The 64782-nt window shown below is 41.9% G+C and overlaps 1 protein-coding gene across 1 annotated transcript; it reads right to left on the reverse strand.

Moving 5' to 3' along the window:
- Positions 1-23432: 23432 nt before the first annotated feature.
- On the reverse strand, positions 23433-60519 carry LOC115361773 (suppressor of tumorigenicity 14 protein homolog). Its single transcript, XM_030055399.1, has 19 exons — positions 60133-60519; positions 52473-52629; positions 50315-50445; positions 48485-48555; positions 47630-47823; positions 46608-46643; positions 35298-35526; positions 34416-34552; positions 33213-33310; positions 32214-32323; positions 31743-31876; positions 30737-30841; positions 30543-30650; positions 29271-29387; positions 27125-27250; positions 26455-26638; positions 25539-25810; positions 25274-25410; positions 23433-24436 (listed from the first exon to the last, which is right to left on the reverse strand). Exons 1-19 carry the CDS (start codon positions 60178-60180, stop codon positions 24275-24277), a joined length of 2556 nt encoding a protein of 851 aa, XP_029911259.1. The 5' UTR covers positions 60181-60519; the 3' UTR covers positions 23433-24274.
- Between the last annotated feature and the right edge of the window lie 4263 nt (positions 60520-64782).

A 64782-nucleotide genomic window follows, 5' to 3' on the forward strand; every position in this document is an offset into this window, starting at 1 on the left:
CATGTTGTATTAACACAGTATTATTGTGTACTTGCAATAACACACATGAATCTACTTCATCAGTCGCACTGTTGAGTAAAGGGATAACACTTACACTATGACTTCAGAAAACACTCACCCGTGACTGGTCTTTGAGCTCATTGATAATTTTTTGTTCCTCAGATGAGGTGTTGAGCTTGTCCTTGACTTTGCAGGCCAGTACTATCTGCTTTGGTGACTGATCGTTCTCACAGCACACAAACCAGTCTCCATCAATTAATACACAGATCACCCACAGAAGACCGATACAAACCGCCTTGAGTGTGTTCTTCAGTAAAACACAACCAAACTTGCTCCGAGACCGTCTACATGTATATGTCAGCACTCTCTGACATGCTGTGTCCATCCAGATTGTCCCGAAAAATATTATAAAAAATGGTGCAGCCATGTAGACATCACACTGACTCCTCCCTGGTTTACATCTGCACGGTGAGTCCTGTTGCAGCAGATAAATGGAAGAAACAATCACAATGATGGCGATGGTGGTTGTTTTAGAATTATGCTCAGTATACTTGGACAATAAAATTTTTAAGCTCTCCATATTTAGCTGAGGTTCCTCTGTCTGTTCACTGCTGCAGCTTCACACTGAATATATACTGAGATGAAACCACCCTTTTCCTTTTTTTCCCAAGAAATTATTTTCAGTTTTGTCTGCAGGAGGAAGGCAGCACCCCACCCCACACAGTGTAGACAAAAACATGAAACAAGACATAAAACACTCACACACCACTAAAGGGAACACAACATTATCATATACATTACATGATTAAAAAATGAAGAACTGCTCTGACCTTGTGATGCATACTGTGTGCCATGCACTGCCAATTCAGCAGCCTCATCGAATGTGAAACGAAGGAATTTGTCTATGTGGTCGGGCAGCTGCTCAGAATTGAGCAGGTGCCCATGGCGGCTGAAACCAGATTTCCAGAGTTTCTCAAGGAGCAAATAAAGAAGAACAGAGATTCAACCACAGAACAAAATATACTTTACATAATGCAAATGTCTGGTTTCATTAGACACCACTGTCAGATAGATTGGAGAGTTATGAGGTGTTGCAGGTGTGCAGGAAAGGCAGTGATATTACAAGCACTGTGAATATATTATGACAATGAGGGTTTGTTTGTTTGTTTGTTTGTTTTGTTTATTCCGAATATGCAAATAGTACAAATAATACAAGGCTTCCTGGTTGCTACTAAACAAATTCTTTGCACAACATAATATAGAAATGAAAACTGAGGAAGCAAAATACTAATAAAAGAAATTACAGAAAATAAATGACATATTCGAAAAGGAGTGGCTGTGTTCGTTAACCGGGCCAACAAGAAAAGCATACTTAGCCTATTAAACAGTTAGGATGGATGGAATTTCTGTGATTTGCTCAGCGGTTCCGCCAGAGAGGAATTCAGGATCTAACGGAAAATGTGGAAGAGGACACCGTGAAGGAAGCAGGATGGAGATTACTGGCTGACCTTGTATTGAAATTATGGATCTGGTAAATGAACTGATATTAATTTTGAAAACAGACCGGGAGTAAGTTGTGAATAGATTAAAAAAGAAAAAAGCAGATCTGACAAAGGTCTAAATCAAAGACGGAGGGGATACATAGAGATTGGAACAAAGGAGTGGAACTGGTAAACCTGTTGGAGAACGTTCTTCTGATAAAATGTTTCTGCAAAGTGAAAACACTGTTGAACCAACCTTTAAATGTACCTGCCCATTCGTTTCAATGTGAAATGTAAGGACTGATTACTGTACACGTTGAGGGAGATTTTTCTAGACATCAGATGTCACATTTTTTTTATGGCTCCAATATTTCGCTGTCAGAAACACTGTTTTTTCTAATATTTTTCTAAGTGAGGTTTTCATCTAGCTATAACAATTCCAAGAAACTTAGCGACTGTAACCTGTAAGTAATTTGCTTATAAGAACTTTATTTTTGAGGTGATTTTGCAAAACACTGATCCTAGAAGAGAACGCGTGGTGTATCTCTGATCACATAAACAAGAAGGGTGACAGCAGCAGACCAGACACAGGGTGTAATAAACTTTTTTTTTTAATAACAATACACAGGGCTACGTATTTAACTAAGCATCGCAAAGCTGCATTACAGTGGCCCTCGTTAATCGCGGGAGTTACTTTCTAAAAATAACCCGCAATAGGCGAAATCCGCGAAGTAGTCGGCTTTATTTATTTATTTATTTATTTATTACAATTATTCTAGATGTTTTAAGGCTGTAAAACCCCTCACTACACACTCTATACACTTTTCTCAGACAGGCATTAACATTTTCTCACTTTTCTCTCTTGTTTAAACTCTCAAAGTTCAAACCTTCGTAGAAAAAGAAGTCCAGTATTATAGAATGAAACCAAAGATCAAAACCTGTTTTCAGGCCCAAACATTTGTTTGAGAAATAAAAATATAAACGTTTTCCTATAAATAATTATGATGGCTTTTAGAACTAACAAATTTAATTTTAACGATCAACCTACGAGGTTGGACACATAAGAAGTTATTAATAGTGACTCTCGAGTATTTCACAGTTCCTAATTAAATTAAAATCCGCGAAACTGCGAGGCCGCGAAAGGTGAACCGCGTTATAGCGAGGGACAGCTGTATCTGTATCTTAAGGGAAACTCAAGATTTTCCTTCGTACAGGCCCAAGAATCTAACACCCAACACAAACAATAACATCAAACATCTGGGTTAGGAACAAACACCGCAAACTGTGTTATTTGCAGTTTTGAGCTTTAGCCAAAGTTCGGTCAAGAGGACTATCTTTAAATAACACATGCATAAGATCACAGCTGTAGCCTATATTTCTAATTTCTAATTTTTATGCCATGTAGCCCCTGGCGTGAATTTGCGTCTTTTTGAATCTTTACATTGACTTTGTATGTGATTATGTTGCTGTGATGGTTCTAAACACGTCATTAGCCTGTCAGCTAAAAACTGCATTGCTTTCATTTGCTTAGCAAAGTATTGACTTAGTATATTATTTTCACTCCTGAGTGTGTGTGTGTGTGTGTGTGTGTGTGTGTGAGAGAGAGAGAGAGAGAGAGAGGGAGAGAGAGAGAGAGAGAGAGAGAGAGAGAGAGAGAGAGAGAGAGAGATTAGTCATTTTTAATTTTGCTCTTTTAGTTTGCACTCTTCTTGAAACCAGTTTCTGTGTCGGGGACGCGGTGTGTGAACTGTCCCCGGCGTCCCACAGCGAGACACTCCTGCCTCTGTCAGGACGGTTAGACACCTGACCCCAGTGAAGACAAGGCCTCCATGACTTGGATTCAGTCCCACAGCCAGAATTCTTTAATCAAAGCTTGTTTGTGGACAAAGTCAACATGTGAATTGTAGTATCTGAAAATATTTATTGGAAAAAAATAATGACTAATATTGCAAGAAAAACTGCTTCCCATCATATACATATTGGTATTGAATACAGGCATTGACTGTGATAAGAGAACAGTGCACAGTGAGATAATGGTGCCCTCTAGTGGCTAAACACACTCAGAGTCAATGCACCTGTTGAATCACCCAATACACAATCAGTAGGACTAACATGTAATATGCCCTGAACGGCTTCACGTGTTCAAGGTTTCACAGACAGAGCTTCAAGAAACACTGACCATGTTTAAGCACTCAGAAAAAAATAACTCTTTTCTAACACGCACAAAATAACTATTCTATTACTGCTACTAATTTTTTTTTTTTTTTTTTTTTTTGGAAATCAGGTTTTTATTACTTTTTTCTTTGGTGTATGACAGATCAGTGAATCACATTGTGAGGCAGCTCTTGTTGCTTATAACATGACAGCATTAGCATAACAAAAATAAAAGATACAAAACAATATCAATAATATGAAGGACATGTCAATAACAATAACATAACTAGAAAAAGCATCAGAGTGATATATGATAATGTTCAATACAAATCAAAGACACTGATCATAGTGCAGTTTAAGTGACATAAGTCCAATAGAGGTCCCAATGTGGAGGTTTGGTTGTGTTTTGGTTGTTTACCTTGTTAAGCATAACCTCATATGAAGCTGTTATTATCATGACGTTGCTTTTCAGCTCTGGAGATATGTCTGTTTTCCTTTATCTTAGTGTTGTGCTAGCAGCCACTGTTATTGCTAATTATCATTCTCATTCTCATTCTTTAAATTTCATGAAGAGAAATCAGTGAACTGGCTCTGAATAATGAGAACAAGTTCATTAAACTGAGAGGACGAGTTCTATCTCGTGGCCACACACACACACACACACACACACACACACACACACACACACACACACACACACACACACACACACACACACCCTTCTCTAGATGCCTCACCCAGCAAATCTTCATCACCTGCACATATGGTTTGTGTAAATTATCTAGAAATCTAATGAAATCTCAAGTTCATTAAACTGAGAGGACGAGTTCTATCTCGTGGCCACAAATCAGTAAATCATGGCCTCTAAATAAATTTCTTTCCTGTCTGTTTTTTTTTTTGTTTTGTTTTGTTTTCTGACGGCTAAGTGAAGGCTCAGTCCAGGTGACTCGGTCTCGCTAGCGCCCCCTACATTCACTTTGGCTGCATGTCTTGGGCTCCAAACATGGAGTTCTTCTGTCCACATGTCATCCAGGTCCCCTCATCCACTGAGGGCTCCACTGCCCCCTTGTGGCACCAACCTGTCAGTCACCAGCGCCTACAGAACAGCTGAGCCTGTGCTGATGCCTCCTGCCAACCCCAGCCAGCCTGCCTCCTCAAACCCTGTGCTGTTTGGTTGTTAAATGTCACACTGCTGAAAAATACGTCAAGATTGATGACGTCTAACGAGACTGACTTTCTCTCTGATCGCTGAGTCACGGCTGAGGCCAGGTGACTTGGTCCCTGAGTCGACTGATTTGAAACAGCTGAGTTGTGCTTCTCTGGTCTGACATTTTTTTGCATGATACAACATCATGTGATGCAAACTTGTGATACAAAAGAGAAAAAATACATTTGAAAATTTACATTTACACAAAAACTGCAATCTGATGAAAGTAAAAAATGAAAATCATTTCTATATCATATAATCATATCAGACTACTAAGCGTGTATTTCAAAGCTGAAGGCTGAGAACAGAAAGTAAAAGAATAAACATTTTTCCCACTGATGTGCTGAGACTGTAATTTCTTTAATGCCACTGGTAAAGCATGGTAAGCCTGTGTGTGTGTGTGTGTGTGTGTGTGTGTGTGTGTGTGTGTGTGTGTGTGTGTGTGTGTGTGTGGTGTAGGGCAGACGTTCCTCTTTTTACTCTTGAGATGATGAATCACTGGATGTTTGGATGTTGTTCATCCAGATCTTGTTCAGGAAAATCTGTTTGGAAAAACATAGATAGATAGATAGATAGATAGATAGATAGATAGATAGATAGATATTAATCAGACAAATGTCTTGTTCTTGTATCTGTGCTATACATATTGAAAATGTTGTGATAAGGCTTTGAGTTTTAACTTGTATTGTTCAGGCTTTATCCTGATGAATAATCTTATGTCATCATAATCTGCTTTTAAAAAACATGATTGATACCAGTTGATACCAATAAATACCAAAATTACAGCTCCAGTTGCTCAGTGTCTGTAAACACCAGCATTCCCAGATTAAAATAAAATAAATCTAAAATAAAAGTCTCTGCCCGAACCCAACTGGTCCCAACCTCGGGCTTGGACAAAGTGACTTTTTTTTTTTTTTTTTAATTATATTTATTCATTCATTCATTCATTTGTCCATTTTCTAAACTGCTTATCCTTGTGGGGGTCACACAGTACAGGGGTAGAGTGTGGTGTACTGATGTGTGAGTGCTCTCTTTAATGATTGCCTTTAAAGATCAGAGCGGCTGCTGTCAGTAATCATCTCCATGTGCACAGTGAGGTCACTGCAGCAGATATGGTGGGACGTTAAAGCGGCGAAACTAAAAACTGGGATTATAAACTTGACAGGACAGAGGAGACTCTCCAGGAGAAGCAGAGTTCAGCGTTAAGCTTCTGAAAGAGTTTTTACACAGCTGTGATGGAGCTCAGGATTTATCAGGAGGACAGCTGCTTTACTCCAAAATACACACAGCCTATCTGTCAGTGGGGGGATGCACTTATTGTTTCTCCTGCAGAGGATCGCTGCAACTATTTAGTGTCTTTACACCAAACCACTATTCATCAAAATCAAACTTTTATGACCCGGCTCACCTAATCCGTGGAGTATCCTTGGTGCTCGTGGATAAAACTGCTCTCACTCTCACACAGTGTGAGCCACTACTACTACTAACACACACACACACAATTACTTTTACACTGTAGGCTTATTGGGCTGTATGCGCAATGTAGGTTACTATAGCTTTTAATAAACCTTTTCATATTTTTGGGCTCAGGCTTTAATTTTGGGCCTGATCAAAGCTCTAGTTTCTATGAAGGATTTTACACATTATTTTACTTTACACATTATTTAATTTGAACATTGCAGTTGTTTGTGGTGGTGGTGGTAGTTGAATTTTCTCACCTTCCTGTGGTTGCCGTTCTTGTTGTTTTGGTGGTTGAGTTTGTTCATCATCCTCTTCTTGTCGTTGTGGCGGTGTTGGCGGTTGTTGTTGTTGTTGTGGTCGTGATTGTTGTTGTTGTTCTGGTGGTGGTGGTAGTTGATTTTTCTCACCTTCCTGTTGTTGTGGTGATGGTGGTAGTGGTAGTTTTTCTTGTTGTTGTGGTCGTTGAATTTGCTCACCATCTTGTTGTTGTTGTGGTTGTTGTTCTTGTTTTGGTGGTTGAGTTTGTTCATCATCCTCGTCTTGTCGTTGTTGTAGTGGTGGCTGTTGTTGTTGTTGTTGTTGTGGTTGTTGTTGTTGTTGTTGTTGTCGTGGTTGTTGTTGCTGTTGTGGTTGTTGTTCTTGTTGTTGTGGTGGTTCAGTTTGCTCATCATCTTCTTTGTTTTTGTTTGTTCGTTGTGGTTCAGTAAAAAGCAGCAGTTTTGAATCCTTGATGGTTTCATCAACATAGTCAAAACATTTCCTCCCTTCTTCTTCCCAGACCTCTGTGAGTCTGCTGGTCAGCGTCCTGCCTGTTGCTTCTTTCACACGGTCCCTCAGTGTGAAAATCAGTAGTTTTGGATCTCTGATAATTTCATCAACATAGTCAACACATGTTACCCCATTTGTTCCCCAATCTGTTTCGAGTTTGCTGGTCAGCGTACTGCCTGTTGCTTCTTTCACACGGTCCCTCAGGTGATTTTCCCACTCTTCCAGAATCAGCTCATTAACCTCATGATGTGTGTGACAGCATCCACTGCAGCAGTTCTTCAGTTTTTGAGAACATTCACTGCATGATGACAGACAGGAGTAAATGCCTCTACCAAAAGCCCCCAAACCGCAGATAACTAAGATGACAGATACACCCCACGCCTGAAAAAGAAGCATTAAAGAACATGTTGCATTAACACGGTATTATTGTGTACTTCCAATAACACACATGAATCTACTTCATCAGTCGCACTGTTGAGTAAAGGGATAACACTTACACTATGACTTCAGAAAACATGACAAACACTCACCAGTGATTTGCCTTTGAGCTCAGTGATAATATCTTGGTCATGAGATGTGATGTTGTCCTTGGCTTTGCAGGCTAGTTCTATCTGCTCTGTTGTCTGATTGTTCTTGCAGCACACAAACCAGTCTCCATCAATTAACACAGATGAAACCCACAGAAGACCTACACAAGCTGCCATAATTATATTCTTAATGACAACACAAATAAACTCACACCGAAACCATCTACATGTATATCTCAGTGCTCTCTGACATGCTGCGTTTGTCCAGATTATCATGAAAAACATGACAAAAAAAGGCAAAACCATGTAGGCATCACACTGACTCCCTCCTGGTGTACAAGTGCACCGCATGTCAAACTGAAACACAGCATGGTAGCAAAAAATCACAATGACGGAGACGTAGATGCTGGCTCTTTCAAAAATATGGTCAATAAACTTGGAAAATGTGATTTTTAAGCTCTCCATATTTAGCTGAGGTTCCTCTGTCTGTTCTCTGCTGCAGCTTCACACTGAATATATACTGAGATGAAACCACCCTTTTCCTTTTTTTTCCCAAGAAATTATTTTCAGTTTTGTCTGCGGGAGGAAGGCAGCACCCCACCCCACACAGTGTAGACAAAAACATGAAACAAGACATAAAACACTCACACACCACTAAAGGGAACACAACATTATCATATACATTACATGATTAAAAAATGAAGAACTGCTCTGACCTTGTGATGCATACTGTGTGCCATGCACTGCCAATTCAGCAGCCTCATCGAATGTGAAACGAAGGAATTTGTCTATGTGGTCGGGCAGCTGCTCAGAATTTAGCAGGTGCCCATGGCGGCTGAAACCAGATTTCCAGAGTTTCTCAAGGAGCAAATAAAGAAGAACAGAGATTCAACCACAGAACAAAATATACTTTACATAATGCAAATGTCTGGTTTCATTAGACACCACTGTCAGATAGATTGGAGAGTTATGAGATGTTACAGGTGTGCAGGAAAGGCAGTGATATTACAAGCACTGTGAACATATTATGACAATGAGGGTTTGTTTGTTTGTTTGTTTGTTTTGTTTATTCCGAATATGCAAATAGTACAAATAATACAAGGCTTCCTGGTTGCTACTAAACAAATTCTTTGCACAACGTAATATAGAAATGAAAATTGAGGAAGCAAAATACTAATAAAAGAAAATACAGAAAATAAATGACATATTCGAAAAGGAGTGGCTGTGTTCGTTAACCGGTCCAACAAGAAAAGCATACTTAGCCTATTAAACAGTTAGGATGGATGGAATTTCTGTGATTTGCTCAGCGGTTCCGCCAGAGAGGAATTCAGGATCTAACGGAAAATGTGGAAGAGGACACCGTGAAGGAAGCAGGATGGAGATTACTGGCTGACCTTGTATTGAAATTATGGATCTGGTAAATGAACTGATATTAATTTTGAAAACAGACCGGGAGTAAGTTGTGAATAGATTAAAAAAGAAAAAAGCAGATCTGACAAAGGTCTAAATCAAAGACGGAGGGGATACATAGAGATTGGAACAAAGGAGTGGAACTGGTAAACCTGTCCTGTTGGAGAATGTTCTTCTGATAAAATGTTTCTGCAAAGTGAAAACACTGTTGAACCAGCCTTTAAATGTGCCTGCCCATTCATTTCAATGTGAAATGTAAGGACTGATTACTGTACACGTTGAGGGGGATTTTCTAGACATCAGATGTCACATTTTTCTTATGGCTCCAATATTTCGCTGTCTTGTCAGAAACACTGTTTTTTCTAATATTTTTCTAAGTGAGGTTTTCATCTATAAGAATTCCAAGAAACTTAGTGACTGTAACCTGTAAGTCATTTGCTTATAAGAACTTTATTTTTGAGGTGCTTTTGCAAAACACTGATCCTAGAAGAGAACGCGTGGTGTATCTCTGATCACATAAACAAGGAGGGTGACAGCAGCAGACCAGACACAGGGTGTAATAAACTTTTTTTTTTTAATAACAATGTTGTCTTCCTGATTTCACCATGAAATACACAGGGCTGCGTATTTAACTAAGCATCGCAAAGCTGCATTACAGTGGTCCCTAGTTAATCGCGGGAGTTACTTTCTAAAAATAACCCGCAATAGGTGAAATCCGCGAAGTAGTCGGCATGGGCGTAGCCAGAAATTTTTCACTGCAGTTGCTTAGTAGTTGCTATACAACTGTATGGAGTTGCTTGTCAATTTACTACAATGCCAATTAAACAGCATAAATAAGGATATGGCTGTCATTATTGGCCTACTCATTCGACGTGCAGCGTCGTGCCGTAGAATGCCCGTCAGCTGTTGTAAAATCACTGTAACTCACTGCTTCTCACTTATTGCTTTTATAAAACGGTTTCCCTACGTATAGCCCATAAAAAAAGAAAAAAAATCAACAATTTATTAGGAATAATGCAACAACAAAATAATTAATTGAGAACAATTTCCTCTTCCACCAAGCAATAGTGTATAATCCAGCAAGATAGTGGACAGAATGGTTGCCAAGCAACACAGACGGGTGAAAATCAACAGTCTCTTTCTTCTCCTCACACCAGCTCTGAAAGCAGCAAACAGACCACACGGTTTGTTTCACAGTCGCCACTTCATTTCTCGCAACAAATGTAACGATTAAGTTCCAAATGTAACGATTAAGTACCAAAAGTAACGATCGAGTTGAGCGCAGAGCAGCAGGTTGCCAGGCAACGCTATGTCTGTTTACTCTGGCGCAGGGATATTTTGTGCTGCGGTCTGCCAGTGGGTTACACTGGTTTTACAACAGCATGGAACGCGGCTCAGCCAATCACATTTCAGGATGGGAAGCACCCGTTTTATAATTAAGCAATAAGCCCGAGAAGCAGTGAGTTACAGTGATTTTACTCCACTGTGTGTCGTGCACTACTAAATAACACTACTAAAAAAACTTGCATTTTAGTTTTCAGCCTTGGTGTTGCTTTGCGGTTGCTGGGCCACATTTTGGTGTTGCTATAGCAACTGCAAGCAACCCCCTGGCTACGTGCCTGGTAGTCGGCTTTATTTATTTATTTATTTATTACAATTATTACAGATGTTTTAAGGCTGTAAAACCCCATCACTACACACTCTATACACTTTTCTCAGACAGACATTAACATTTTCTCACTTTTCTCTCATGTTTAAACTCTCAAAGTTCAAACCTTCGTAGAAAAATAAGTCCAATATTATATAATGAAGCCAAAGATCAAAACCTGTTTTCAAGCCCAAACATTTGTTTGAGAAATAAAAATATAAACGTTTTCCTATAAATAATTATGATGGCTTTTAGAACTAACAAATTTAATTTTAACTATCAACCTACGAAGTTGGACACATAAGAAATTATTAATAGTGACTCACGAGTATTTCACAGTTCCTAATTAAATTAAAATCCGCGAAACTGCGAGGCCGCGAAAGGTGAACCGCGTTATAGCGAGGGACAGCTGTATCTGTATCTTAAGGGAAACTCAAGATTTTCCTTCGTACAGGCCCAAGAATCTAATGCTGCGTTCCAGTGGACCTGTGAACCTGTGAATCACGACTTCAAAGTCACGAGTTACGATTTCAAACCGTTCCAGGCATAACCGATAAATACAAGCGTCTTCAGTTGGTCTCCATTCGAACAAGGAAGTCGGAGTACGTTGAGCACTATCGAGTTCACAGGCGTGAATTCACAGGTTTGGCTATAGCCCCGCCCACTTTTAACCGGTAAATTACCAGTTACGGGTGGCCTGGAACGCAGCATAACACCCAACACAAACAATAACATCAAACATCTGGGTTAGGAACAAACACTGCAAACTGTGTTATTTGCAGTTTTGAGCTTTAGCCAAAGTTCAGTCAAGAGGACTATCTTTAAATAACACATGCATAAGATCACAGCTGTATATTTCTAATTTCTAATTTTTATGCCATGTAGCCCCTGGCGTGAATTTGCGTCTTTTTGAATCTTTACATTGACTTTGTATGTGATTATGTTGCTGTGATGGTTCTGAACACGTCATTAGCCTGTCAGCTAAAAACTGCATTGCTTTCATTTGCTTAGCAAAGTATTGACTTACTATATTGTTTTCACTCCTGAGTGTGTGTGTGCGTGTGTGTGTGTGTGTGTGAGGGAGAGAGAGAGAGAGAGAGAGAGAGAGAGAGAGAGAGAGAGAGAGAGAAAGAGAATAGGAGAGAGAGAGAGAGCTTAGTCATTTTTAATTTTGCTCTTTTAGTTTGCACTCTTCTTGAAACCGGTTTCTGTGTCGGGGATGTGGTGTGTGAACTGTCCCCGGCGTCCCACAGCGAGACACTCCTGCCTCTGTCAGGACGGTTAGACACCTGACCCCAGTGAAGACACGGCCTCCACAACTTGGATTCAGTCCCACAGCCAGAATTCTTTAATCAAAGCTTGTTTGTGGACAAAATTAACATGTGAATTGTGGTATCTGAAAATATTTATTGGAAAAAAATAATGACTAATATTGCAAGAAAAACTGCTTCCCATCATACATATATTGGCATGGAATACAGGCATTGACTGTGATAAGAGAACAGTGCACAGTGAGGTAATGGTGCCCTCTAGTGGCTAAACACACTCAGAGTCAATGCACCTGTTGAATCACCCAATACACAATCAGTAGGACTAACTTGTAATATGCCCTGAACGGCTTCACGTGTTCAAGGTTTCACAGACAGAGCTTCAAGAAACACTGACAGTGTTTAAGCATTCAGAAAAAAATAACACTTTTCTAACACGCACAAAAATAACTATACTATTACTGCTACTAATTGTTATTCTTTTTTTTTGTAATTGAAGTTTTAATTAGTTTTTTCTTTGGTGTATGACAGATCAGTGAATCACATTGTGAGGCAGCTCTTGTTGCTTATAACATGACAGCATTAGCATAAGAAAAATAAACATACAAAACAATATCAATAATATGATGGGCATGTCAATAACAATAACATAACTAGAAAAAGCATCAGAGTGATATATGATAATGTTGAATACAAATCAAAGACACTGATCATAGTGCAGTTTAAGTGACATAAGTCCAATAGAGATCCCAATGTGGAGGTTTGTTTTTGTTTTGGTTGTTTACCTTGTTAAGCATAACCTCATATGAAGCTGTTATTATCATGACGTTGCTTTTCAGCTCTGGAGATTTGGCTGTTTTCCTTTATCTTAGTATTGTGCTAGCAGCCACTGTTATTGCTAATAATCATTCTTATTCTCATTCTTTAAATTTCATGAAGAGAAATCAGTGAACTGGCTCAAGTTCATTAAACTGAGAGGATGAGTTCTATCTCGTGGCCACAAATCAGTAAATCATGGCCTCTAAATAAATTTCTTTCCTCTCTGTGTTTTTTTTTTTTTTTTTTTTTTTTTTTCTGACGGCTTAGTGAAGGCACAGCCCAGATGACTCGACAAATATGTCAAGATTTATGATGTCTAACGAGACTGCCTTTCTCTCTGATCGCTGAGTCACGGCTGAGGCCAGGTGACTTGGTCCCTGAGTCGACTGATTTGAAACAGCCGAGTTGTGCTTCTCTGGTCTGACATTTTTTTGTGTGATATAACATCATGTGATGCAAACATGTGATACAAAAGAGGAAAAATACATTTGAAAATTTAAATTTACACAAAAACTGCAATCTGATGAAATTAAAAAATTAAATCATTTATATATCATATATATAATCATGTCTGATTACTAAGTGTGTATTTCAAAGCTGAAGGCTGAGAACAGAAAGTAATAGAATAAACATTTTTCCCACTGATGTGCTGAGACTGTAATTTCTTGTCAATGGTACAGCATGGTAAGCCGTGTGTGTGTGTGTGTGTGTGTGTGTGTGTGTGTGTGTGTGTGTGTGTGTGTGTAGGGCAGACGTTCCTTTTTACTCTTGAGATGATGAGTCACTGGATGTCTGGATGTTGCTCATCCAGATCTTGTTCAGGAGAATCTGTTTGGAAAAACATAGATCGGGGGATGCAGTTATTGTTTCTCCTGCTGAGGATCGTTGCAAATATTTAGTGTCTTTTCACCAAAAAACCACTATTCATCAAAATCAAAGTTTCCATGGAGTTTCCACCTAATCCGTGGATCATCCTTGGTGCTCGTGGTTAAAACTGCTCTCACTCTCACACACTGTAAGCCACTACTACTACCACACACACACACACACACACACACACACACACACATAATTACTTTTACACTGTATTAGGCTAAATGCACAATGTAGGTTACGTTAGCTTGTAATAAACCTTTTCATATTTTTGGGCATAGGTTTTAATTTTGGGGCTGATCAAATCTCTAGTTTCTATGAAGGTTTTTACACATTATTTGTTTTATTTTGCACATTATTTAATTTGAACATTGCAATTGTTTGTGGTGGTGGTAGTTGACTTTTCTCACCTTCGTGTTGTTGTTGTTGTTGTTGGTGTTGTTGTTGTTGTTGTATTTGCCCATCTTGTTGTGGTTTGGTGAAAATCAGTCGTTTTGGATTTTTGATAATTTCATCAACATAGTCAACACATGTTGCCTTATTTGTTCTCCAATCTGTTTCGAGTTTGTTGGTCAGCATCCTGCCTGTTGCTTCTTTCACACGGCGCTTCAGTTGATTTTCCCACTCTTCCAGAATCAGTTCATTAAGTTCATGCTGTGTGTCAAAGCAACAACTACAGAATCTACACAGAGATTTGCAGCTTTCAGGGTGGGCTTGGGGGGCGGGGGTGGTGGGGGGGTTGGCGGGGGTGGCGGGGGTGCTGGTGGGGTTGGCGGGGGTGGCGGGGGTGGTGGGGGTGGCGGTGGTGGTGGGGGGGTTGGCGGGGGTGGCGGGGGTGGTGGGGGGGTTGGTGGGGGGGGGTCAGTTTTGGCTTGGCAACATGCACTGCATGATAACAGATAGGAGTAAATGCTGCTACCAAAAGCACCCAAAATGCAGGCTAGTTCTATCTGCCCTGGTGACTGATCGTTCTTGCAGCACACAAACCAGTCTCCATCAATTAACACAGATGAAACCCACAGAAGACCTACAAAAGCTGCCTTAATTATATTCTTAATGACAACACAAAAACACTTGCACCGAAACCATCTACATGCATATCTCAGCGCTCTCTGACATGCTGCGTTTGTCCAGATTATCATGAAAAACATGACAAAAAAAGGCAAAACCATGTAGGCATCACATCGCCTCCTTCCTGGTGTACAAGTGCAATGCATGTCAAACTTAAGCACAGCATGGTAACAAAAAATCACAGTGATGGTGACGTAGATGCTGGCTCTTTCAAAAATATGCTCAATAAACTTGGAAAATGTGCTGTTTAAGTTCTCCATATTTAGCTGAGGTTCCTCTGTCTGTTCTCTGCTGCAGCTTCACACTGAATATATATTGAGATGAAACCACCCTTTTCCTTTTTTTCACACGAAATTATTTGCATGTCAAGTATTATATGATGAGAAGTTTGTCTGCAGGAGGAAGGCAGCACCCCACCCCACACAGTGTAGACAAAAACATGAAACAAGACATAAAACACTCACAGACCACTAAAGGGAACACAACATTATCATATACATTACATGAGAAAAAAATGAGGAACTGCTGTGCCCTTGTGATGCATACTGTGTGCCATGCACTGCCAATTCAGCAGCCTCATCGTGCCCATGGTGGCTGAAACCAGATTTCCAGTTCTTCATGGAGTTTCACAATGAGCGAATAAAGAAGAACAGAGATTCAACCACAGAACAAAACTACATAATGCAAACGTCTGGTTTTGTTAGACACCCTTGTCGGATAGATTAGTGAGTTAGGGTTATCATCCATTTATTTCTACATGGTAGCAAAAAGAGGCCAGCCAAATTAAAAAAAAAAAAAAACTGAGCTGTAATAAAATACAGACTGACTTCCTTCCTGTGTAAACCAACAGTATTAAAGGCTTCTCACCCCAACGGGGTCTGCACTCAGGAGTTCTCTACATTATACACCACAAATAACAATAAATACGTTTATTTGTGTAGCAATTATCAAAACCAGCGTGACAAAGTTCTTCACAACAGACATATAAAAACACACAATAATAATAACTTAAAACAGACTTAAACTTAACCTTGAGCAGTGCAGCACTCAAGTGCAAGACTGAAAATAAGATTGAAAATAAGCATAAAGATAACAGAAAAAATATAACTAGGCCCTGTGATAAAAATGTTTTCAAAAGTGATTTAAAGGAAGATACCGATGAAGTGAGTCAGTTTCTCAGATGGGACGTCCCACAGCTGAGGAGCCAAACAGCAAACACTCAGCCCCCTTTGGTCTTTAGGAGCGAGGTGGGACCAGTCAGTCTAACCCTAACCCTAACACAAACAATACACACAGCAGACGCATCTGGATTAGGAACAAACACTGCAAACTGCAAAAAATCACTTATTATTACTGATTTGACCATTTGAAGTTGTGTAGACATCCTGTTGCAGCAGCTGTGTGTTGGTCTGAACCAAAGTGAAAACTTCTCTAACGTGCACAAAGAACACAGAACTCTTTTATTTACATGCTCTTGGCGTGGCAGTAACAGTGTCTTTCTCAAACCACACACTTTACATTGACTGACTAATGCACCGCCTGATGTGGGAAAACTGGTAGCAGGTGTTGGATGTGTGTGGACCAGGGGCGAAAATCCCATTTCATTATTGGGGGGGACAATGAACAGCAAAATGTCAGAGAGTAATTCCTGGAGGGGACATGGAAAAATCTCCCTCTTTCTCTCTTACGCTCCTTTGAAACTTACTATTAAAACCATATTTCTTTGCTCACTGTTCTATTTCCACTACAGTCCATCAAAGTAGCTTTATAAGAACTAGAAACTCAAAATAAGCTCTAAAACTAGAGGAAATACCTTGAATAATCCAACTACATGAAACTATTGTTCAAAAAACAGATTTATTGTAGCGTCAACAAAAAACAAAGCAAGATATGGCATCAAATAGTGACATACAGTATATAGTATAGTTTGAGCTGTACACTGTCCCTTTAGATAAAATAAGAAAATGAAATGAAACTATGCCACAAAATAATGCAACTTAAAATGCACAGCCCTTATATATTTAAATTATAAAGTGTAACTGTGGGGCTATACAGCATCAAACTCAAAGTACAAATAGCCTACTTTAAATTGGAAAAAAAGATATCTATCTAGAGACAAACTCAAAATATCAAAATATGAAAATATGAACTATTTCTGACATTAATATCCTGACAGACTTTTTGAAAGAATAAAAAGCTCAGTATGTGCTCCTCCTGTGGTGCTATTAGCTTAAACAGTGAGCTGAAAGAGGTTTTGGACCAAGCAGGGGAAAATATCGCTTTTCATATTCCAGCCTTGTGCTTGGTGAACAAGTGGTGTGATAAATGACTCACTGGCTTTCACTTGAGGAGGTTTTCTTGCTAGTTCTCATCAGACTGGTGCCTCTCAGGCTGACGGACTGACTGACTGACCAAACCACTTTGAGGCATGGGGGGGGTCTTAAATTTTTAACACTTAAAAAAACACTGGTTTACATTTATAATTAGCACCGCTTGCATTGTACTTTCATTGAATACTACTATACTATTCAAAATTATTATTATTTATGGATGGAGGGGTCTTGGTCCCCCCTGACCCCTCCCCCGGGATTTCCGCCTATGGTGTGGAGCTGACACAATCCTCTTGCTCTGCAGGCGCGGATGAACTGCCTGGTAAGGAATTCATCTCCACGAGTTCCTGTTGGGAACTCGCTCCTAACTGTTCAGTTAGGAGCGAGAATTAAAGCTGATATCTTGTTCTCTTAGAGTGAACTTCAGTGAGTAAATAAGAGAAAAAGGTCCTTCACATTAAACTCAGCAATGGCACATCTAAGGAAATGAGAAAGAATTTGAAACATGTTTGTTTTAACTTTCCTCTCTCGTGAGGTGCAAAGACAGGACAGAAACTGCATGCTCACACTTCACAGGAACTTTTTAAGTTCAGTCACAAAAATGAGCTAGTTCACATTCATTTATTTAATATTTTTAAATAAGCTGGTCTGAGTTTTTCTTTTTCAGTAGAACCTTCTCCTAACCATCCATCCCAAGCACCCAATTATTAAATATAAGTATTAATAATAATAATTTTCAGATTTTCTGACATCTGGCCCAGATGGGCACAATTTGCACAAAACTGTGAGATTTCTGGACTGATTTGTGCATAAAACTCAAAATTCAAATCTTCCCATGGATGGATCTCGGCGGTGCTGCCTGAACTCGCTCCAGCCGTAAATCTTCGGCTGGAGCGAGTAAATCCTTGCCTGCTGTAAATCAGTGTGTGAGTGCTGCTCACGCTCAACACGGATATGTTCACTTCACCATTCACCAAAACCACGAGCACGTTCAATAACTGTGCTCTTATAGTGCGTTCCTTCACAACTCTGGACACAGAAACTCCAAAGGATCTCAGGAAACTGTCTCCCATCAAAAAAGAAACCTACTCAAGAGATCTGAATGATGATCAGCTGTAACCAAAACTGAGCAGGGAGCCAGGAGTTTCTCTCACCTCTCTTTCTGCCGGTGTCGCCTCCAAGTCTCCTGCAGTCTCTTGCTTCTTTTGTCGTTGTCTTGATTCAGAGGATTGTGGATGAAACTCTTCGATCACTTCATAAGGAACATCCAAACATTTTTCAAAGTTTCCTGACTCCATGTAGGGGTTGAGTTTTGCCGTCAGCTTGTCCTCCACTGCTTTTCTCAAGCACTGTGTGAGCTGGTTCTCCCCCTCCTCCAAAACCAGCTCATGAAATTCAATCTGTGTGCATGTTGGTACAACGGCGGAAATGCAGCGAGTGATGGCAGCCAGAAAAAAGATAGCGAAGACTGCATACAAGACTGGTTTTTATTAAAGGAATACTTCAACGTTTTGGGCAAAATCCCATTTTTCCGACTTCCCCTGACTGAAAAAATAAACCTTTTCTTATTTACACAGTGGATCATGTGGGCTTGAGGCACTGTGACAGAGCCAGGCTAACGCCTCCCATAGACTTCAAGTCTTGATGCTAAGCTAACAGGAGATGCTACCCATAGGAACTGAACCACTGGACGTACAGAGGTGAAGATGGTGTCCAACATCTGGTCACAGTCTGGGGAAGTTGGGAAAAGGCACTGGTTAATAAATGAAGAACATGAAAAACACTCACCACTGATCTGTTTTTGAGGTCAGAGATCTGATGTGCTTGTTCCTCAGATGCATTGTTTCTCTTGGCTCTGCAGGCGAGTGCGATCTGCCCCTGGGTCTGGTTATTCATACAGCACACATACCAGTCACCATCAATCAATACAGATGAGACCCACAGAAGACCTATGAGAACTGCCTTGACGGTGGGCAGAAGTAAAACACAACAGAGGTTGGATGTCTTGCACTGCCGGCGTCTGTACCACTGTGTGTATTTCAGCGCTCTCTGACATGACTTGTCCGACCACAGTATTAAAAGAACTATGATAAAAAACGGCACAGCCATGTAGGTATTGCACCAAGTCGTTCCTGCTTCACAAGTGCACGGCAAGCCCAGCCTCAACACAGCATGGTAAGAAAAAATCAGAATGACAGACACGTAGATGCTGGCTCTCTTAGAAAAGTGCTGTATAAAATTATCAGAAGAGATTTTTAGGCTCTCCATGTTTACCCAGACGTCCAGACGGCTGCTCACACCAGCAGCCTCACACTGAATAAGCACTGAGAGGAAACAGGCCCCACCTGTTTCTACAAGAAAACACTTACAGTACCAGTTAGTGTATGATATGACACTGTCCTGATCTGACACTACGAGGTGGAATCATAAGATAAGAATGTGTCTGCAGGTGTGCCAGGTAAGGATTTAACTGAGTTAAGTCTTTGAAAGGCAGGCCTTCATGGACAACCCGACCTGACCTGACAGGCTTGACGAGAGCATGAGAGAGAACGAGAGGGGACTCCTACATTTTATTTATCTGCATATGTATTGCTTAAACTAAGTGTCAAGGTTTTTATGATACAGAGTTATTGATTCCACGATTTGAGGTAATGTCTTGAAATCTTATTAAATGGGTTTCTAATTCCGTCTTATTAAATGCTATATTGTCAGTGACATGATTAACAACAAGGGGCTCTGCTGAGCTGGAAAGAAAAGTGGTTTTGTCAAGATGCATTTGGGCTGACTCATACAGGCTGCTCTCACGAACAAGCCAAGTTTCATTTCTCTCAAGTTGACTTACTTGTCTACATTTTTTCCTTGATGCTACATCTAAAGATCATTGTCAGACTCAATAGTCTACCTTGGTGTAATGACTGGAAACAAAACTGTCTCACAGCAGTGCTGGAGTTCGTACTAAGGATTCTCTACATGAAGATTATTTCATATGCTCATTTTCATGGCATCCATAGTGATGTCTTAAAGTTAATGTAGTGATTTACTTTAAATGAAATAACACATTTCAACAAGAACTAAACTGCAGTAAAACAAAAAACAAAACAAAAAAAAAAATCAAATCACTCTCCACCTTTGAAGATGGAACCATTTATTTTCCTCAATTACTGAATCATTACATTCTTGTATTTACTCAGCTGGTAATGAGTTCATATTAAAGGAATATTCCAACATTTTGGTTAAAATCCTTTTTCCCATCTTCCCCAGACTGAGACCAGATGTTGGACACCATCTTCACCTTTGGATGTTCAGTGGTTCAGCTCCTATGGGTAGCATTTCCTGTTTGCTTCGCATAAAGACAGGGGGCTCTAGTTTCCCGGCGCAGCACAGGGTGGTGCAGTGAGGCGAACCTCGTGCAGAGCTAGTTTCAGCCAGCGCAGCCGACCAAGGTACGCTGAGATGGGAATGGCGGCGCAGCAGGGGGAGGTGCTGACAGATTCAGCTTGGCGCAGTGACAGTTTCATGCCAAAAGGCTTCACTGAGGTGCGCCCAAAGCTCGCCATCTGAAACCAGGTCTACTGTCAGTGCAAGGCGGAGCGGGGCCGGCATAGTGGAAGTTTGGCTGATAGGCGGACAGTGCGCACACGTCACCAAAACCTCACAATCAGCACAAACGGTGCCAATCTCCTTTGATCTGACATCAGATGAGACGGGACAGTCGATAAGGAGATAAATTTATGTGCTGATTGTGATAGTAGCATTGAATAGTGGTTTTTGTCTGTATTTATTGCATATAGATATAAATAGATATAAATATAGCCCTTGAAGTCTATTGGAGTCGTTAGCCTGGCTCCATCAAAGTGAAAAAACAAACCTTCCAGCAGCTCTGATTTACACAGTGGATTTGAAATACACATGAAGAGCACATAATTTTATTTTTATGAAAAAATAAAAACAAAAAATAACATCAACAAAGTCTTAGTAATAACTTTATTCTGTACCAGTGTTTGTAAATAAAAATTCCAGCCAATACTACCATATTGGAACAGGATGGCCCTCAATCCATCCCATGTTAGAAAACTTCCTTCTTCTTCCCAACTGATATCTGATTGGTTTACACGTCTTAGCAGCCCCTCCCTGTTGTCATGCCCCACCCCCAAATATCATATTAAAGCAAAATGATCTCAAAGTTTCATCGTGACCTCAGGCTACAAAGTTCAGGGAACCCCAGACGGTTCCCTGAGGAACTCCTTCATAAAGACTTCATGCTGTACGGCAGCGATCACCAGGTAGGCTGAGCAGGTTTTTCTGGTGAGGAACCCAAAGGTACGTCTTCACAGTGCAAGAACAATCTGTGCAAGCCGGCCAAAAGTCAAACTACATTTCTTTCTTTAAATTTATTTTATCTCGGTTTGATTCTTTCTCTATAAGTAATAGAATCGGTATAAGTTCACCATTTAATAATTTATGTACTTATTTACTTATTTTAGTCAAATTTTTTGGTCTTCAATATAAACCTCCAGTACCTTCCTAAGATCACTCCAAGGACAAAGTACCTTTTTCATGTGGGGAACATCGGCTTGTAAATTTGGCACATCTGATGTAAATGCTGCAATGTACTGTGTATTTTTCTTTACATGTGCCAAATAATTTTTTTAAAACAATCTGTGGCCTTAATGTTGTTTTTACCGAACTCCACCTCACCGGCGCATGCTTCTTGTTCCCATCCAGCTGTGACTCTCACAGCAGAGCGATGTGTAGCTCTGTTGTCTCTGTACGATCCACCTGCTGAACCTGTGCAACCTGCCACCGAGTGTCCATGTAACCCTGAGCAGGTCCAGGTAACCCTGAGCAGGTACTCACCCTGGGCTCTTAAGAGAGTCTGTAATTCTGATTGCAGCATGTAAGAGCACAATATGTAAACTCATGAAAGAATAATTCACTACTTACTCACTACTTACCCCTGAGAATATTCATGATCAATATTTACAAAAGCTGAGTTTATGATTTTTTGCAACATTAAAATGAGACACCCATATGACAGTGTACCTGGGCCACTGTAGGGAGAAAAAAAATATCAAGCCGGGGAAGCCGGGGAAGTGGGTCTAATACTCTGAGAATACTTATGAGAAAATAATTCACAAATTTATGAGAAAAAAAGTCGAAATTTATGCGATTATAAAGTCACAAATTTATGGGAAAAAAAAAATCTCATAAAAATACAAAGTCCGGATGCTGATGATAATCTTGTGATTCTGGGCTAAAATCACCAGCATTTCCCTTTTACACTTTACAATCTAAGAATTTTTTTTCCTCATAAATTTACGACTTTAATATCATGTTTTAATATCAATGTTTTTTTTCTGACAAATTTTTGACTTTAAAATCTCATAATTTCCTTTTTTTTTTTTTGTAAGTTTTTTCTCTGCGTTATATCTGCGTTCTTTTCTTGCATATTTACCACTTTACCCACACTGCCCCTGGGCTCTGTAATTTTTTTTTTCTCCCTGCAGTGGCCCTCGGACACCGTTGTACATCCACCATTTGAAAAAACTTAAAAAAATATTCTCTTTTTATATATATAAAAAAAAAAAGATTTGCTGTGAAAGTCAGTAACTGTACAAAATGATCTCACTTCAGCAGACTAGATCCTGCAGGGTCTGGAGCAGAACTCCTCCCTGAACTTGAAGGTGTGTGCTGACAGAAGCCCTTTCCACACCTACAGTCCTCAGCTCGGGGCTTCACAGCGTCAACATCACCGCAATGAATCTGATCAAAATCACAGCGGGACTTCAGCGGCTTTGCCAATGAAGCTTTCACGATGTGATCGCCGCCTGAACCCAGAGCTTTGTTTAGCCTCGGCTCACAGTGGCTGTTTGTTAGGCCGGCTCTGACCGCTAGCCCGGCCCGAATTAAAGCTGAGATTATAAAGTCACAAATCACAAGAGAAAAGAAAACGCAAATTAGTGACTTTATAATCTCAGAATGTTTGAGAGTTTTTTCGCATAATTTGTGAGTTTTTTTTCTCAAAAATCAAAAATTTTAATCTCAGAGAATATGTTTTTTTCTTGTAAATGTATGACTAATTTCAGAAATTCATAGTTCTTTTTCTCAGAATACTGATCTGAAAAAAAAAATACATACACACATGCATATCTATCTATCTATCTATCTATCTATCTATCTATCTATATATATATATATATATATATATATTTATATATATATATATATACAGGGTGACCCAAAAAAATGGAAATCTTTGAAGTGCATATTGGCAGACATGAGCAAGTGGCAGCACAATTTTTAAAAAATGAATATTCCATCATTGTTTCTTAAATGGCATGTTTTAAGGTTTCAATTACTATGAATAAAATATTTTTCTTCCATCACTCTTGGTTTTATTGGATTGTTAAAAAGTTCCCATTTTTTGTGTCACCCTGTATATAGATAGATAGATAGATAGATAGACAGATATGTGTGAAATTCCTCTGTAAGAGCTTGAGCGTGTTGAGCGTGACCTCAGGGTTTATAGTGACGCCTCACGTGATGACAGTCACTAACACATTCATACCTGAAGATGAGCCGGGTAACAGGTAAAGCACCAGTCCAGTTGAGTTTTCATGTAAAACTTAATTACATATGTTAACATGACAGTGGTGCTGATGATCTAAAATTAGAATTTGAGAAAGAAGTCATGGTGCTTTTGGAACACCTGTCAACACCAACTGTTTTTTAGGCGCCTATTTATGTATTTATATATGCATTTATAGTGTATATGGCTTAAATCATTATGGTGGGAGTGTATGGTAGTTTTTTTCTTGGAATATTACCTCTGTATTTTTTTTTTTTTTTTTTTGTCTCTCTACAATGGCACTAATACGCCGTTGTACAAACAGCACCTGGAATCGCTTCCTGTAATGTACAAAAAGTGTGAAGTTTGTTGGGAATATCTCCAAAAAGTCAGTGATAACCCTGCGCTGAGCTGCGGCTGAGAGGGGGCATATCTCAGCTTTCAGGCTCACTGGAGAGTGAAAAGGCCTATGAAGAGCATGATTTGTCAGCAAAATAATAAAGATACATGAATTCCCCCATCCAGCTGTACATATTTCTTATCAGCACACTTTAGCTTGACAACAGACTTGGCAGAGAGTCGGTCACAAGCCGTCGACCTGCAGGCAGCCAGCCATCTCCGTCCATGAGAAAACCCATAATCCAGTCCAGAGACAGAGATATTAGACAGAGATTGTGTTCATCCTGGCACTACACGCCACTGTTTTCCTTTATCCAGCTGCGGTATTCGGTGACACGGGTGTAGACGCCAGGTCTGTTCCTGCGGGCGCAGCCGTCGCCCCAGCTCACCACGCCGGCCAGGAAGGCCCGCCCAGCGGTGCCCGTGACGGACAGGGGCCCACCAGAGTCGCCCTGGGAGGAGGAACAGAGATGGGATCAGCGTGACAGACACGTTTGTCAAGTCATTTCACTGAAATGTCATTTCATTCCAAAGAGCCAACCGCCAACGGAAAGCAGAAGCCAAAACTGAAAGCAGAGAAAAGGGTTTCACTGCTTGGTGCCTCACATTTTTTCTGCATGAGTTGTCTTGTGCAATGCAATGCAACACAACACAATACAGTGCAATACAATAAAAGATACTTTATTGTTCCCATGGGGATTTTCTGTGTTGGACTCAGACGCACACAGAAACGCCTCCACAGCTGCAGTGAACCAAACCTCACAGAAACAAAACAGCAGCAGCTGCACCAATCACAGCAATAGCCCCTAATCTGCATTACACATACCGAAAATATTGCACATAGATTGCACATAACAGATATTGCACACTAGAGTGTGGATACCCGACCCGAGCCCAATCTGCTCTCTGCTGTACACAACCAGTGGCAAACACCCAGAAGCCACTGCACGATCCCTTTAGCTTCAAGCAGCAGTGTCGCTGATGTGGGCCATGTACGCCCCAAACTCTAATCTAAACTGCACCACGAGTGCAAGGGCGTTCAGAGTTTTGTGACTTCACTAACAGCTCTTGTGATCGAATAAGAAAAGGGCCTGAAATTAAAGGTTTAGTCAATGATTCTGGAGAAAGACTGCTGATGTTTGAAATTAGCGAATTCAACGAGAATGTCCTCACGGTCCGCTAGCCAAAAACAAACAAACAAACAAACGAAAAAAACACGCAAATGAGAAGGTCTGGCCGATCATTTCAAATATCAACAATCTTTGGACGCGGTGGGTGATGCGGGTTACCTGGCAGGCGTCCACGCCTCCTTTGAGGACCCCAGCGCACAGCATCTTGTCCGTGATCTGGTCCTGCATCAGGCTGTTGCACACTGTGCTGTTGATGATGCGAACCTCGGCCTTCTGCAGGATGTTCGCCGCGAAACCTGCAGACAGACAGACGAAGACGCAGCAGTAGACAGAATTATGTTATGTCAAAATCCAACTGTCCCCTGAGTCTAAACAAGGAAGCACAGATAAAGTAGATTCTTTTTGCAGGTTTTGTTGAGCCCACCTCCCTCTCTGGTGGCTCCCCAGCCGGTGATCCACGCCACCTGGCCCACTGGGAAGGCGTGCGTGGGGGTGGGCAGGCAGATGGGCCAGATCTTCTGGTTGAGGGTCACGGCGCCGTCCAGCTCCATGAGGGCGATGTCGTTGTTGTAGGTGTCGGCGTTGTAGGCGGCGTGAGCGATGATCCGCTTCACGTTCTTCCTCACCGTCCACTGACTGGTCTGACTCTGGATGTGGAGACCCAGCAAGGCCTCCCATTGGTCGGCTTGGGAGTACCTGTTCCAGCACAGGGGCGCGGGTCAGAGGTCACGTATGCAGAACGTGTTGATGTTTGACCTGAGCTCACAACACTCCTCATGTGGCTGCTCTGAAGGCCCTGAGCTGTGGTGAAAGGGGCAGTTCACCCAAAAACTACTCTGCTCTGAACATTAAATCTTTGACCTGTAAAACAGCGACATGCTCAGAGTTTCTGATGGAACGAGGCCCAGATTCACTGAGGGTTTGCACAGGAAACGGCTGAGTCATCATGACCAGATCAAAAACGGACAAAAGTGTAGGGAACTTCTCAAAAATTTGAACTCAAACAGCTCAAAGACACACAAATGCACCAATTTCCGCTCGAGGATCAATAAAATATCTTTGATTCTGAGATTCTGAGAGTCAGATGAAGTAACTTAAAGTCAGACTGAGTAGGATTTGTTGGTTGCAGCACCACCTTTATGGCGACAAATTGAAATATAAAACATTCCATCGCCATCCTCGGGACAAAAAAATGCCCAAAAGCCGACACCTTGAGCGGCAGGAGGCGGAGTTACAAAATGTTAGAAATGTGCAGCTTTCTCAGTGAACCTGGACCTGTGTGGGGACAGACAGACAGACAGACAGACAGACAGACAGACAGCTTCTGATTCGGTTCGTACTTCTTGTCGCCGTCGTCCTGGACGCAGTGAGCGGCGGTGAGCAGCCATTGGTTGCTGAGCACCGACGCGCCGCACACGTGCCCCCCCCCTCTCATGTGCAGGCTGACCTGCCAAGGCCACTCCCCCTCCCTGGACATCTGACCGCCCACGATACGAGAGCTCCTGTAAGGCCTCGACCCACACTCTGCTCACACACACACACACACACACACACACACACACACACACACATACACACATATTATTTATTTCTGAATTATTTATTTAATTAATTATTTCTGACAGATGTCTGTAAAAACACAGCATATCAGGATATACAGGTGATATTACAACAAACTATTATTGTTGTTACTGCTAAATAATCTTCAAAATCAGTCAATATGAAGGCAGCATGTTACAAATCCAAGGCAGCGACAGAAACAGGGTTTAAAACAAATAAAATAAAATAAAATAAAATAAATCCCTGGAAATTTGTCCAGGACAGTTTTCATTTTGTTATCACTAATTAACTCAGTAACGACATGTTTCCCAGAAAACAAGACAGAACTGAAACCAAAATGAACCTTTGTGGATAAAAAGTATGAAGAAATGTCAGGACATTTACATCAACAAGTAAAAGTGTGTGTGTGTGTGTGTGTGTGTGTGTGTGTGTGTGTGTGTGTGTGCTTACCGCAGCCGTCCTCGTCGGAGCCGTCCTCGCAGTCCGGCTGTCCGTCACACTCCGGGTTCAGTTTGCTGATGCAGCGTCCGCTCCGACAGCGATACGTGAACTGAGAGCACTGCTGCAGGACCACGGCTGCAAGAGAGTACACAGAGTACTGCAAATACTACTACTGCTGCAGAACCACGGCTGTAACAGAGTACACAGAGTACTGCAAATACTACTACTGCTGCAGCAGAGTACACAGAGTACTGCAAATACTAATACTGCTGCAGCAGAGTACACAGAGTACTGCAAATACTAATACTGCTGCAACAGAGTACACAGAGTACTGCAAATACTGCTACTGCTGCAGGACCACGGCTGCAACAGAGTACACAGAGTACTGCAAATACTACTACTGCTGCAGTACCACACAGTACTGCAAATACTACTACTGCTGCAACAGAGTACCACACAGTACTGCAAATACTACTACTGCTGCAGCAGAGTACACAGAGTACTGCAAATAATGCTACTGCTGCAACAGAGTACCACACAGTACTGCAAATACTACTACTGCTGCAGCAGAGTACACAGAGTACTGCAAATAATGCTACTGCTGCAGTACCACGGCTGTAAGAGAGTACACAGAGTACTGCAAATACTGCTACTGCTGCAGGAACACGGCTGCAACAGAGTACACAGAGTACTGCAAATACTGCTACTGCTGCAGCAGAGTACACAGAGTACTGCAAATACTACTACTGCTGCAGTACCACGGCTGTAAGAGAGTACACAGAGTACTGCAAATACTACTACTGCTGCAACAGAGTACACAGAGTACTGCAAATACTACTACTGCTGCAACAGAGTACACAGAGTACTGCAAATACTACTACTGCTGCAGGACCACAGCTGCAACAGAGTACACAAAGTACTGCAAATACTACTACTGTTGCGGGACCACGGCTGTAAGAGAGTACACAGAGTACTGCAAATACTGCTACTGCTGCAACAGAGTACCACAGTGTACTGCAAATACTACTACTGCTGCAGTACCACGGCTGTAACAGAGTACACAAAGTACTGCAAATACTACTACTGCTGCAGGACCACAGCTGTAAGAGAGTACACAGAGTACTGCAAATACTACTACTGCTGCAGGACCACGGCTGCAACAGAGTACACAGAGTACAGCAAATACAGAGTACACTGAGTACTGCAAATGCTACTACTGCTGCAGGACCACGGCTGCAACAGAGTACCACAGAGTACTACAAATACTGCTACTGCTGCAACAGAGTACCACACAGTACTGCAAATACTACTACTGCTGCAACACAGTACCACAGAGTACTGCAAATACTACTACTGCTGCAACAGAGCACCACAAAGTCCAGAAAATACAACTAAAGTGGCTGCAGTATCAAACTGTACCACAACATACATACTACTAAAAATAGTACTACTATTACTACTGCTGCAACACAGATTCAAATTTTTACACATACTGCAGTAACACATGCAGTACTACCTCCTTTTATTTTAGGTTTTCTGTGTTAAAAAGTCAAAGTTTCTGCTGACTCAGCTCAGACAGTACTCACTGTTCTCAGGTCTATGTACTGCGTGTACTTTAAAGTCTTGTACTTTCTTACTGGTTCTGTGTGCCGCTCGTGTCAAACAGATTTCTGATCTCACTGAGGTATTTACATAAAGTTTAATTAAACAAATACAGTAAAAATAAATACTACCACCACTATTATTGCCACAGAACCACAGCTACTACGACCACTACTAACAAGACAACAGGGACAGCTGCTACTACTACTACCAGGCTGCAGGCTCTGTTACTACACTATTACTATTACAAGTGGTATTACTACTACTTAAAGTAGTATTACTACTGTTGCTGCTGCAGCTGTTACTAGTATGACAAACATTACTGCTACCATTTCTACATTTGCTATTGCTACTGCTACTCTTGGTACTGCTACTGGTACTTGTACTCCTGCTGCTACTTACTTGTAAATATCTGTCTCTCTGGGTAATGCTGTCAGCTAAGTGTAAATATAAATATGAATTACATTAAATGCAAACATTACATTACATATGTTATTGTTGCTGCTGAGAAGTTCTGAAAAGCAAAATCATAAAAACTGAACTCCTGTCTTACATTTCTTGCACTCGGCCTCGTCGGAGCCGTCGTTGCAGTCGTCTTTTCCGTTGCACTTCAGCCGCTCGGCGATGCAGCGGCCGTTCCGACAGGAAAACTCGCCCGCTCGGCATTTTTCTGCAGAGGACAACATGCAGCGCCGGGTCAGCGAGTACTCCTCCACCGCCTACCTTCTCCTGGAAAAACCCTTTTTTTTTTTTTTTCAAATCCTAACACGTGTATTTCAAATCCACATGATCCACTGTGTAAATAAGACAGCTTTGACAGAGCCAGGCTAACGACTCCCATAGACTTCAAGTCCTTATGCTAAGCTAACAGGAAATGCTACCCATGGGAACTGAACCACTGGACGTCCAGAGGTGGACATGGTGTCCAACATCTGATCTCAGGCTGGGGAAGTCAGGAAAAGAAAAGGGGATTTTGCCCAAAACATTGGTCAACCAAATGTCTTTTTTGTCTTTTTTTTAATCTTTTTTATGTCTTTTTTTCCTGTAAATTTACATATTTCATCTCAGATCTTTTTTTTTTTTTCTTGGAATATTACCCCTCTTCCCAGCTGTGATTGTTTTTCTCTCCCTACAGTGGCCCTACTTCACTGTCGTGCAGAAGTCATTAGGCAATCAAACCATCAACCAACACATGATAAATTGATATAGGATGAATGGTTTTATTCATTTTTCCAGTTTGATTCCAGTTTCACTGAGATGCTCAGATGGTCTTCCTTTCCTCTGTTCACATCTTTATCAAATTCATACTTTGTTTTTTTTTTTTTGCTGCTGGTCAGACTGAGGAAGACATCTGAAGACGTCACTTTGGACTCCGATCACTTCCCATCAGAGTTGGGCTTTATTTTATCACTCTGGACACTAATTCTTTATGACAGCTCATTAGGGCCTTAGTATGGAGAGAAACAAATTAGAGAGCGGGGAAGAGGGACATATCCCAAGACAAAAACTTATAATTTTTTAGATTAAAGTTGTAAATTTTCCAGGAAAAATACTTGCATATTCCCTGAGATTAAAGTGGTAAATTTATGAGAAAAAACTCACAAATTTATAAGAAAGAAACATCGAATTTTTTTTAAATTATTAAGTCACAAATTTTTCAAGTCAAGCCATGTGCTTCCTTCCAGCAAAATTATAAGAAAAACTACTTTTCCACGTTTTTTTTCCTCATAAATTTGTGAGTTTTTTCTCATAAATTTACCACTTTCATTTGGTTTTTTTGAGTAGTTTTTTTTTCTCTTTTTTCTGCTCGGTGCCGCCGGCTCACCGCAGTCTTCCTCGTCGGTGTTGTCGCCGCAGTCGTCGACGCCGTCGCACTTCCAGAACTTGGGTTTGCAGCGGCCGTTGTTGCACCTCATCTGCGACGCCTCGCACTCTGCACACAGACACACAGGAAGCCTCAGCCGGCGGCTCGCCATCGACCCGCCGCCGCCACCGCCTCATCATCAGTGTGATACTCACTGCATTTGTCTTCGTCGCTGCCGTCGCCGCAGTCGTTCCAGCCGTCGCACTTCAGCGTGTTGTTGATGCACAGGTTGTTGAGGCACTGGAACCTCCCGGGACAGGCTGAGCCCGAAAACGAGAAAAAACAGTAAAAATACGGCGGCAGTTTCTTCTCAGTAACATGCAGCTCAATGTGGAAAGTAAAAGCAGTTCATCTGGAAGAACGGTTCCTTTCAGAGAGTGAAATTATTGCTGCATTGACCCTTTGAAACCCGGGCAAAAATTAACCTCCATTCTTTCAAAAACAATACACATAAAAATTACACACACACACAAAAAAAACCCAAAAACAATTAATTAATTATTAAGTTAATTACAAGAAAATAATAACAGTACAACAATAAAATCAGCCAACCATTACTGGAAAATTTGCAAATGAGTGTTTTAAAATTACCAGAAAACTACCAGCAAATTAGAAAAAAATTTATAAATTAAAAGCCAACCCAATCCAATCTTACTTTTATGCTTTTATGATATTTTATTTTATTGTCATTTCATTGGAATCTTCCTTTTATTTTGCTGTTGGAAAGCACTTTGTAACCACATTTTGAAAGAAGCTATAGAAGTTCATTATTATTATTATTATTATTAGTAGTAGTAGTAGTAGTAGTAGTAGTATTCTTGTTAATAGTAGTAGTTGTAATAGTAGTATCATTACTAACACTACTATTGCTATTGTTATTGTTGCAGAAGCACCAGACCAGTGGAAAAAAAATACTCCTTTCAAAGTAAAAGTCCTGCTTTCCCTCCTTTTCTTTCAGTAAACCTGCAGCAGTGTTTTATTCTCAGTAGAATGTGGCTCAGTGTGAGCAGTGAAAGTAGAAAAGTTCCTTTCTGCTCCACATCCTGTTGTTCGTTTACACTCTTGCTGTTTTACATTGAAAAGCCTTTTCTGCAGATCAGTCCATATAAAGTTTAACAAACTGGAAATAGAACGTGACTGTTGACTCGGTAAAAATCTCACGGTTGGTCGGCACGAAGGCTTCAAACTCGGCGGTGAATCCCTGGTCGACGTACGACGAGTCTGAGTGAAATTTGACCCTCATGGTGGTTCCTCGGCTGCTGCGCACCGTGCTGTCGGGCTGACCGCCACACAGCCTGCAACACACACACACACACACACACTCAGCAAGAGATACAGCTGCCTGGTTTCTCTTTCATGTTTCCCTTCTGTCTGAAGAGACACACAAACAAACGGCACGCGCTCTCTTTTACTGTTTTTGTAACTAAAAACGCAGTCCGTCTGAATTTTGCAGGCACAAACCCCGTTCAGGATTTTCATTATCGATTGGTCCTCCTGCAGAACTGAACTGTGAAGCACCAGCGGCCAGACTGAGGCTGCGTTCAGACGCCTTTCACAAGCATTTAACCAAAAGTACATCCATCCAGGTTTCAAAGTTTTAGTAAAAAAACAGGCAGATTCCAGGTGACTGACCTTTGACCGTTGACCTCGACATAATCTTTGGGACAGCGGTTGCTGTACTGCCCCGGCTCAGACAGAGAGAACTTGGTGAACTGAACCTTTACAAAGTTTCCCTCGGGCACCTGACGGCGAAAAACACAAATGTGGAATCTCAAATGAAATGACAGTTTAAAATAATTAAAGTAAATTAAAATGTTAAAATTAGGGGTCAAACTAACAGCTTGCGGTCCTTCACACTCACAAATGATCTCTGACACCACAGAGAAGATTTAGACCAAACTGAAGGGTTGGGTTGTGCTGACTGGCCTAGAGGGGGCGCTACAATATTTGTCTGACTGTCTGTGTGTCACAAACAAAACCCCAAACGCTGCAGATCAGATTTTTCTAAAAGATACTAAGATACTTTTCAAGATGGCCTGTGGGGGGCGCTGCAACTCTTACTTACATGTTACTGATTGGCTATAAGGGTGCCTGCTTCATTTGTGCTATCTCAGATTACACAGATTACACAGAAAGGGTTGTGACTAATGGAATTCTCACTGACTATTAATCTACTGATTTTTTTTTTTTTTTTTTATCAATTAATAAAATTTATTATTTTTGTTTATCAGACTTACAATTAATTATTGTGTAAAATGTCAAAAAATAATGACAACTTGTTCATGGGTCATGTCATGTCTTCAAATGTTAATCTGACCAGCAGCCAAATTATCAAAATGATAATTGATTTATCATTTGTTAATTGATAATTTGATTGATTTATAGCTACTATCATACAGCAGGTGGAAAGGCACTGGGTCTGGCTCTTCATTTAATCAAAAATTATTACGGAAGCTGGAATCTGCAGATGTTTGTACTTGAGAAATGACTAAACCATCAGATAGCATAATTCAGATCCATTTTTCTCCGCTAAAACATTTCTTTTTTAAAGACAGAAACCCATCAATGCAAAATCATTTTCATCTCTGAAAAGGTGAGGGACCTGCAGCCGGATGCAGGGCAGCTGATTACCTGGATGTCCCACACACAGGTGGTCTGCGGGGGGTAGTTGGAGGGGAAGAAGGGCGACGAGAAGGAGCCTTTGAGTCCCGACAGTTTCCCGCCACACTCTGCACACAGAGAGGAGATAAGCTGTGTTTAGCCTGTTTGACGCTGGACTCTGCAGACACGCCCACCTTCTGCTAATCCCATGCAGTTTGGGCCCCAAAGCCTGCAGTCCACATGTGTTCTTGTGGCCTGTTGTAAAATGGTGTGTGTGTGCAGACTGGGGCCTAAACAGTCTTGGAGCTGCATCAGTTGCTTTGACTGGAAAGCTGAGACTCTTGTGGATTCAATGAGCCACATTTGATTCCTGTGTGATGATGTTGGCCCCCATAGCAGCCATTTCACTGCAGCCAGAGACTTTTGTCAAACTGGACGTCGCTGGAGAAAATGACCTCTAGTGACCTCTAGGAGAATCACAGCCTCACTTCTAAATAAAATAATTTATGTGCACACCACAACAATAAAACCATAATATTAAAGGATACATTTTTCAACCTGGTTCCTCTTTTTCCACCTTTTGGTTCAAAATGACTGATAGGGATTTTTGATTTTTTTTTAAGTTGCTCCAGTATTGAGCTGCTGCTTCAGCCACAAGGACATGAAATGAGCTGTAACGTACAAACAGACCCAGACGCTCCTGTCCGTGCGCTGCAGCCTCGCAGACTGTCCCGTCTCCATCGTGCTGAAGGAAATTAAAAACTGAGGCCAAAGAGGAGAAGGAATCCTCCAGTAAAACACTCTGACCTAAAGAAAAACGCTGTTCCCAGAGTGGAGGTGATGTTATTAGATGGAGAGACAAGCTCTGTTCCCACCTAGGATTAAAATCTTTTTTTTTTTTTTTTAACTTAAGATGCATTTCACATCTGTTACAGGCTCCACCTGATCACGTTCAGGCTCAGATTATTTAATTATTCCAGCGGGTCTGAGAGGGTCAGGTTGTTATAAATTAAATTAAATATTCCTATAGTAAGTGTTTAATTCCACCACGGCACGAAATCTAAGACGGACGACTGCCTCCAGATTTGATATGGCAGGAAAACCCTGCATGTTGTCAGTACAGATTTTAGAGACTCATCAGTCATTTGTAATCAGGAGAAAAAAGTAAAATAGAGCCCAGGTTGAAAAACAGTGGACTCATCCTTTAAAGTTTGTGCAGAGGGGTTGCCGTACTTCGTCCCGTCACAGGAACCTGCGAGTAGCTGGCTCTGAAGCCGGGGAAGCTCCTGTTCTCGCTGGTCACCAGCGTCAGCAGCATGACGTTCCCCGACGACAGGAAGGACAGAGGATCATGGGAATATCCACACTTCCTGCAGGCGGACAAGAGAAACAGGTTCTGAGCTGTGGAACACGACACTCACTCGACCCGCTGGCTGTTTTTTTAGAGACGGGGTTCCTGTGGCTCTGCAGCAGCTCAGTGTTTCAGCTACCTAAAACTAAAACACCTGCTGCGAATACGTTTTACTGGCCAAAAGAATCTGTATGGATTTTGCCCTGACGTTTGCAGAGGTTAATAGTTTTCTGCAGAGCCAAATGTTCTTTTTATTTATCCTTTTTAATTCATGTGCACACACTCAGCAGCGTTAATGCACATAAAGCTGTGCATACTGTACTCACAGCAGAGCAACAACACTGCTTAAGTAAAGCCACTCAGATGGTGAGATACTCTGATTTAAATTTAATCACTGAAGTTTGTTTTAAATCCATTTTTGGCACAAACATCAGCAGCAGACTGTAAAGGAAATCGATGCTTTCATAAGGATCTCAGGACATCGTGTTGTCATCACAGGAAAACTGGAACTAGGAGTTCTTCCAAATGAATCTTGACAGATTTTTTTTTCCTGATTGTTCTACTTGTTTTTTGATCTTTGAGGCAAACAACAAAAAACAAATAAACAACAAGCTTTTTTCATATTTGGTCTGGAAATGGTCTGTTTTTTTTTTTTTCTTTTTTTGCACTAAAAATGTGAAACAGGTTAAAGGAGCCGTTCTCAGTGAGGACGGCATCTCTCTCTGTCTCTCTCTCTCTCTCTCTCTCTCTCTCTCTGTGCTCACTCTGCCATCACGCGCTGCTCGATCGGCGCCAGCGAGTCGTAGATTTTGACGAAGTCGTGGCTGCAGTCGTCCTCCAGGATGAAGGTGTCGAAGTCGAGCCGGACGCGGTGGCCGGGGTCGGCGCGGAGCCTCCACTGCAGGAAGGTGTTGGGTGGGTACGACGAGTCGGGGAAGCCCGGCGAGGAAACGCTGCCCTCTTCCCGGACGTGGCGGGTAAACGACTTCCTCGCTGAAAGAGAGATGAACAGGAGAAACATGGAGAGACAGAACTGATGAATATCTAATGTCACCTCTCATATTCAGCTCTGACAGACTCCTTCACTCAGAACTGAGTTTCTTGTGTTTCTGTCTAAAGTGAGTGAGCTCGACTCTCCTGACTGTCTCTGCTCTCAGTTGTCTCACTTGTTTTATTTTGAAAAAACAAAAACCCAGATCAACAGGAAACAGCTGCTTCATATCAGTGTATATAAAAGTACTCACTGGAAAATTAATCTATTTTTTTCATGGTTAGATTTTAAATTATGGCTCAATATCCAGGCCTGTGGTGAGACGGGACGTCCTGATTGTGTGAACAGAGCTCTGGTCACCAGCCAGCAGGCAGGGAGGTGGGCGGGGCTTATTTGCATATTCATCGATCTGTGCATTTTTAATGACGGCAAGATTTAGAGTTACACTTTAGGCACTAAGGAATGTTTTCTCATGGAAAAAACTTTTTAAAAAATGTTACCCAGAGATATTAAGTGTAAAAAAAAAGAGGGAGAATGAATGAGGTGGTGTAGATGTAAAGTACAACCAGTGCCACTGTAGGGGCAAGGGGGGTAATATTCAGAGAAAAAAAAACACTGAATTTCCAACATTAAAGTTGTAAATTTACGAGAAAAAAACATACAAATTTATGAAACTAAAAGTCAAAAATTCAGAGCTTTTAAAGTCACAAATTTATGATAAAAATGAACACAGTTTTCCTTACACAATGGGATTTAGCAACAAGGAAATCCTGGTGATTTTAGCCCCAAAATCACATTTTTTTTTCTTGTAAATTTGTGACTTTATAATCTCAGTTTTTTTCCACATAAATTTGTGAGTTTTTTATCATAAATTTCTGACTATAATCTTGAAAAATTCTGTTTTGTTTTGTTTTTCCCAGAATATTAGCCCCGCCTGTGAAGGAATTTACCATTAAAATCATTCATTACGTTAGCCTTTATATGACCTCAGAGTTAACCTGGTGGTATGTGCAATGGAGCAGACCCTCTATCCAGCTTATCTCATTTAGAGGTGGTCAGTTACTTGTCTGGAATTTATGACTAAACCTGTTCATTAACTAGGTCTGGTTCTGGAAAGTTTTTAGTGCTTTATTACCCGATTGACTATGTAATACATGCAAAGTATATGTAAAATCAGAAGACCTTAAAAGTGTCCTGTCACCTCTGTCATGTTGACAATCTACCTCCAAGCTTTGGTGTGTATGATTCTCCTGCTGTCACAGCATTAAAGGCCTGAAGACCATCTGACTGTTCGTTTTTGCTGTAGACTTCCATGACAATTTGGCGACGAGGATGGGATCACTAACCTGATGCCACTGGCCTACAGGAGAAAACTTAGTCTGAAAGCAGACAGGGGAACCTCGCTTAGCCTTCAGAGACGCCCTAGGATTTCTTCGTTGGCCGGTGGACGTCAGTAAGTGATCCTTTTAAATATTGAGAGCAATATTGAATAGTCTGATTGTCTTAAGTATTTGGGTCTGGGACCCAAGGGATCCCCTTAGGTCTGGGACCTAAGCAGTAGGAGCAGAGCTCTGGGAGCTCTACGGTAGGAGGCCTGGGGTCTCTGAAGGGTAGGGGAACAGGAGTTCCCTGATCAGGAAGTATTCGTAAGGGGAAAGTAGTCCTCTGAGGACATCAGTGCTCCGAAGTACGAGGCCTGGGGCCTCTAAGTGCGCTAGCCGGAAGGGCAAGAAATCACGTGATAGAGCTCTGGGAGCTCTAAGATAAGAGGCCTGGGGTCTCTGAGGGCGCCAGCCGAAAGGGCTAAAGTGAATTCACGTGTTCTGAGTTGGAGGTTTTGCCGGCTATTTGTTTGTCTGTGTTTTTGTCTGTGTTTATGTCTACGTCTGTGCTTCTGTTGTTGCAGAGGAGTGCTTTGTCCTTCAAATTGGTGGTGTTGTTTTATTGTTTTTTGTGAGCAGATAATTGATTCTGAAGGTGAAAACCCACTGTATGGAAATTGATGGTGAGTAAAAAAAAAAAAAAAAAAAGCATAAAAAAGGAAAAATAAAACTTGCGCGTAAACCTAAAAATCTAGTGAAATTAGTGCACGTAAATGTAGAAAGATGGGAAACATCAGTGGAAAGAGAATTAATTTTAATGATTTAACCGGTGTTGCAAAATGGATGTATGAAAAGCATGGTGAGTTGGCGGTGTCTGAATTGTCTTTGTGGTGTGAAAAAGGGGGATTTCCAGCTAAAGGTAGTTTTAGCATCTGTCAACTTGAGCAATTGAGGGAGAAATTAAAACCTATTTATAGGAAAAGGAAAGGGAAAGAGAGTCCTTGGGTAAGTTGGAGGCTTTGGTATGTAGAAGCCAAGAAAAAGGAGTATGAAAGAGAGAAGGTTGGGAAACACAGCAAAGAAGGAGTAGCTGGAGCAAAAACACCTAGAGAACTGGTTGCTGGTAAGTTTGGTTGGGAATTTTGTGAGCCATTTTGTAGTGATATGACTAAGTGGACAGATGGAAAGTGGCCTAAGGAGGGTAGCTTAGCACCATGGGCTATACAGCTTTTGAAGGACAACTTAGAGGATATATCTCCAGAAGGTAATGTAAGCTGGGACATGCCATACATGAGAAAATGTTTCAATAAATGGGAAGCAATGGCAAAGAGCTGTCTTCCCAGTGACAAGAGAGATCTTGCCATGGTGAGCCTTTACACTGTAAATCCAGATCTTGATTGCCCACCTCCCTACAACCCTGCAGCTCAACCAGGGATTGGAGTAGCGGGAGGGGGGGCAGGACCACAGGCAGTTGGGGGAGGACCACAAACAGGTAGAGGACAGCAAGGTGCTGAGGGTGGAGGTCTTCCTCCCCCGCACACACCTACACATGTACACACACACACTGCATCAGCAGCAGAGGGAGAAGTGAGTTCCACGACCAGCCGTAGCTCACACACATATCCTGATGTACCACAGATCACTGATTCAGTTAGTCATAAACCACTCACTAGGGCCGAGGTCAGACGCAAACAGAGAGAGGCTGAGGAAGGGAGTGAAGCAGAAGACCCAGGTTTATGGGATTTAAGGCAGTTAGATGATAGCCTTACCTTTTCACCACCTATGTTGCTTAGCACACAGAAAAGAGGAAAAAGTCCGACACTCCAGATGCCTATGATAGAATGTCCAAATCCACAAGGGGGGAATCATGTTTATGTATGGCGAGCTTGGAAAAGGGAAGAGCTTAAAACATTGATCTCAGAGCTTCCCAACCCTAGGCAGAATGGTAAAGTATATACAACAGAAATTAAAAAATTAGTCACTCAGGCAAGACCTACATCTGCTGAGTTGGGATATATTTTCACTGAGACCTTGAAATTAAATTGGCAAGATGTGAGAGGTGCTTTTGATGCAAATGTTCCATGGTCTGCTAATGCACAAGATGCATATACTACGCAGCTAAATGCTTTGTACACTCGCATAGAAGAAAGATTTCCACCTAAAATGGACTGGACTAAACTCAGAAATCTGAGGCAGGGGGCAGCGGAAACGTGTGCAGACTGGCAGGAGCGGTTGATGAAAGCTTTTGGAGAGTGCAGTGGGTTGCAGAAACCTGATGACATGACCAACCCATCTCCATGGGAAAATCAACTCATTCAATTGCTAGTGGAAGGACTGTCTCCAGACATAAGAAAACTTGTGATCAATAACTGTGTGGGTTGGCAAAATGCTCGCTTGGCTGAAATATTAAGACATGTTTTTCATGCTGAGAATGTCATAGCTACCCAACAGACAGAAGCCGCACGCAAGAAGCAAAAGGAGGACACCAAGCTCCACATGGCCCAGCTCAACTTCTATGACAGTGTCGGCAGAGGGCGAGGACGGAGCAGAGGGAGGTACAACCAAGTACCTAAAAGAACCAAATTCCGTCAGCAGCAGAGACGACAGACAGACAACTGCTACATTTGTGATGACCCAGATCATTGGGCCCGTGATTGTCCTCTGAATCATCAGCAGCAACAACAGGGTACTGGTACACCATGGGACTTTGCACCACCCCGTGGTGTCACAGTGAGTAAACCTATGCCCACCTCACAAAGAAGGGACCAATGACTACCTGCAAAAACAGGTGAAGAGGAAGAGACTCCTCTCCTCCTCCCTGTTGTGATTCCACCAACTGACCTGCCTAAATTAGTCCTGCACATTGAAGGTGATCCTTATGAATTTCTTATTGATACAGGCGCACACTACTCTCTTCTCAAGGTCTCTTTGAAAACATTCCCTATGTCTAATAAGTCTTCTCCCACTATTGGTGTATCAGGTATCTTGGAAAGAAATTTCTTCACTCAACCCCTTACAGTAACAGATGCAAGCGATGGTACACACTTAAATCATGCTTTTTTGGTGTCTCCCTCCTGTCCTGTTAACCTGTGTGGCAGAGATCTATTGTGTAAACTAGGGATCATCATTGAATGCACTCCTGAGGGGCTCATACTATCCTACAACGAAGAGCGCGTACAAGGCTGCATGTTGGACCGTAATGAAGAGCGCTTGCTTGGCTGTATGGTACTTCACTCTCCAACTGTCCCTGCCTACCATTACAGCTGGGACCTCCAAGGGAGAACAGCAGACCAAGTGGCTAGGGATGTGGTAAGACAAGCACAGAACCTATGGTATGGTAAAGGACTTGTAGTGCAACCAGATGAGCTTAAATGCAGTGCATATTTTAGTAATGAAGGTCCATGTATAAAATTTGAGAAAGAATGGTTCAGAGAGGAAGTGTTAAGGGAAAGGATAATAGGTAATGGCCTATTGGTTACAAATGACTTTGTTGTGTTGCTCTTAAATTTGACACCTGCCCAGGAAAAGGTATTCAGAATGCATGATGCACACCCCCATGTCATGCTAGCAAAGACAGACCAGTGGACTTGGGACCGGGTGGGGGTGTATGTAAATAGCTGTGTCAAAGCTTGTGATTGGCATACAGATACTGAAACAGGCATCAGAACTAGCAATCTCTTTGGGGCAGTGTGGTATCCTTATACTGCTGTATTCAATGCGCAAAGAACAGTGCATCTGGCAGAGCCTGAGTTTATGTTTGCTCAACTTGACCCACATTCTCTACAAAATGACCATCCTGTATTTGAGGGAGTACCAGAGACATTGTGGGCTACCCACAAATATGATGTTGGCCTTATAGCAAATACTACCCCATTACAAGTAACACCAAAGTCTACATATAGGCCAAATCGACAACAGTACCCCTTAAGACCAGATGCCGAAGATGGCCTACAATTTGTAATAGAGAAATTGCTCTCCTTAGACATTCTGACACCATGCCCTAACTCACCATGCAACACACCCATCTTTCCTATAAAAAAGGCAGATGGAGTGTCCTGGCGGCCTGTCCAGGATTTGCGCGCTGTGAATGCTGCCATACATGCGCGTGTCCCTATTGTACCAAATCCATCTACCATTCTCTCTGAAATTCCTGGAAATTCCACCCATTTCTCCGTGATTGACCTTGCTAATGCATTTTTCAGCATTCCTGTCCACCCAGACTCACAGTTTTGGTTTGCATTTACATTCAGGGGAAAGAAATATACATGGACAAGAATGCCTCAGGGGTATGCAGAGTCTCCGGCAATATTCACGGCTGCATTGCAGGAAAGCTTAACAGGGTTTCAATTCACAGAGGGTAGTACTTTGGTGCAATATGTTGATGATTTGTTGGTGTGTTCACCAAACGAGCAAGCCTGTATTAAAGACACTAGAGAGCTCTTAAAATATTTGGCCTCACAAGGGCATAAGGCTTCAAAGGATAAGTTACAGTTGGTGAAAAAACAAGTGAGATATCTGGGGCATGATATCTCCCATAATCAAAGAACAATTGGCTCTGAGAGATTGGAGGCGATAAGGAAAATTCCAAAACCTGAAACAAAAAAACAAGTCATGTCATTTCTAGGTTGCACAGGGTACTGCAGACCCTGGATTTGTGACTATGCCAAGCTAACACAGCCGCTGTCAGACCTTGCCCATGGAAAAGGACTGACAGCTCATGATAAGGTCACATGGACTCCAGAAGCAGAAAAGACTTTTGAACTCTTGAAACAGGCTTTGGCGTCAGCCCCTGCTCTGGGAATTCCAGACTTATCTAAACCTTTTAATCTATTTGTTGATGAAAAGGATGGTTTTTATAAAGCTGTTTTGTGTCAAACCCATGGTGACAGGCAAAAACCTGTTGCCTACTATTCACAGCGGTTAACATCAGTTGTGCGTGGTATGCCTGCTTGTTTGAGAGCCGTAGCGGCTGCTGCGGCTGCTGTTTCTGCTTCTTTTCCTCTTGTATGTTACAGGGACTTGAAAGTTTTTGTCCCGCATGCAGTTGCAGCTATCCTTCTACAGAGTAAGACCTCTCACTTTTCGGGAGCATCAACTTTAAACTACCACCACATGCTCCTGGGTCTTCCCCATGTCACTCTTGAACGGTGCAAGAACCTGAACCCAGCCACACTCCTTCCCACTGAAGAAGAGGGAGAGCCTCATGACTGCCTGGAAGCAATCACCGTGCAGGTAACTCCCAGGCAAGACCTTTCTTCTACTCCCCTCCTCAACAGTGAGTTGGTTTTGTTCGTGGATGGATCCGCCAGAAAGGACCCAACAACAGGGGAAGCCCAGGTAGGATATGCTGTGGTTACTAGTTTCTCTGTTCTTGAATCCAGCCGTCTTCCATGTCATCTTTCAGCCCAAGTAGCTGAACTTTTTGCTCTTACACGTGCATGTGTTCTTTCTGAAGGAAAGTCTGTCACAATTTACACTGACAGTAGATATGCTTTTGGTGTGACTCATGATTTTGGTACACTGTGGAAAAACAGAGGATTTCTTACTTCGTTAGGCACCCCTATTCAGCATTCTAAGTTTATAAGCAATCTGTTAGATGCTATTCTTCTTCCTTCTTCTATTGCTGTATGTAAATGTCAGGCACACAAACAAGATGATGATGACATTTCAAGAGGCAATGCTATGGCTGACAAAGCTGCAAAAGCGGCAGCATCCTCTGGCCTACCTCCTTTACAGATGGCTGCTGAGGCATCTGATGACCCTCCTGAGGACCCAGTGGCTTCTCTGAGTGAACTACAACACTTAGCCACTCCTCAAGAAAAGTTAAAATGGAAAAAGCATGGGTCCCTCCAAGTTGATGGTGTATGGGTAGGCCCCACTGGTAAGCCCTGCCTGCCACAGCATCTATTCCCTTACATGGCTAAACTGACACATGGAAAAGATCATGTTTCAAAAGGTGGGATGGTAAGTATGATAAACACATGCTGGGATACCATGGGGTACACCACTTTTGCAGAAAAATTTTGTAAGAGGTGCCTCATCTGCGCTCGCAACAATGTTGGAAAAGGTGAGAAACCACACGCATCTGCACATCCCACACCATCTGTGCCATTTGAACACTTGATGATGGATTTCATTGAACTTACACCTTGTAGGGGTTATAAGTACTGTTTGGTAGTGATTGACATGTTTTCAAAATGGATAGAAGTTTTCCCATGCAAACATGCAGATGCTAAGTCAGTTGCAAAACACCTGCTGCAGGATATCATTCCCAGATGGGGAATTCCAAACAAACTAAGTTCTGACAATGGAGCACACTTTGTCAATAATGTGATAACATTTCTAGCGGAAAAACTAGATATAGACCTGAAACAACATTGTGCCTACCACCCACAAAGTGGGGGAGCAGTTGAAAGAGCAAATCAAACTGTTAAAAACAAGTTAACCAAAATGATGGAAGAAACAGAAATGGATTGGGTAACATGCCTCCCCTTGGTTCTAATGTATATGCGCGCCAGAACGCACAATACGACAGGACTGTCACCCCATGAGGTACTCACAGGCAGGCCAATGCCTGTGGGAATTTCTGGATACCGGGGAATGCCCTCAGACACTGCCCAGGTAGACGAATGTCTGGTGGCATACTGCCGGAAAATGTCTAAACTTGTCAGTGTCATGTACCAACAGGTGAAAGCAGCCTTGCCCTCTCCTGCAGAAGGACCCCTTCATTCTCTGCAACCTGGTGACTGGATTCTGATACGTGACTTAAGGAGAAGCAGGTGGAATTCTCCCAGGTGGAGAGGCCCCTTTCAAGTGCTGCTAACCACTGACTCTGCAGTAAAGATCGGAGAGAGAGCAACGTGGATTCATAGTTCCCATTGCAAGAAAGCCCCGGACGTACCTGTGGACGTGCCTGCAGAAGAAGACTTGAGGGACACCCCTGAAAACGACTGACTGCCATGGAGGAGAAAGTCAAAGTCTCCTGGCATCCATTCAAAAAGCTTGGATGTTCCCTAAGCGAGGGCATAATGGTCCTCTTCATGATGACCTGCACTATTGTATTCCTTTTGTATTGGTCTGAGCATAACCTGGAACTAACTGAACCCACACCAGCTATAGGTACAATAGTGATGGATGCAAATGCTACATTTTCAGGGGCACATTTAGATATGGACGGATCACATAAAGAGTTTCTACGTGAGCATCACAGGAAGAAAAGAGAACTCTTTTCTGGGACAAATTGGAAGCCATGGGGATTTCAAGCATCTTTGTTATATTCTGATCAACCATTCATCACAAACTCATGGCATGGTTTTGTTTCTTTTATGGCAAAAAACATGTATGGAAAGACCCCTGTAATGGCCATTCAGAATCCACCAGAAGATTGGGATAGTGTTTTTAGACTATCAGTCATAGACCACCCCTGTGATGACGTGGCATTGTATACTGCAATACTTTACACACAAATTACTAGAGGTAGTGATAAAATCTCTGTGAATGTAACTAGATGTATAGAATCTTCAAAAGTCAGATTTTCGGGGCAAGATCAGAAAATAGTCGTTCCATGTATACTGTGGCACTGCACACATTCCTTACCCTCTCCCGTTCTACAAAATGTGGCTCAGGCACCTAGGTATGAGTCGTCTTTTTTAAAACAAGCTCCTTTTTATAGTACTTGCCTTTGCAATAATGGTAAGGGCCAATATATGGGGATAACTCAATGTAAGATAAACTACGCCTGCCTTCCCACTACTCGCACCCACATCAAGGTACCAGTTCCTTCTAACCCCTTGTATGTTACTATGTCAAGGACTGATTCACCGATAAAATCCGTAGTTATAGGGAAAGTTAATATTACAGTAAATGACACATTTAATTTCCTTGTTGGACAAGGTATTAGTACAATGCTTGATTTGTTCTGGATCTGTGGTGAGGATGCATACCCTTATTTGCCCTATGACTGGTCTGGTTGTTGCCATTTAGCTAATCTCACTATCTCTAACTTGGTTTTTAGACCATTAACTTCTCTAACTACCACAGAAACATCTCCTAACCACCTATACAAACGAGAAGTGGCTCAATTCCATAGTCCAGAAGCTTTTAACTGGCGTATCTCTTTGGGGGAAAAATGGGGTATAGGCCTGTTTCCAGCATATGGAGTAGTGTTCTTAGCACAACATATAGATAATATCACTTACACCATGTCAGCATTTGCTAACCAAACAATCCAAGGGTTTCAATTACTATCTGAAAATGATAAATCACACAGACTCACCCTGCTGAAGCATGAGATGGCTCTTGATTATATTTTAGCTAAAACTGGCGGTTTATGTGTCACTCTCAATCTTACCGGAGATGCATGCGTAACTCTAATTCCAGATAATTATGATAATATGACAGATGTGATTTCTGCTCTAAAAACCATTCGTGATTCTTTTGGCCCTTCAGCCACAGCGGGGTTTAGTTTTTCTAGTTGGTTGACAAGTTTACTGGGACCTTGGAGTAGTATGCTAATCCAAATATTGATTCCTGTTTTTATTGTGTTTGGCATTTTACTATGTTGTTGTACTATATCTTTTACTTGTATGCGAGCTATCCTATACAAATGGCTAGGAAACATTGTTGGCAATGCTGGTATGTATGTAAACATAGCTCCCCCTGAAGATCTTGAAAAATGTGAAAGCCAGATTAATTTTGATTTAGATCCTGAGTGGATTCCTCCTGGAAATCCTTATGACTGAATGTTAAAATCTAAATAGACATTTTTTTTAGTTGTATTATTTTCTACCATTCTGTTTGACTATCGTGCACCCAGGTTTTTCCCTCGCATATAAATATGAGGTTTTCCTGGTGCCCATATTATAGTTTAGTTAGCCATATGAAGTCTTTTACCCATCTCCAGTCTCTTAAGGGGAAGGGACGTTTGGCTTCATATGAATCATGTGACCTGGACTTTCTGCTTTGTTTGGGTAACTCCTTATTGAATCCAGTTGGATCAAATTAGATTGAAAGATAAGCAGAATCTCCAGGCCATGTGAGTAGATAAGACTGGTTTTAATGACTTTGTATCCATGTTTGTGATATATGTTTTAGTACCTTGCAATGATTTTAATGTTAAAAAGGAGGGAAGTGTGAAGGAATTTACCATTAAAATCATTCATTACGTTAGCCTTTATATGACCTCAGAGTTAACCTGGTGGTATGTGCAATGGAGCAGACCCTCTATCCAGCTTATCTCATTTAGAGGTGGTCAGTTACTTGTCTGGAATTTATGACTAAACCTGTTCATTAACTAGGTCTGGTTCTGGAAAGTTTTTAGTGCTTTATTACCCGATTGACTATGTAATACATGCAAAGTATATGTAAAATCAGAAGACCTTAAAAGTGTCCTGTCACCTCTGTCATGTTGACAATCTACCTCCAAGCTTTGGTGTGTATGATTCTCCTGCTGTCACAGCATTAAAGGCCTGAAGACCATCTGACTGTTCGTTTTTGCTGTAGACTTCCATGACACGCCCATCCGGCTTCATTTTTTTTATCTCCCTACAGTAGCATTAATCCACTGCCGTAACACAGGGAAGCATTTTGTATAAATATCAGTTTTAATAAATGTGTGTCTATGTTTGTAGTGCTTGTCACTTTTTGTTTTTACAGTCCGTCCTGCAGGATCTGGATGTGTGTGTTCTCTAGATCCTGTGTTTTGTCTTGACATGAAGAGCCGTCAGCAGCTTCTTCAGCAGGTGGGAAACAGCAGAGCTTACCCATGAACGTGGACCGGGTCATGCGTGGGTCTAAAGCTGTGGACAGGAGAGAGAAGAGGCTGTTAATTCGAGCTCTGATTGGAGCTTTATGTTTCTTTGTTGACGACCTAAATAGCCCTTTAAATAAAACATAACCCCTCCCCCTCCCCCACTTATACATCCAGTATTCCTGTTACACCACGATGGAAAAATATGCAAATCACTATAAAATCTCACTGATTGACCTAAAATGGTGTTTTAATGGTTTTATATTACTTCTAAGTACAGATTTTTGTTATTTATAACCGATGCATTACAAAGTGTGTACAGGATATTGAAAACATATCATCATGTGAATTTCATGTTTTCATAGTACCCATTATATTAGGAAAACTCATTAAATATGAAGCAAAAAAATGATGTTAATCATTTATTTAGAGACGTTAAAAACATTGAATGAGGTCAAACTGACCCCAAACATAATAGGAGGGTTAAAGGAATACTCCACAACAAAATCCCCTTTTCCCGTCTCCCCCAGACTGAGACCAGATGTTGGACACCATGTTCACCAAATCTTGGAACTGTGTTTTAAAAAGGGCGGTTGGTTTGAGGAGAAGTCAGATGGTGGCGCTGTAACCTCTGAACACATTTCTCCTCCCGTCTGTCGTTCTGATCCTCACACCGCTGAAGGTGGAGGAAGATCCACCACTAATGACCTTCTCCTCACCCCACTCTGCTTTGTGTGTTTTTTTTTTTAAATCAGTCAGGAAAAAGGGGATTTTGGGGGGATTTTGCCCAAAATATTTATTATGTATTTGAATATGTAATTTGTAATTTACATAACTGAGAGTCTTTATTTGAAATGTTGTATGCCCTCCCATATTTTACTGACTACAAGCCGCCTCATGGCTCTGACATGTTTCTGTTGTTCCACCGATCAGGGGATTTTCTTGTGTTCAGGTCCTGGTGGGATTCTGATAAAACCAAACGTGCTGCCTCTTTGTTCCACCCAGCCGCCTGATCAGCGGCGTTACAGCTCGTACCTGCAGACGTGACGCTGTTGACGTTCAGCGCCCCGCTCGGCCTCAGCACCAGGCGGCCCTGCCGGCCCTGCTGGCCCTCCGCCGGCTCCAGACTGTCCATGGCTTCATCCACAGCGGACTCTCGGAGCGCCGGGATGTCGAACTCCGACTGGTAGTACGCCACGACGCCATCACCGCCGCTGCCATCACCTTCACTGTAGGACGGAAAACAGCAAGGAAAGACTCCATCACTGCCGAGCCGCTTAAATTTCTGTGTCACAAAATCATTTCACTGGAAACATCAAAATAAAAGCCCCTGCTGTTGTTAAAGTCCCCATGAAATGACATCACAAAGCAGCTTCTCCTGCTTCAGAGTGAATACGTGGGACAACAAGGAGACCGCTGGCTGATGATCTGAGGCTTCTTGTTGGCTCGTATGGGACAAGCAGGTCCTTAATGTAATTTGGAGCAGTGCCATTCAGTGCCTTATAAACAATGAGAAGAATTTTAAAATCAATTCTGGCACATACTGGAAGCCAATGCAAGGACTTAAGAACAGGGGTGATATGGGAGTTTTTCTTGGTCCTGGTTAAGATGCGGAAGAGGAAAAAGAGGAAGAAGAAGAATATATTAAAGGCCAAACAAGAAACATAAAATGAAGGTAAAATTTTTAAAAGTTTGAAACAGAAAAATAAAAGCAAAACACGGTAGAGAGAAATCAAAAGGATGCTGAAAGATGAAGATGGTGAGATAAAAAAACAGATAATACAAAAAATGTAAATCAAATTAAAATTAATTTCATTTGAAATTTATTAATTAATTACAATTAACCAGAAGTGTAAAAGCAATAATACATACATAAACCATAAATCGTACCTGAAGGCGTGGACCGTGGAGCCCGAGAAATATTTGGCGAGGTCTGAGTTTTTAGAGTAGAGCAGCTTCAGCTGGAAAGAACACATATGAACAAATGAATAAATGAATAAATGAACAAACAAACAAATGAACAAATGAATAACTGAGTAAAGGCTCCTCTGGGGTGCCCAGTCAGCAGATCATGACTCAGCACAACGCAGGAATCAGACCGGTCATGTTCTTCGTGTTAATTCAGAGTGAAATCTTTGTTGTAATGACTGCTCGGCTCCAGCAGGGGGTGCTGTTAGCTAGCCGGAGCGATGTGTCCGACCTGACAGTCAGCAGACATCAGTCACACGGCGGCCATGTTCCTCCGCCGCCTCGCTCAGGGCGGGACGCGTCACGCTGTTTTATTAACGTCGAGAATCTGACAAAACTTTGTGGTTTCACCGCCTCCTGACAGATCAGCGACTGAGAAGACGAACGAGAGTGAGAATCTGGAAGAGAACAAATCTGATCACCTGTTAGCTGCCCTTAGACAGCAGCTAACGCTAGACTTCAGCCACTTCCTTGCTAACGTAACTGTTTGCAAGGGTTACAAGATATGATGAGTAAGACGTAAATTAATTCTGAAATATGAAAAAAACATCTTGGACACATTCCGTTCCACAGTCCATTTGCTGAAGCTTGGAGTTAAACTCTTGCTGGGTCCCAATTCAGGGTCTGCATCCTTCGAAGTCCAGGTCCTCCCCGTCAACCAAATGGGACGGTCTAGCCTTCGGAGTATTTCCTGGTCGCGTAACCGCCGTTCCCATGACAACAAACTCCGGAGACAGAAATATAATGTTTCTTTCTGTCAGACAAGACAGAACAGTGACTGAATTTTGGGGTTTTGGTTTAACATGTATGGCGTTGGATGTTCAAATGAGTAAAAACCCAGTATTTTATAATGTGAAATCTGAATACGTGCATATATGTCGAATCTCCACTAGATGCCGCTGTTGCCATTTCAATTAACTTTTCTCCAACTGAGTAGCAGCACGCAAAGCATTTTGGGATACGGGAGCCCGAGAAGGATGGTCGCGGTGCATCCTCTGAATCGGCTACCAACGGCTGAAAAGGAGGACGACTTTGAAGGATCCTTTGACTTTGGATGAATTGGGACAGGCCTTCACGCAGTGTTGTGACGTAACTGGCCTTCAGATGCCGACTTCAAAGGATGCAGACCCTGAATGGACCCTGAACTGGGACACAGCTTCTCTTTCTGCTGTTTTACCTTGAAATCTGAGCGTGTGTCCTTCTGGATTTTCTCTCTCTGTTGTCTTTTCAGGTGTTCATGAATCAGGAAGCGGTGAAACAATAAAGTTTTGTCAGATTCTCTGTTTACAAAAGCTCCACCCTGTAACGCGACGGTACATCTTCATCACGGCGTTTGAGGTTCCCGCCCTGAGCGTGACGACAGAGGAACACTACTGCGTCGATAAGTCTGTGGAATATGGTTATGAATATGGAAATTTGCCTCTGGCTTTACAATTTTAGAGACACAGAGGGACACCGGAGTTTACTGAAACTAAACTACACTGTAAAAAAGTGTTTGTAGAAATGACAGTAAAAAAACTCAAACAGCAACAACAGTTAAAGGCCATCAAACACAACTTCACTTTAACTGTTCCTGAGCTGTCGGCGCCGTCGACGCTCCATTGCAGTGCACACACACACACACACACACACACACACACACACACACACACACACACACACAAACAAAAACAGAAGAAAAGACTGACTTTTAGGTTAATGCCCTAATACACACACACATCGATCGATAGATAGATTTGACAGAGGTCTCACCTGCTGGTTGACCAGCGTGGCCAGATTTTTAAACTCCACGCTGCTGGGATCTTCATGAGCCGGAAGAAAACGCTGGTTGCTGATTTCCATCGAACCGATATAAACTTTATTCACCCGGACATCCTGACGCACTGCAGAGAGAGAGAGAGAGAGTGAGAGAGAGAGAGAGACAGAGCGAGGGAGAGAGAGAGAGAGAGAGAGAGAGAGAGAGAGAGAGAGAGAGAGAGAGAGAGAGAGAGAGAGAGAGAGAGAGAGAGATTAGATTTGTATTAGTTAAATCTCCCAGTTCCTCTGCATGTCCAGAGGTTCCTCTCCTTCACGTTCCTCTGCTCTCCTCCCAGAGCGAGCAGTGGGCTTTCAGAGCTGCCACATCACTCCTCCTCCCTTTCCTCCATTCATTCCACTACGATATGAACATGAACTATTTATTCTCTACGTAAATTACATTTTTTCAGTATCAAATATTTTGAAATGCGTCACATTTGCTGACGATACGAATTTATATTGTTCAGGAGGTGACTTGAATGAATTACTATCGACAGTGGAAAGACAATTGGCCGTGCTAAAAAAAATGGTTCACTAGAAATAAGCTCTCCTTAAATGAAAACAAAACAAAATTTATGGTCTTTGGGAGTGGGGTGGCTGATTGTGAAATCAAACTTAAGTTAAATGAAATTGAAATTGAGCGAGTTTACGACATTAAATTCCTGGGGGTCACTATAGATCACAGACTGTCCTGGAAACCACACATTGAATTTATCCGTGGCAAATTAGCCAAATCTGTTGGTATTTTGTATAAAGCTGGGGACCTTCTAAATGAAAAAGCTCTCCATTTGTTGTACTGTTCACTCGTTGTGCCCCACATGACATACTGTGTTGAGGCTTGGGGAAATGTTTACAAAACAAATCTAGATCCCATTGTTAAATTACAGAAGAGAGTAATCAGAATAATAAATAAAGCTGGTTATCAGGAAACAACAAATCGACTATTTGTCAAGTCCCGCCTCTTAAAATTCCCAGACATAGTGTATAGTAGAACCCTTGAAATTGTCTTCCGTGTAAGATTAAAAACTATGCCGGAATGTATCCTTAAATTATTTTCGCTGAGAAAATCCAACTATAATTTAAGAGGATCTTGTATTTATAATGTAGGTAAGGCTAGGACGAATATTAAAAGCACAAGTGTTTCTATTCTGGGAGTTAAACTGTGGAATATCCTTAGCGATGACCTGAAACTATGTAGCTCCTTACAGAAATTTAAATGTAACTTAAAACGCAAGTTGCTGCTTAAATATTCTGTGTAGGGTTGGGACTCTTCCCAAATTCTGTGTAAATGCCTTTGTACCTTTCTTCTGTTTATTCCTTGTTTTGTTTTTTTGTTTTTTTTCTCTTTGCCATCATGTGTGTATTTAGTCTGGTTTGATAGGATAAAGGATAGGCTAAAATAAGCCTTTGGCTTCCGCCTATTCCTATTTCGGCCTTGCACTTGTTATTAATTATACATGTATATTTATCTTATGTGATAGTCAAATTTCATTTAATGTGCTAGTATGCATTCTGTATTTCTGTTGCTACTTTTGGCCGAAATAAACTTCAAACTTCAAACTTCAAACTTTCAGAGCCTTCACACTTTCTTCACTCCAGTTTTCCATCAGCCCAATGAAGTCCTCCACATGAGTTTTCCTAAAAGCAGCAGCACTGTTGGCTTTTCAGGACTTTTTCACACTGAAACGCTCCCTCCTCCTCCTCCTCCTCCTCCTCCTCCTCCTCCGGGGAAAATAGTCCCCGGGGAAACGTTTTGCTTTCCACAGCCAATTATCAGCTGTGTGGTTTCTGAATGTTGAGGACTTTGTTCGCCACACAAGCAGAACATTATAAGGCGGCTGCTTCAACCACAAACTCACATTTTGACTCAGTTGAATCAGTAGCTCCCTGCAGGATCTGATAAAAGGTTTGATGACATGGAAAATATGAACAGACCAAACAGTGAGAGTCACTGGGACAGAACTTTAACTAAATTCTTGAGCTTGTAGAGTTAAAGTCAGAGCTTTCAGACATGAGTTTTTTACTTTAAACTGAAGTTCAGTTTACGTCTGACTGTGATGCTGCGGCTCTGTCGGCCTCTCTGGATAAATAAAGGTTATTGAAAGCGACTCACAGTTGAAGTGCCAGACCAGCAGCCCGGTGATGAGCGCCAGCGCGCCAGCCGCCGCCACCAGGCCGACGCCCACCCACAGCTTCTTATGGCGGTGCTTCTCCACCTGCTTGGAGTCTGAGGCCGGCAGGAACTGGAGGGCGGCGTCCAAATCACCGCCCTGCAGGAGGAGGAGGAGGAAGAGGAGGAAGAGGTGGAAGAGTGAGGTGAGAGGAAGGGTGGAGAGGAGGGGGACAGATGGAGACGTCTCAGGAGGTCATAATGCACCAATGAAACAAGAGAAAATGCCATCAGGTTTGAAGAAATCATCAGTTTCTGCACAATAACTGGGGGTGAAAAAAAAATCAAATTCTGAGATTATAGACTCAGAAATATATGAGAAAAAAAACAGTGAGAACTAGTCTGTCCTCCTCCTGTGGGATCCAGTCAGAAGGAAATCCTGCTGGTCTGAGTCCAGAACCCCGACCTCCTCCTCAGCATCTGGACTCTGAAGAGACGTTGCTGTGACTTGGGCCGATTCAGAAGAAAACAATCTGCTGATTCTGGGCTCAGATCAGCAGGATCTCCTTGTTCCTGAATCCCATGTCAGAGTAGAATCTGCTGAGGGGATCAGCTGCAGGCCTGAGACACGGCCAGCAGGGGGCAGCACAGGTGGAGCCACGCACAGAGAGAGGAGGAAGATTAGTTTTCTGAGTTTTTCACATACATTTGTGACTTTAAAAATCTCACAATTTTTGAGTTTTTTTCATAAATTTGATTTTTTTTTTTCTGGTAAATTTACCACTTTAATCTCAGAAATTCCCAGTTTTTCCCCCCAGAATGTCACCCCCATCCAGGGGTGGACTGGCCATCGGGCACACCGGGCATTTGCCCGGTGGGCCGATGTGCTAAGTGGGCCGACAGTCCCCCGACACTTTTTTTTTTTTTTTTAAATTATTATTATTATTGAAATAGCTGACCGTAAGATCAGTAGATCAGCGGCCCGATTGACACTGGCCTGGTCCAATCACATTGCTAAACAACCCCTTTTGCGTAGTTTGGTCCCGCCTCCATAATGATTTCGGCAAATTAAGTCATTGCAAGAGTTTGTTTACTCAGCACCGGGCCGGCCCTCGAGACACGCTGCTCTGCGGCCCATTGGTTATTTTTCTTCACTGACACGGGGCTGGCCCAATAATATCACGAGCCTGTGGCTCGGTGAGCCGGTGTGCAGTGCAACGCGGGTCGAACGTTATCTCATAGGATCTACTGAGATGGAGAGGAAACGCAAAAGTGGCGCAGAGAAACTGCGAGAAAAAAAAGCGGCTGTCAATTTTCAAACCGATCGGACTTTTTCGCTTTTTCGTAATTTATCAACATGAATGAAGAGCAAGCCCAAACAATGCCGGAGGAACACAATTCCCGATGGTAGAGCAGATAGTGCCCCCGTCTGCCATGCAGGAGATCTTCGGTTCAATTCCCCACCCGGACAAAAGTCAGATTTTACTTTATTACCTCACTTTGTTGTTAACCATGACAGAGAAGTGATTCTTATCATTCTGCCTGTCACTGGCTAGATGACACACACAGTGGTATTTAGGGTTTCTGTAATTTTCATTTCTGTACTCTTTTTGTGAATTTGTAACCCAGGTGCTAAATTATTATTACCATTATTATTATTATTATTATTATTTTGCCTTGTTTTGTTTTGGGTTTTTGTTGTTGTTGTTGTTGTTGTTTTTTTTTTTGCCTTTTTTAATGCCTTGTTCTAACTTTATGGGGAGATATATATACCAATCGAATCAGATTCAGATTTAAAGGATTTGTGTGGTATACTTTGTTTGTCGCCATGACCTTCCTATGTGTAGTTTGGGCTCATTCTCCATTCATGTTGATAGGCACCTGCACTTACTGATCTGAAATAGATGCCCAAAAGGTGTTGGCCAGTTGTGGCCTGTTCAATAGAATAAAAAAGTTCAATTCCTAATCATCTATTGTATTTTATTGTTCCACTATAGTACTCTAGGCCAGTATGATTGGGCCAGCCAAGTAATTTGACATATTTGAACAATTTTTTAAAAAGTAACGTAATAGTTACTTTTCCTGGTAATTAATTACTTTTTAGTAGAAGTAACTAGTAACTATAATTAATTATTTTTTCAAAGTAACGTGCCCAACACTGCTGATGACAGCTAACTAATTGCATGGCATTATGGTTTTAAAGAGTTGCACAGTTGGTATACACATTTAAGAGAGCAAAAAGACCGGAAAGGTGTGCGTTATCGAATGTGGTGGGCTGGTCTGGTCCAAAATGCCCGGGCCGATTTTTTGTCCCAGTCCGCCCCTGCCCCCATCCCTTCCCCAGCTCCATAACCTTTTCCCCTACATTAACCCTAATAAGCCATCATATGTATTAGAGTTTGCCTTGATTGAACAAAAAGTGAATGTACTCAGAATTCAAGTTCTTTCTTTTGAATTTAAATTTAAACCAGAAATTCAGGCTGACTTTGTTTTTACAAAGGCTCTGCAGTACAACAACCGGCCAGCAGGTGTCAGCAAACACCCGCCACCTGTCTCATGTCTGAATGGAAACGTCTGACTCTCTGAAACAACATGAGCTTTATATTAAACTTCATTCTCTATTTCTATAAGGAAACGCTGTTTTGATGGAAAGACTCACGTTTTCCTGCAGAAATGGAGAAAATGGTTGGAATCTCTATTAAATATAATTTGGATTTAAGTGGATAACAGCTGTGAAGAAATAACTGAATTTGAGGTGCTGGGTATGAATCATAGGCGGAGTTTGCAGGGGGGCAAAGGGGGGCATTGCCCCCCCTAGCGTCTGAAATGTGTCACTACATTGTTGTACATTATGTTTTGCATGTATGTACGAGAAAAAATGAATAGTAATAATCTTAAAAAGCGGTGTTGACTGTTGCACATTATGGATGAGTTCCCTGTCATTTCACACTGTGCTAAAAAAAACACACCAAAACGTTACATGTAATACCTGTGGTTAAGAAGAATGAGTCACGGTTGGCCTCGTGTTCGGCTCACCGGACTGAGAGCTGCACAACCACAGCTTCCAGTTTCAGTACAAAATCATGCCACACCTAAAAATACTTCATCATCTTGACATCAGCTGAACACTGAAATATGAGGTGTCTCCTGAACAGCGTGGAATGAGCGCTCTGTCCACAGAAACACATCTTTGGACCTCCTGTTCCCGTCTCCTTGCAGATCACAACACGCCTCTGAAAGTTAACATGAGCTGGCAAAACGCCCTCAGAGGTCACTGTTCAAAACAGACTCCGTGTTAACAAGTCATTCAGTCTTTTTTTTCACAGTTTAAAATCTGTTTTTTCTTCCAACAAGGTAAAAAAAAATCCACAGGTGGGATGAGATAATCCCACTTCCTGTGCAGTTTCACTTGTTTCAGTGTAAACGTGCTGACACAAGGCAGAATGAGGCAGATCAGCCACGAGGATCAAGAAAATAAGACTGAAGAAAACTCCGAAAACAAGTTGGTTTGTGTTGGAAACAAGTGGGATTATCTAAGCCCACTGCTGGATTTGGGCGGGTGTGTTGTCTTGCAAAGTGCTGCTTTGGGAAACCCCCCCGGTAGAAATGTAAAAACCTGTGTAGTATCACACTTTAAGCCCACGGCTCAGTCACACGTGAAAAACAGTTTAAAGTCATTTCACACTTGCAGCTTTGAAGATGGGATTTCTCAGCCTTAATCCAGGCCTAACTAAACCACAGCAGGATTATCCTGGACTTTCATGGATATCCACTAAAAAAATGGCTTCAGGTCTGCCGTGTGAATCAGGGTTAGAGTGAAAGTGATGAAATGTCTGCTGTCAAACTGAAATTGTGCCAGAAGTGTTCTTAGGACTCGAACCCCGGGCTTTGATTTTCAGGTATGAACCCGTAATCTGGGTTTACCGTGCAGCAGGGCTTAGTGCACATAGTGTGAGAAGGATTAGATAATCCCACTTGTTTCCAGTGCACTTTCACTTGTTTCAGGATTTTTTTTTTTTCTGGGAACAAGAATAAATGTGTTGAAGCAGATCAGCCATGAGGATCAAGAAAATGATTCAAAAAAATTCAGGAAGTGGGATTATCTCATCCCACTGGCAGTCCCACTACCTATTACGTGTGTGTGTGTGTGTGTGTGTGTGTGTGTGTGTGTGTGTGTGTGTGTGTGTGCATCTGTGTAATTACAGTTATTTGTGAAAGTTATGATCAGGTTGTGTCTTCCTGGCGTAAGGTTATTATGTGGAAATTTCCTGCAGAGGCTACCTGCCGGATCTACTTTCCACTTTAAACAGGAAAATAAAAAGAAAAGAGACGTTTAATCTCCTCAAACAATAGGAACCATGACTTGTTATTTTTTATTTACAGTGATAATCCTGTTTGTGGGTATTAATTTATATACTAAAGGTGTTATTTTGGGAGCTCAGTTAGTATAAAAGAAGACATTATGACAATATAAAAAATGTAAAGTCTCAGTACCCATTTTTTGAGGAATTTAAACGTCTCTTTTCTTTGCTATTTTCCTGTTTGAATTGGAAAGTAGATCCGGCAGGAAGCGTCTGCATAGTAACCTTACGCCAGGAAGAAACAACCTGAATTTAACAAATAAAAAAATGGGAACCGGGACTTGTTGTTGTTTATACAGTCTTAATTCTTTTTGTTTGTGTTGTTTCCTCCTGGCGTAAGGTTACTATGCCTGCAGACTCTACCTGCCGGATCTACTTTTCAGTTCAAACAGGAAAACAACAAGAAAAGAGACGTTTAATGTCCTCTAAAAACGGGCAGCGGGTCTTGTTGTTTTGTCTCTGCGGGTGATCCTGTGTGTTGCTGCTGGTTTCATACACACACACACACACACACACACACACACACACACACACACACACGGGAATTGGACTACGCAACACTACACCGGGGGTTTGGCTTCAAAGGCAGACTCAGCTGGATTTGTTGTTGTTGTAAACACAACATTCACAGTCGGCCCCTCCCCCTGGCTAAGCTAACTGCTGCTAGCTAGTGTTCCTTTCCTAGGATGGCGACGGAATGAAGTGACCGTCCAAAATGTAAAATATCCCATCACCATCCTAGGAAAAAAACACCGGCCCCTCCCTGTCCAGCAGCTCCCAGGCCAGCGTGGCGTCACTCTTCATCCTCCTCCTCTCCCTCAGCGCTCCAGCAGCTGTTAACCAAACCCAGATCCACTCTCGCCGCTTCTCCTCGCTGCCTTTCCTTTTTTCCCGCTACTTTCCTACATTCCTATTGGACGTGGTGCTATCGTTCTGGCACGGCACCGCGCTGTGATTGGCTGGGAGCTACACACCCGCTGCCCAAAGGTCGACGCCCAGAGGAGTCCCGAGCTCAGCAAAACCAGAAAATCCATGCAGAGGGCAGGGTCTCTGCCGACACACACACACACACACACACACACACACAGTCATGATGGAGAGTCAGGCCTGCAGTAAACTGTCTCCTGTTTGTTCAGTCTCCTTGAGGTGCAGGCTGTGTTTCTGCTGTCGTTTGCTACATGTTGGTGGGGGCTGCTCAGCTCCCTGTGTGGAGGAGCTGTGTGTGTGTGTGTGTGTGTGTGTGTGTGCGAGAGTGTGTGTGTTTGTGTGTGTGTGGCCCAGGTACCACTAATGTTGTGGGGACTCACCTCCCTTATGGAGACAAAAAGCAAGTCCTCTTAGTGAAAATCAATCATTTTAGGGTGAAGACCTGATTTAAAGGTGAGCTATCTGTAGGGTTAAGGGTAAGGGTAAGGTTAAGGGTAAGGTTAGGGTTAAGGGTAAGGTTAAGGGTAAGGTTAGGGTTAGGGTTATGGTTAGGCAGGTATTGGTTAGGGTTAAGGTTAAGGATAAGTCACTAGGAAATGAATGGAAGCCAATGTAACGTCCTCTGAGGTGATGGTAACATGACTGTGTGTGTGTGTGTGTGTGTGTGTGTGTGTGTGTGTGTGTGTGTGTGTGTGTGTGTGTGTGTGTGTGAACTGTTGCAGGGTGCTGCTTGCCTGAAAAAAAGAACATGCATGTTCGGCATGTCAGCGTGTTGGATCCTGCCTGCTCCAACAGACACGAGATTTAATATTTTAAAACTTCCACACCCTCTCCAAACAGCAGCTCACACACACACACACACACACACACACACACACACACACACACACACACACACATACACACACACTAAGTTGTCTTATTTGTGATGTTGGTCATGTTTGGGTCTCCAGGAGCTTCTCACCAGCCGATGGAGCTGCGGCTGCTTTGCTCACGTTTGTTTCAGTTTTTACTTTTTCACTTGAAAATGTCTGAAAATCAACTTCTGGGTGCAAAGACACATCCACACAGAGCACGGCACAAACTAACAGGACTTTTATCACCTAGCAAACGCTGTGGGATTAATCTTAGAGCTGTACACGAGCGCTCAGTAAATCCTTTAGTCTACTGACACAAAATTAGGATGATGGATGAATGCTTTTAGTCATTTCTTAAAGACAGAAGGAGTTGGATTTCCCTAAAAAAACAAAAATATGTATAGACTCAGACAAAGTGAAAAAGTGAAAAAGGTTAGCACATCCCAAATTTTACAGTGAAGGAGGCCAAAATATTCCCGTTTTACCTGCTAACCAGGCTCACGTCATTAGAAAAACACTTTCAGAGCCTCATCAGAGCGGCTCTGTGCTGAAAACAGCCAAATTATCAGGTGAAACGGGAATATTTTGGCCTCCTCGACTTGAAAATGGGGGGAAGAAATCGACTTGACGTTCACTTCTCGACACAGATGATGTTTCGGTTCTCAGAAGTGCAGATATTCATCAGTTTCAGTCTGAAAAAGTGACAAACTTTTGTGTTTCAGTCTCCTGACGTCACGTCAGTCTGTGGGTGTTACACTCCCTGATGGAAAAATGTTGATAATCTTGTGGAATTATTACAGCTGCACAATAAGAAATCTTCAGAAATCCCACTTGCAGGGATTAGAGCGCGGAGGAAGAGGTCTCACTCTGATCTGAAGCTTTTCAGTGGGAGCCAACAAAAGAACAACAAGAAAAAAAAAAAACGAGAATTCAGCTGCTGAACGAAATGGAAACATTAAAAACCAGTGAAAACTAAATAAATAAATATATAAAGCCAGTAGAGCACACAGAGTTCTACTGGAAACCATCAGAAACCAGTGGAAACCAGTGCAGCTCATCATGGAAACTAACAGAAACCAGTTCCAGCTCTCAGTGGAAACCAGCACAAGCAGAGCAACAGAAACCAATAGAAGCCATCGAGCTGCTACTGGAAACCAGCAGAAACCAACCAAAACCACAACAACAGAAACCAGCAGACCAGCAGACCAGCAACAGACCAGCAGGTGATGAACCTGATGGGTTATGATGCTTTTATGATGGTTATTAGCCGATCAGACCGATCATTATTATTGTTATTATAATCATTATTACAGTAACTATTACTGTTGTTGTTGTCAAAAGTAAACCATCTGATTGTCTTGTTGTTGTTTTGATTGTGTTTATGAATCGGCTGTGTTCTGGTATCCCTCCGCTCAGACAGCGGGGTCCGGCTGGACTCGGAGGTTTCGCTCTTTCTTTGTCCGCTCTCGGGACAGGAGCGCCCCGTGACGTCACCGCCAGGTTCCCCGGGTGTCCTACCTGTCTCGGGCTGAATTTATTCCCTGAATCCATCAGATCCATGTCCATCGCGGCTGCGCCGGCGGATCCCGGCTCTCCGATCCGGTTCCTGCTCCTGAAATCTGGACCGAGTTCTACCGGCGGGTCCCGACACCCGAGGCCGTCATGGCGGAGAAATGACGTAGGAGAGGTGAGCAGACGACAGGTGAGCAGACGACAGGTGAGCGGCCCGGCAGGTACGACCCAAACCCACAGAGGAGGTCCGGGCGGAGACAGGCTGAGAGTCTCAGCTGAAGTTTAGGAAGAAAAGTTTCACTCCGAACCGGATTCAGATCCGTTTCTCCTCCTGGAGCCGCGACCGAAACTGAGCACACCTGCCGGGCTGCTGGAACCAGGAAACTGGCGACACCTGAGACACCTGAGACACCTGAGACAGGAGGGGACAGGCAGCCACACCAGGTTCCCATCCCCCATGGTGCATTGCGGGTTGTACTACCTGTGTACTACCTTGGCGCTCTTTGGTTTCAAGAAGCTGTCACTCCACGGATCTGCAGCCTCATTCAAAACATAAAAATTAATAATAATAATAATAATAATAATAATAATAATAATAATAATAATAATAATAATAAGGCCTCATTATCATGCAGCTCACATCCGAGCTCATACTGGCTGCCTGGAAATGCAGAAAATGTTCTTATTGATCTTATTTGACCTATTACCACTGAACTAAATATGTAAAACAGAAAAATTAGTTGTATGTGCTGATAATAAGTGTCAGAGTGTGACTGCTCTTCCTATTTAGCTCTAATTTAAAGTGTGTGTGTGTGTGTGTGTGTGTGTGTGTGTGTGTGTGTGAGGTCACACGTGTCCAGCCGCATTACACAGCAGCTTTCTGTTGTTCTGCTGTCACCTGTGTTTTTCTGCTTGCAGCCTCTCAGTCACACGGAGCTCATGTGTTCCTGTTGCATTTTTGTTGCTTTCACACTAATAATGGCCATAACAATAATAATTATTATAATTACTTTTTATTATGTCGTCAAGAGAGTTTTAAGAGTGAATTCAGACAGCATCAGATGGACAGACACACAATAGACAGACAGATGGGCAGACAGACAGATAGACAGACAGACAGATAGACAGACAGACAGACAGATGGACCGATGCTGTGTTTTTGGGTTGTTTCCTGTAGTTTGTTGGATGCTTTCAAAATCACTTTTGAGAAGAAAACATAATTTATGAAAATACATACTTCAGGTATATCTGTCTAATTTATATTTTAACACAGAGTACTACTACTGAAACTACTACTAATATGTACTATTAATAAATACTACCTGTTGTTCTTCTTAATAATAAACACTAATGTCTTCCTCTAAGCCCTGCGTGTCTCTGGTCTGTAATAAAACATGTAACAAACTGACCGCTTGTTAAAATGAGCGCAGCTCCGTGGCTCTGACAGCGGCTCGGCTGCACTGCCTGGTTTCCACCAGCAGGTGTCGCTGCAGACAGACTCACCTGCAGCCCAGCGCCCTGCTGCGGGCCTCCCATCAGAGAGAGGAGAGAGAGGAAGAGGGCTCACTCTGCCTCTGTTTACTGCGGACTTCATGCGGCTCAGAGTCGCTGCTTGTGACCGGAGAGGAAACTTTAAGCTGCCGCAAACCAGGAATTATAAAGTATATATATTGATTTCTTTAAAAAATAAAATAGCAAAATCTGACCACAACATGAGTTAGGAAAAAGTAAAGATAAAATAACATTTAAATAAATAAATAAATAAATAAATAAGGAAATTACCAGAAAATTATCAAAAATATTTTTAAATGACAAGAAAATGACTTAACAAGAAAATACAAAACCCCCCAAAAAATTAACAAGAAAATACAAGAAAATAATTTCAATTTAAATTGCCATACACTGAACAAAATGATATATATTTTTAAAAAAATTAAATTAGCAGAAAATTAGCAAAACATTTTTAAATTATAAGAAATTTTTAACTCAAAAACATAAAATAATTTTTCAATTACAAGAAAATAATTTAAATAATTTCAATTTCAATTTCCATAAAATAAGACAAGATAAATTAAATTACAAGAAAATAATCTTAAGTTAAAATTTTAATTTTAATCTACTTTTCACTTTTTATTTTTATTATGTAGTGATTCATCTTCTCAAACACACAATCTTTGTCTGGACCCTGAACTCGGAACATCATGTCATGTTCTCTCTCTACCTCCTTTTTTATCTCTTTCCCAGTATCTCTCTCTCTCTCTCTCTCACTCTCTCTCTTCCTCTCAATGTCTCTTTATCTTTGCATTTTTTTATTTGCCTTTCTATTCTCTCTTTCTGTTCCTGTCTTTCTCATGTGCATCTATTTTGTTTTACTCTCATTCCCGTTTCCATCAGTCTTGTCCTTCTGTTCACTTTCTGTCTTTCTTTCTTTCTTTATCTCTCTCCATCCTTACCTCTTGTCCTCTGAACACACACACACACACACACACACACACACACACACACACACACTTCACAGCAGTGAGTTGCTCTGTCATTTTCACATGAATTAAAGTATTTTCGTTAATCGCCTGACTCTGCTGTGAATTATTTCTCGCCCCGGTGCTGAATTGCCATAGAAACCAATGAAAAAACTTCACAGGGAGCCCAAGACAAAATTGCATCCTCCGTAATTCTCGCCGACTCCCATTCTCATTCACTGAGTCATTCAAACTTTATGGATCATGGGGGAAATTTGTTTTGCAGATGGGATTTCACAGCGAAAAAACACGATGGAAATCCACTCGCAGCAACAAATCACCACGACGTGGAGCAGCCGCGGCGAGAGGAGCGGGCTGGGAGCGGCAGCTCATAAAAAGTCACTCATCGGTGTAAAATACAGAGCGACTCAGGAGGCTCACGGCTTCATGTGCAAATGAAGCCGGCTAATTGCTGTGGGGAGAAACGAGTCCCTGCTTCTTTAGCACGCTAACACTTTTCTCTGAATGCACCAGAGGACGAAGACAACGAAGCCCAGACAACAGGATGTGTATTTATTGTTATTTACAGAAGGTTTGTCAGTGTTGTTCCTACACCGTAAAGATATACACTGACAGAGCAAGAACACAGAGCAGCGTGGGAAGCTAGCAGTGCAGAAATCAGCCTAATGACTGTAATTTCCTCAGTGGGCAATCAGGCTGAATTATGGCTAATGCTAATTTCTACAGCCAAATTCAGTTTATCTAAAAAGCAGAGAGACCAGGCGTCGGTGTTTTCAGAGGACGGTCCCGTGAAATGCCCCAGGACCCCACCCCTGAGACACAGGACACAAGGACTCTGTCCTGCCTGGAAATGAGGACATAATGCTTTAAGAGCTTGTTTTTTTACAGGAAGTGTAAAATTTTTCCTTTTTGAAGAGCCCAAGACAGATCCTCAGTTTACAGACAGAGAAAAAGACAATTAGCAAATGAGCAAATAAATTACCAGCACAAGAAGATAACCAGAAAAAGAGCACCCCGCTGAAAAATTAGGACGTAGGATTTTTGGGTCTGGGTGTTTATTGAGAGTCATCGTTGGGCGTCCAGGACATGAAGAAGTTCTGATGATGTATCCCAGCGCTGCAAGAGGAAATACAGCAAATTTGATTTCCACAGTCTCATTCCCAGGTCACCAGACACTGCAGCTTGGCCACGCCCCTTTACCTCCTGGTGCATGGGTTAGGGTTAGGTTGAGGCAACGAAACACAAAGTGGACACGGTCTCGGTCGCATGTGAAGGGTCTCGTTTGAAACGGGACGTGAGCTCGGGTCTCGTGCATGAAGGTCCTGATGTTTCCACGGCGACCACATCTCCTCGCAGACCTCCTCGCTCTTTATTTTCCATCACCAGAGGTCATGACCCACAGAGAGAACGCACTGCTGCAGTCAGAAGAGGATGTAACTCAGTACATTCACATTTACTGAAGCTGCTTATGGCTAAAATGAGATCTAGGCTGTGGAGAATTTATTTATTGACGTATTTAATTATTTATTTGGATCTAGCATCAGTCACTGCCAAGGTACAGCTCTTCCTGCAAGTAAAACATCACATCAAAACACCAAAAATTATGTCTTCATGCAAAAAATATGTAGCTATTGCTTTAAAAAAAAAAAAAAAAAAAAGCTGCAATCACATTTCCAGGATTCCAGCCATCACAGACTGTTTCAGCAGCTTCATTAAAAACACCTGTCAGGTGTGTTTCAGGTGCTGATGTCAGCAGATCCTGACAGATTGTGACGACTGGACAAACACCTTCTGATTTACAGTTTGATTTCTGTTATGCCACGCCCATTTTGTATGTTTAAAGCGCCCCCTAGTGGTCGATTTAGCTGAAACTGTCAGGATAAGTTTCAGGTTCATATGTCGACATACCCTGCCAGTTTGGCGCCGATTGGCCCAACGGTTGTTGACTTTTGTCTATTTATGTGCTAAGCCCCGCCCCTTTTTGAAGTTCATTAATCAATATCTTGAAAACGAAATAAGATATCAAGAAGCCTCATGCAGCATCTGATCAGCTCAGTCCAGTGACGATCCACAGAGAATTTGGACGAAATAGGACCAACAACCTTGGAGGAGATTTCAAAAATGTGTTTTTCAAAAAAATTCAGAATGGCAGAAAATCCAGGATGATGGACCTGAT

This window comes from Myripristis murdjan, chromosome 7, assembly GCF_902150065.1.
Source record: "Myripristis murdjan chromosome 7, fMyrMur1.1, whole genome shotgun sequence".
NCBI classification, from domain to species: Eukaryota; Metazoa; Chordata; class Actinopteri; order Holocentriformes; family Holocentridae; genus Myripristis; species Myripristis murdjan.

What these genes read in the sequence shown, in the direction of transcription:
- LOC115361773 (XM_030055399.1), bottom strand. Translation starts at nt 60,180, where the DNA reads ATGGACATGGATCTGATGGATTCAGGGAATAAATTCAGCCCGAGACAG. An exon ending in TCCACGGTCCACGCCTTCAG is followed by an intron (nt 47,824 to 48,484) that starts GTACGATTTATG and finishes TCCGTCCTACAG; the next exon opens with TGAAGGTGATGGCAGCGGCG. An exon ending in AGCCTTCGTGCCGACCAACC is followed by an intron (nt 30,842 to 31,742) that starts GTGAGATTTTTA and finishes TTTCGGGCTCAG; the next exon opens with CCTGTCCCGGGAGGTTCCAG.